General features: G+C 47.3%; 3 pseudogenes; all 3 read right to left on the bottom strand.

Moving 5' to 3' along the window:
* Positions 1-1,905: 1,905 nt before the first annotated feature.
* On the bottom strand, positions 1,906-3,202 carry LOC143407470 (xaa-Arg dipeptidase pseudogene; annotated as a pseudogene).
* Positions 3,203-6,631: 3,429 nt separating this feature from the next.
* On the bottom strand, positions 6,632-6,740 carry LOC143407650 (small nucleolar RNA U13; annotated as a pseudogene).
* Positions 6,741-19,693: 12,953 nt separating this feature from the next.
* LOC143407587 (cdc42-interacting protein 4-like) lies at positions 19,694-38,633 on the bottom strand (annotated as a pseudogene).
* Positions 38,634-72,089: the final 33,456 nt, after the last annotated feature.

Here is a 72,089-nt window from a genome sequence, read left to right on the forward strand (position 1 = left end):
TAGCATGGCTAAGGGTCTGTCAATCTTATTTATTTTTTCGAAGAACCAACTTTTAGTTTTGTCAATTTTTTCCATGGTTTCTTTAGTTTCAATTTCATTGATTTCCACTCTGATTTCAATTATTTCTTGCCTTCTGCTACCTTTGCTGTTGTTTTGCTCTTCCTTTTCTAGCGTTTTGAGATGAAGTATGAGCTCATTTATTTATTTATTTATTTTTTCCTTTTTTGAGGAATGAACTTCAGGCAATGAATTTCCCTCTTAAAACTGCTTTCATTGTGTCCCATAGATTCTGATATGTTGTGTCTGTATTGGCATTTATCTCTAAGAATTTTTTGATTTCCTCCTTTATGTCTTCTGTAACCCATTCATCATTCAGTAACATGTAACATATAACATTTTCCAGGTGATGCAGAATTTTTCCTTCCTTCTTTTATCATTGATTTCCAGTTTCATTCCATTATGATCAGATAAGATGCATGGTATTATCTCCACACCTTTATATTTACTAAGGGTTGCCCTATGACATAATATATGGTCTATCTTTGAGGAGGATTCATGTGCTGCTGAGAAGAACGTATACCCACTTGAAGATGGTTGATATATTCTATGTATGTCAGTTAAAGTCTAGGTTATTGATTGTGTTATTGAGTTCTATAGTTTTTTTATTCAGCATTTGTTTGGAAGATCGGTAAATAATTTTAGATACAGCAGGAATTTGGTGTTCAAAAGACTGTAAGTAGAAGATCTAACTTTTCAAAAGCGAGTTGATAGCTAAGAGGGCCCGAGTGACTTGCTTATTATATCATAAAAGCCAAATGGACACTGTCTCTCCTTCCCCTTCCATTTCTGGAATGCTTGTTCAAATCTGAGGACTTCCTTTAAAATAAAGCACATTGGAGCTTTACTGCAGTCACAGCTTAAAATATCTGTTTTACCAAATATTTTTTTTCACACATTCTTTTTATCATGTTCAAGAAATTAACACTAAAATAAGAATCATGGAAAACCTGCAATAATTTAAAAAAATATTGAGCTAGCAAGAGGCTTAAGGAGGCTCAGAATTCAGTGCAGACAGGTGAGGCAAGCTGGCTTCAGAGTGGGAGTCTGAGCAGGCTGCTGGCTAGAGGGGCGGTGGAGGACTCTGAACATTCCAGAGAGTAGAGTAAGTGCCATGCAATGCTCCTCCCCAAGTTCTCCTAGAACACTCAGGGCTACCATGCAAATGCCTTAAAGGAAGATTCCGATCTTGACCATCCAACATTTACCCTCTTACTGTAACATTGAATTACCAATTAAATTAATGCCACTTCCCAGAGTTAATCATGTGTAAAAACGAGAACATTCTCATTTTTCTTCAAATGGTAAAACTAAAGTTATTCTTTGTATCTGAGTTTCTAGTTGTTACCCATAAGCATTTCTAATTAAAAGCTACTTTTATTATAAATGAAGAGATTTTTTGAAGCCAAAACAGAAATATTTGAAACAAACTTTACCTAAATTTAGACCATGAACTTTAAAACTACATTAAATAAGTTTACCACTCTGTACCACAAAACCATTTCATGGGTGTCAATTCTGCATATAAGGTTAGAAACCTCTTGGATCTTTTAAAATATATAATATATAAATTTGTAAATTATTATACAGATTTTGTCAATATTATTTTGACAAATCATGTACCATCCATCTTAAGCAGCAGTATCACCTACCAACTCCTGAAATATCACAATTCCATCAAGTATAGATTCACCCAAAAATTTCATTTTAGATATGAGTGAATATGTTTTCACCATACCCTGTTCTTACATATCAGGTAAGAAGAATTAAAAACAAGCATGTTTTATTCATTAAAAAAGATTAAAGAAAAAAATCATCACTTCTTAATGATTCATAAACCACTCCTAAGTCTCCTTTTTATTCTACTGTATTTAAAAATTGTTCTTCCTGAAGTTTCAATTTAAAGTCCTCTCTGATTCTTTCCAGCAATTCTGGTTTAAAAATAACATCCAATGCAGTCATTGCCAGAGCCTTGGCTGTTCGCAAAGTGTAGAACTGAGCTTCTTGTGATCCTGCAGCTTTAGTGTACTCTTCAGTATGATTCAAGGCGTTGAATCCAATGTAAAAATATGGATGAATTCCAGGAACCACAAAAGAAACATTTCCAAAATCGGTAGATCCTGAAGTGTCATTCAGCATTGTATCTTCTGAAATGAACTCCATTCCCAGCTTTTCTCCATTCTCCATGTAAGCTTTCCATAGGCTCTTGTTGGGTAGAACATTGTAATAATCATGTGCTCCACCTTTAATTTCTACTGTGCACGCTGTAGCCAAAGCTGCAGATCTGAAGCAATCTTCTGCCTTTTTGGTCAAAACTTGAAGTTCTTTCAATGAGGGTGCACGGAAGTAATAAATTAATTCAGAGTAAGAGTATTTGGTTTTACACTACCATTTTTGATTATACCATGAACTCTCCAGGTTGGTTTCATTTGCTGTTTTAACACAGACAAATTGTTGTAGGCAAGAACAGCAGCATCTAAGGCATTGACTCCTTCCCAGGGGTAAGCAGCAGCATGAGATGCTTTTCCATAGTATTTCACAGTCACATCATGTTCGGCCACATCGGGTAGATAAGCAGCATTTTCTTGGGATGGATGGGCCATGAAAACAACATGGAGGTTTTTAAAAGCTCCTGCTTTAATTAGATCAATTTTGCCACCACCATATTCTTCTGCAGGGATTCCCAGGACACTTACCTTCACCGAAGGAGGAGGCCCAGGGAGGCTCTCTAGGGCCCCCCTCAAGCCCAGAGCGGCCGCCGCCCCAACCTCGGCTATGAGGTTATGACCGAGGCGTGGCCGATGCTGGGCATCGCGTCGTACTCGCAGAGGAAGCCCAAGTGCTGCGCGCACCGCGTGGTGCTCCAGGTCTCCCATTCCGCAGGAATGGCTGTCGGCAACTGATAGTGCGGCTGCACCACCCAGGAGGCGGCCGGGGGTTCCTGCTAGAAGAAGCCCATCAGCACACGGTGGGCACGGTGTTCCTCGTAGGCCAGCTCAGGCTCGCTCCAGATGGCTTGGCTCAGGGCCCCCAGCCGCTCAGTCGCCTCGTCAGTGCGCTCTGCCGTTTGCAGTTTCAGCAGCTCCAGCTCTGAGAAGCCATCACACGCACCCCCGACCTTCGGCCGCTCCCCTCCGGGTCTCATCGTGCCCAGGTCCCCCAACCTTTCAGGACTCGGCCCGCTAGCTCAACCCCACAGAGCGTCCCGCCGCACTTGCTCACTTATTATTGTAATTTAAGAGGAGAAAAACTGAGTCCCAGAGAAGATAAGAGGTACTTTCCTGTGTAATGGGAAGCCATGCAAAGAACCTAGCATGACAGTCTTCATGCCTTCTGCCATTCTTAAATTACCTGTCCGTGAGAGGCCCTGGCTAGGGAAACTTGTATTAGCCAGAGACAGCACTATGCTCCAAAAATAAGAGAGACTCTTTGGATTAGAGAAGGCCAAAATAAACCTCAGAGTTATGGTTGGTAAGCTGTGATTATTGCAGTGGTTTTTTTCTGACATTGTGCTGATTTTCAGAGATTATGAGATAGCCCCCCATTTTAAAAACAAAACACAAAAAATTATTTCTTCATTCCATTAGTTAACTGAGAATGGTTTTTATTTTCTTTCAAGTTTTTTGCCCAATTTTCTTGATGCAGCCCCCACATTTGTAAGTTTCACTAAGGCTAGACTAGGCCAAACCTTTGTCCTCCAAATGGAGCATGTTTTTCTATTTCAAAGTCTAGGCCCACATGTATCTTGGGTTTTTTTCTCTTTTGTATTGATCATCAGCAAAACACAAGCTTGCAAAGGAAATGTCAATATTTCAGACTAAGCAGAATATAGGCTACCCCTAACTTTTTTGACCTTAAATTCAGAAGAAATATATTTGATAGGAGATATAGAAATCAAAAGCAAAAAAAGAAAAAGAAAATTACCTCAACTGGGCTTAAAATCTGAAAGTAGTATTTAGAGCTAAGAAATAAATTTGAGTTAAATGCATCTTAGAATAAAAGCAAAACCAAAACTCCAGTGAAGAAACCAAACCATAAATGTAAAAAGGAAAGAATAAGACAATTCATTGGAAAAGCTAAAATTCTAGTAGAAATGAGATTAGAAAGAAAAAGAAGATGCAAAATGGATGAAAATGAAAAGAGAAGATCTGTGAGATTTAATGTTGTGAGAGTTTCATTTGGCAAGGCAGAGGCTCCTCCATTGCCTTCAGGTTGGATGAGTCCCAAGGCCTTTCTAACGAAAGAGCAGTATGTGACCAAGCAGCATATTGCGATTTCCTCATTCCTCTCTAATGATGATGCTTTCAAAAAGTTCCTCCTTAGCTCTGTTATTTGGAATTTTTTCCCAGCCACCAAAACTCAAAATAATTATTAATTGGAGAAACTTTTTTTTATGAAAACAAATGCTGCTCTTTGATGATTTTCTCTATTCATGTTATTTTTAATGTTTTTACAACTTCTTGCTATCTTTCCCCTTACTAAACATGAATATTTTGTTTTAATTAATTTTAGTATTCACATGAAAGTATACTTTGTATAGAGTTATTTATTCAGTGTTTTGACCTTAATAACACTCTCTGGGAATAAAGTTATTTTCCATTATTTTGTTATTGTTGTTGTTTTTCCAAACAAAATCATGCTCTTTTTATGCATGGTATTATATTTGAAGATTGCTAATACAATAATGAAGCCATAATCAACCTAATTCATAGCCAAAAATGTTGTTTAAGCACCCACCAATATTGTGAGACTCTTTAAGCTACATTTTTATGCACTTCCTTTTGTTTGCTGTTTTTTCTAGGGTCTTGAATTTCCAACTAGACTATAAAATCCTCCATTATAGGGACAGTATTTTAATGCTTTTATGACCTCCATTGATATTGGTATAGTGCTCAGTAAAATGTGCATTTGAATGAGTGTGTGTTGAATTGATATAGTTCTTAAACATGGATATAATTGAGTCATGTAATGTCTCTGAGTTGCAAAGTTTTTGAGTTAAACAGTACTTAAATGAAAGTAGCTAGCTTCCTTAAAAATGATAAGATTCTTCTAAAATCTGATCATTCCTAATTCAATTTGTAAAAAGATGCATATTTCAAGAGCCAATGATTTTAGAATATCACTTATTTGATTGCATTTTTGCCATTTGACTTTAGAAACCTTAAATAAATTTTATTTAGTATACATCTTTTCTTTTTGGCAAAGAATATACATGAAGAGTTAGAACTACATACGTTCGTTTTTGGCAAGAATTCTTACTATATTGGCAAGGTTCAGTTGTTTCTTTTAAGATATTTATGTTTCTTAAAAGCTTCACAACAAACAATAACAATATGTGAATTATGTGAAGCTGAAGTTCATTCTGTATGTTGTGTATAAATTTATCTTCTCATATACTAAAATATTTGCTTTCCTCAGCACATTTGTACTGCCTCTGGTGCAATGTAAACCTTTGGAAGCTCTCAGTTTTCCTAAACATTTTTTTAAAGATTTTTTTTTGTTGTTCTAGCTCAGAATTCATTTTGTGTGGATGAAAGTTCTTGATTTAGAATTTAAAAAAATGTGTAAGGATTATAAAAACTTTCAGATCCATGTTGTTTTAGAGATTTATTGGTTAAAAAATTAACTTTTTAGTGCTCAAAGCTACTCTTTTTTAAATATTTACTTTTTTGGTGTAGATTGACAGAACACAATGCCTTTATTTTTATGTGGTGCTGAGGATCGAACCCAGGTCCCACCCGCTCTAGGGGAGCAAATCCCAGCCCTCAAAGCTACTTTTTATGTAAAATTGCTTGTGTGCTTCTCTCTTTCTCTCCTTCCCTCACTGAATCTTGATTTCTATGTTATCTATTTGTCAAAGCCATCAGACTTCCATCTGTTTAATTAAAATAGTGTAAATGAAATGTTAGTTTTGGTATAATTAGTTGGTACCTTAATAGTTTTAAAGAATTTTTTATCCATTTCTTTTGGTATTTATGCTTGTAAGAAAAATTTAACATTGACTTTCCTACAGATACTATTAACATTCCGAAAATGGTGAATCCACATAATGAAAAATTTTGTGTTCACTTTTATGTGCAAAATACAATAATTAAACATTTTAGGGTAGTTTGTCAGGGCTATTCTGTAAATTGTCATCCAAGAGATGAGTCCTGAAGACATTGTGAAGCAACTGTGTTCAGGGAAGTAAAAATATAATATACTGGAATTGTGTGTAGAGGGTAAAGAGATCAAGAAAGTTCAGATCTGTCATTATTTAGAGTTAGACTTCATCCTTTAGTTGGTATAGAATTGTAAAAAAAATAAAATAAAAGATAAAAAAATTGAAAATTGAATAAGACAGTATGTTAAATTGAAAATTGAACAGGACAGTATGTGATATGTATTGGAAGGTAATAAAAAAGATAATTCTTTTTGTTCTTTTTAGACAATTTCTAGGGTGGCTCATGGGCCCCAGGAGGAGAGATCAGGATAAGGTGGAATTATATCACTTACTAAAAAGAAATAAGAACTCAAAAGAGAAGGAAGGAGTTTAAATTTACCTAATAAAATACCTTCCTTAGCCTTTGTTTGACAACAGATAAGTAATGTGCAGATGTAGTGACAAGATGTAAAGCAAGGCACATCTCCCACACCGGCCACATGAACACCCAATAATCATCACACTTATGAACCAAAAGTATATTTATTCTATTTTTATAAGTTATAATAAAGATTGTTGTCATGATGAAATAAATGATTAAAATTTAATTCATTTTTATATAGGTCATAAAATCCATGCCATCAATTATATCTTGGTTAGTACAACAGATTGAATCATATCATAACTTTATCATAATCATATCGTAACTTCATGATATACAAAGAAATTTGATGTCAGGAAAATATCTAGAAGAATGGTCTGAATATTTCTTTTCTGCTATTTTTTTCCATTTTTTCTGAACCTTTCATTCTGTTATAATTCAGTTATCAATTTCATTTATCAATGAACATGTATGAAGTTCTAACATATATTTCAAACTAAATGTACTTGAGAAGTTCACTTGAAGTATGCACTTTAGTGTAAAACAGAAAGTTATATAAACTTATCTATGTCCTTCTCAATTCTGGCCATCCTTATTGCTATTCTCCTTTCAGTTCTCAGAATCAAACTAAATATCTCTGCTCAGTCTTGTCAGTGCCAGATTTAGTATTTGTGCCATTTAGTATTTGTACCCTATCAAGTTTCTTAACCTTTTGAGGCCATAAATTCCTTGTATGAATTTTGCTTAAAAATATTTGCATCATAAAGTAGTTTTGAGACGTAGATAAAATAAAAAATTATTTAGAATATATAGTGCCTCAAAGAGATGCTAACACTATATGTCAATAATATCTTGGTGTGTCTTTAATATTACTTGTTTGCATTTTAAATCCTATCAGAAATATGTTTTAAAATTTATTTTTATAAAATAGAAAAAATCTAGCACTGACAAAGATTGAGCATAGATGAATTTTAATAAATTTGAAATTTTTAATAAAAATTTCTGTTATCATCATAGGTTGTTTTCTGTATATGGTTTACCTTATCAAATTAAACAGCTAAAATTTATATTTCTAAATATGAAATTAAAACCAACTGTGGCTCTACAGTGATCTTTAAAGAATGTTATAATTAATGATGTTCTTATTAAGATAGTATGTCTAGATATCTATGCTAATTTTCGATTTTGAAAGCCAAGATTAAGAGCAAATGCATTAAATTTGACATTAGGATAGGATAATTTTTCCTCAGTTTGGCCCTGTTTTAAATAAACTATTCCCCTCCCACTGTGGCAAAAGATGTATAGAATTTATTCATACTTTACTCTTCAAAAAGTTCTTAAGAGTAAAGGAAATGTCATTTAATATTTTATGACATATTACTTGAGAAAAAAACATTTGAATTCTCCTTTTACATCTAGATGAATTTTCCCTCTCCTTGCATCCCCTTAAAATGTGAAAGAGCTAATTAAGGTGTGGAGCATTACAGAGTATTGTATGGATTGCTGCACTTAAGTGCACATCTCCAAGCAACATAGAGCCATTATGCAAAACTATTGTGAACAGATGATACATTAAGCAGCACAGCTCTGCTGTGTATCTACTCCTTATTACTGAGAAATACTGCAGTTGAGATGGAATATGCAAATGGAAAATCCACACAAGGTCAGAGTGAGAAGGCCGAAATGTCACCCTTTGTTGGTTTCAAAATGAGAAATCCATTTCTACTGCATAATCAAGTTAAAATAGAAAAATAAATCAGTCAAAGAAAATTCAGATATTTCTCCTCCTTTTTGCTTCTTTGTAAAATAATTCCTTGACTTTTGCCAATAGAGATAAATAGAAGAATTATATTCACTGCGTATAATTCCTCTGGGATGATTTTATACTTTTATTAATTTCCTAACATTTTTCCTCTTGTATTTACTCTAATGAGAGAAAATGGTGATAAACGATTACTCAAGAAGTCATCCATGATCATTGTTTTATTTATGCTTTTCCACTATCTGAGTTACCTTGAGAAAGAGTGTCTTTTCAATCTTTTCTTTCTCCATCTTAAGTACAACAATAATAATAAACAAATAAATGTTTATACTTTATTTTCCTAGCAGGATAAAATGATGAATAAATGGTGAAATGATTTTTATTTAGGTAAATAAATTTGTAGTTGTTTCTCTTTTGTGTTCATCTCAGGTGCACAGGGGTCATCTCATGATTTTCTGCATTTTGTCTCATGCAATTCTCCTAACTCACCTTTTTCTTATCCTTCATCCCTAATGCCCACTTCTCTGTTTATTCAGATTTCTAATGAGTTTTGTGTATGTACTTGGATAAATATAAATATGTCTCACTAAGTCTTCTGTGCTTAATTCATATAGCTATAATTCAATTTTATACATTTGAAATTGTACAAATCCAGTATAATTATCTTAACATTGTCTCCAACTTCTCCTGATTATCTCTAATTCTGGCATTTCTGTGAACAATGCCAAAATAAAGCAATCATGTCTATGTTTTTTTTCAAACTTTTTCAAGAATTGCTCTAAACTTAAATCTATGAGTGAAATAACTGGAACAAAGGATATATTAAATTTAACTTCATTTATAGTCAGAATAATTCAATGATCTAAATTTTTATTTAAGTATTAATGTTTGTATACATATATTTAGAGTATTCATATATTTAAAGATTTTCTGAGCAAGATGTAGATACTATTTATCTTATGTCTACAGATATATGGATCTCTCTTTTTTAATTTTAAGAGAAAAAATTAGATTAATAGAAAAATTGAGGGAAGTTACGGAGACTTTTTATATACTCCTTGCCCCACATGAGCAGAGCTGCCTCAAGTTAATATTCTGTGCCAATAATAATATATTAGTATTTGTTATGAGTGTGTGTGTGTTATAGTCTTTGAAATTATACTGATATAATCAATATCCAAAATAGAGAGTTTGTTGGAAAAGACAAAACTCTGAACTTGGTAAAAAGATCAGAGATTGTCATCTATTAGTGAGAAAGGAGTAAGCAAAGAAAAGAGGATTTGGTGGGGGGGAGGGTGGGTATGATGTATTGAACTCAGGGGCTCCCAGCCTCTGAACCATATCCCCAGGCCTATTTTGTATTTTTTATTTAGAGATAGACTCTCACTGAGTTTCTTAGCACCTCAACATTGTTGAGGCTGGCTTTGAAATTCTGATCCTCTTGTTATAGCCTTCCAAGCTTCTGGGATTCAGGTATGCACCCATACATCTGGCTGAGAATCAAGGATTTTGAGGGAATTTTAACTATTCTGTATGATATTCCCATGGTGGAACAATAGATTTATTCAAATTATAGTAGAAGCTTTAAAATAATAATGGCTAGACAGAGCTTTTAATAAATAAATATTTTACCAAAACTGAAATTGGAATGGTAAGAAATATACTAAAACATGCTAACTGTCATTAGCATTAGGAAAGTAAAAATTGAAAGCACAAATCAATACTGAAGGAATGGCTATCATCAAATGACAAATATTACTGAGTGTTGTCCAGAATGTGGAGAAACTGCATCACTTACACATTGCTAGTGGAAGGCAAAATACTTCCAAAGCTTGGGGAAACATTGATTGATTACAGCAAAACCTGTGCCCTCTGAACCTGGCTGCAGCCAAATAAAACTGTTTCCTGCTGTCTTCAGTGCCTTGCCTCTTCTGTACATACAACAGTAATAGTTTAAGATTCATATATTAGTCTGAAAACAATCAATAAATAATTAGAAAATTTGCATTTTCCACTTTATGCTAAAATGTACTGGGCATTTATTACATGCCAGACACTCTTCTAAGCCTTTACCAACATTTTTTCATTTAATTTCCCTAAGTTATAAGTTTACCGATGAGAAAATTATGGCACATAAAGATTATAAATTTGCATCACTTATAAGTGGTGGAAGCAGAGTTTGAATCCAGGCTAAATGACTTCAGAGTTCAGGCATTTAAAAAAAATTCTTATTTTGCTTATTTATTTTTATGTAGTGCTGAGGATCAAACCCAGTGCTTCACATGTGTGAGGCGAGTGCTCTACCACTGAGCCACAACCCCAGCCCCAGAATTAATGCATTTAACTATTCTGCCTTACCTTTTGATAAGTCCAGGGCATATATGACCCATAAGACATTGTTTAATGACCTTACAAATTACAGTGTCATAAAAACCTGGGCTCCTTTAGTTCTCACATATGAATATTGCTGAGAAATTATAAGTCATTTTTCACATACACTCCGTAGCTTGTAAGGGATCCAGCCTAACTCCCTGCAAGATCTAATTGTCCATGTAAGATTAAAATATTTTTGAAAAAATGATGCCCTCTTCACCAGTTCTCCCCACCTGCCTGTCTTCCTTTCTTCCTTCCTGCCTTCCTCCCTCTCTCCCTTCCTTTATGCATTTATTTTTTGATGTGGATACCAGGGATTGAACTCAGGGACACTCAACCTCTCAGCCACATCCCACCTGTATTTTGTATTTTATTCAGAGACATGCTCTCACTGAGTTGCTTAGTGACCTGCCTTTGCTGAGGATGGCTTTGAACTTTCATCCTCCTGTGTTGGCCTCCCTAACCAAACCACTGGATGACAGGCAAACACTACCACTCAGGCCATGTATTTATTTTTATTCTTACTTTTAATATCTGAAAAGATAAAACTTCAATGCATATACAAGGCATGCATAAAACCAAATGCAGGAGGGATATAAAACAATGGTTCCAGTTAAATCTTTCACAAAGCATAAACAATCTTAAGTTAGTGTGGACCTAATTAAACATCATCAAAATACATATGTGAAAACCAGACAGAATTAAAATGAAAAATGGACAAATCAGTTATCGTACGCTGATGAGAACATTCATTCAGGCAGCTAGCACTGTTAAATACCTCATGTTTATAAAAATATATAGCAATTAAATTATGCAAAAATGGAAGACTCATTAGTTAGGAGCTGGCGAACTAGGCAACAGCTCATCTACATGATGAGCAGCCTTCATCTAATGGGCTTTATTACAACACTGTGACATCACAACTAAAGGATATGTATTCTTTTTTGAGTGAATATGAAAATGGAACATAAACCAAATTTCAAAAATTCTAAAGAATGAAATCATGACACATATCTTCTCTGAAGACCATGAAAGCAAGCTAGAGGTGAGGCATGGTGGCCTCTGCCTGTATTTGGCCTGGGGCAAGCAGAAGGTTCCCATATTTAAAACCATCCTGGGTAACCCAACAAGATCCCTATAAAAAAGTCTGTGGATACAGCTCACTCATAGAGGGCCTTTAGGTTCCATTCACCTCCAGCATCTTAAAACTAAATAAATATTTAAATAAAAATAACATGTGTCAAAGAAAAAAATAATAATGAAATTTACACAACTTTTTTTAAAGGCAGTACAATAGTTTTAACTGAATGCTGAATACCTAATAATAATGAAAAAATAAGGAAGTAGATACAACTGTGAGACTGAAATGTTAGAGCCCCAGAGCTTCAAAAAGAAGCCTGGGGAATTAAGGAAGCAACTATTCATTTCAAGAAATAAGAGGGGAAAAAACACAACTAATTAAACCCAAAGAAAGTATAAACTTGTAAATTCACATATTTAATGGAGGAAATATTGGCATCCATCTTTCAGGAAGTCTTGAGCAGACTGGGCTCTGTGGGCATAGGAAAGAGGGGTAAGCTGAAGGAGCGTTGAAAAATTCGACCAAATAATGGCTGCATGCAAAGCACTGAGTTGGGTGCTGTATCCACCCACTGCCTTGGTTCTGAGCCTCCCCACTCCTCTGCAATCATCCATAGGTCCACCCTGGGCATCAATTTTTTCCTTGTCCCTTCTGCTCCAGGTGCTTAGAACTTTTCTCTTACTCCTGGTCTGGCCTCTGTTTCACCAGAGCCCCTGGGCTGCCAGATGATCAACAAGGGTCCACCTGACTTCAAACACATACAAACTTTCCACAGCAGGGACACAGCTTCTGCCAACTCAGGCACAACTAGTATGACAGACATGTTTGTTGAACCAATGCTCTTACTGTAGAGCACCCCACCAACGGAGGATCTCCACACCTGGGGGTTGGAGCAGCTTGTGGGTGATGGATTTTCAGACAGAACACTTTATCCACTGCCTAACTCAATTCTGCAGAATACTCTCCTGAAAGTGAAGCCACAGACATACCCTTCCAGAGTCAGGGAACTCTTCTGCCTGTGCTCTCTGGCAGTGAGTCTGGCTTGCCGATGTTCTCCCTGCTGAAACCTGAGTGTTCTCATTCACACCTTCCACTCAACTGAAGTGGGTTCCAGAGCTTCCAGGGAAGGAGACAGAACCTCTTAGGTCCTCAGTTCACTTTATTCATTTTCCATCATTTTCCCTGGAAATACTTAATAATAGGTGAAGGACACAGGGCTAAGAATATGAAATGCCATCTAATCAGGGAGTTAAAACAGTTCAATGCTGATAACAAAATTCTTTTACTGACTCTCTTACTAAACCATTCATCAGAATTTTGGTCATTGCTAAACTTTTTGTTTCCACATGTATTTGATTAATTGAAAAGGTAGGTAAGACAATATGTAACATTTTCTGTTTTTTTTTTCCTCCAAACCTCAAAATCCTTTCTCTTTTCTGACATTATTTCCTTTCTTCTAGGTAGCTATATTGAATGATTATTTTTTCATGTTCTTTGTAGGGTATAAAGTGTGTTCCATTTTTGACACAAAGTATGTGAGAGCAGATAAAAGATGATTTAAAAATTAACTTGCATTGGAGTGGGGAGGTAGCTCAGTGGGATTGTACTTGCCTAGCCATGTGAGGCCTGGGTTTTGTTTGCAAGAACTGTAAAACAGAACAGAACAAAACAAAAAATTTACCTCATTTTATTAAAGAAAAACTAAAATTACTACCTTCCACAAATTCTTCTTAGCTTTAGATAAATTTTCCTATTTTTAACATTATTAAATAATCCATTGAGATAAAAATGTTAAATGTATTCCCAACTTCACATGTAAGAAAGCCTAAAAAATGCAGAGTCTGTGACTAAATGGTAAAGCAATTACCTATCTTATATGAGGCACTGGATTTGAGTCTCAGCACCACATATAAATTAATAAATAAATGAAGGTCCATCAACAATTTAAAAAATAAAAAAAGAAAGCCTATTCACAAAGTTATTATAAAACATAACTAAATTAACACAAGAGTGAAGATTAAAACCAAGGTTTACTGATTTTAACCTAGCAGTTTTATTCTAGAAATTGTGTGAATTTTAGATTATATCATAAAAATATATGGTAAAAGTATACTCATTGGAAGAGGAGACAAAATGACAAAATATTTCACATGGAAATACAAGAAAATGAGGTCAAAATAATAGATATTTACTTCTACGATCATGGGGAAATGCTGTAATGTTTTATTTTGAAAATGTATTCTATATCTAATCATAAAATACTGTTGCCCTAGGTCAGGCTGGTTATTATGACTATGCAAACTTTTATTCAAGGACAATATTTTAAAGTCCTGTGGAGACCTATTGAGTTGGAATATTTAAAAGCTGAGAATTGAAATTTTTAAAAACATACTTTAGGCAATTTGTGTTTGAAAACATCTGGTTTCATTACTATATGAAAGTAGCCATTTTTCAAATTTTGATATACTAAAAATATAGTATTTAGAAATGTTATTAATATGTACATATTTACACTTAATTGCTCACTTCAATGATTTTTTTACATTGCGTGGAACTAAGGATATGCATTAGATATATTATGAAGTTATATTTGTGATAAACTTAAAAATATTTGTTGAAATGTATCAGATAAATACCTATAGAAATACACCATATGGCCCTGCGTTTTACACATTATTGTTAATTTTGTAACCATACAGAATATTTTATAAATTATTGACTTTGGGCTTGTGATTCACTTGAAGGCTTGAGGTCTTGATTTTAATACCTACCAGTATAAAAGCAAATAAACAAAACTCTGTACCTTAATCTTTGTGAGGTTTTTTTGGGTGGTGGGGGGTTACTGGGGATTTAACCCAGGAATGATTACTAATAGTGGCAGGTGTGAATGAGAGCACTCAGGTTTCAGCAACATAGCCAGGTCTTTTTCTTATTTATTTTGAGGAAAAATGTCAGTAAGTTGCTGAGGCTGGCCTCAAACTTGTGATATTCCAACCTAAGAATCCAGAATAGCTCAGTTACAGGAGTGCACTACCATGCCTGGCTCTTTTTTGATATTTAAGCTATTATAAGATTATGTTAACATATTGGAAATAAGAAAAATATTCCCTTTCAGATCATAGCTCTTAATAAAAATAATTGTTTTTTTTTTTGCAGTGCTGGGAATCAAACCCAATTTTCACATGCCAGGCAGGTTTTCTACCCCTGAGCTATGTCCTCAGGCATTTTTTTCTTTTCCAGGATTGAACTCTGAGCCTTCTGCCAAATCTCAGTTCTTGATTGTTGGTTCAAAAACTACAATCACTTTTTCTTTGTCATTCAAATGTCTTCTATATATTTACAAATTGCATCTAAGTGTTTTTTTGGCAAAATATCCATAATATGCAAATTAATGTAAAATTGTAAAGCATGTATTAATATAATTGAATTAATTTGATAAATTAACTTATGATCAGGTTTTTCTTTCAGGGTTGAATCTTGGTTTGACATCACTAGTCTTTCTGAAACTGTTGAAGACATTATAGCCAAAGAAAGAGAACAGAATGCATTGTGCACGCAGCACCAGGTGTTGACAATTTTCTTATTCAGCTTCCTCTATACTCAGAGAATAAATATTGAATCCTAGAGATCACCTATCTAAGCCTTTGTAATAGAGATTAGAAAAATGTATCTTCCCAAATTTAATTGATTTCCTTGTCCTTTCTCTACTCCCAGAGGTTGCTTTGTTTTATGGCACAATTCATGTGCTTAACTAAATCTTTCCCTTTTTAAAAATTATTTTTGTTACCGAGAAATTCTACCCATGGACTCCCACATATCAGAAAAGTGCTATACCACTGAATAACACCCAGCTCCCCACAGTCTTTTTTCCTCCTTATTTTGAGACAGACATTTACCAAGTTGACTACGGTAGCCTGGAACTTGTGTGATCCACTTGCCTCAACCTCTTGAGTGACTTGGGTTACAGACTTGTATCACCATATTTAGCTGCCATTTTTTTTTCATATCCCTTCATTTTTTTTATTTTGAAACAGGGAGGGTCTCAATCTGCTGGGCACAAAGGCACTTAGAATAAAGAGTTTTTTTAATTATCCATATATCCTTAAACCAACCATGAAAACTATGAAAAGTAGTCCACTTAATGTTCTCTTAAACATATTGTATCTATGTAGTTAAAGTGGACAAGAGCCTAAGCCCATGAACTTAAACTTGATAATCAATTTAATCCAATGTAATTATAGTTAAGAACATATATCAAAGTTTGTGTGTTATAATATAATGACAAACTAGTCTACACTAAACTGTCAGAGGCATTGACCACAAATTTTAGAGACAATACACTATGCCAATCTGAGTAATTATAAGGTTGAGTTTGAGGCTCATGAAATTGATAATTACAATTTAATAAATCTATATGCACTTGGCTTTCCTTCATAATATTATAAATGATTAGGGAAAATTACATAGTATTATTTAACCTTATTATCCTACTGCCAAATACGTCTGTTAGTTACATGGAAAAACTTCTATTCATGTAATCATTTTAAGAAATGAGATCATTATTCATTTGGGAATGTGTAAATAGACCAAAAAACTGACTTGTCATCATTTAACTGACATATACTATTAAATATGTGTAAATTTTTATGCCTTTATTATAGTTAGAATAAAAATAGAAGATAATTAGAATAAGCTAATACATAGATACATATTACATACAAGAGTTCGTCATACAAAATAAACTTTTTGAAAAAGTTGACATAGAATTATTGTACATATTCCTGTGGCACATTGCCACATTTTGATACATTGTACAATGTACAGTGATCAAATAAGCATATCAATGACATCAAACATTTATCATTTCTTTGTTGGAAACATTCAAAAACCTCTTTTCTAGATCTTTTGAAACACAGAATAAACTGTTGTTTACCATATTCATTGTTCACTATAGAATATAATAATTTCTCTGTCTCATAATAAATTTGATTGTCCAGTTATTATGTTTCTCCATTTTGGTTTGATCTTACCCAAGGTACATATTTTACTTGAATATGCATCAATTATCAAATTATCAATTCCCATTATATAGTTGCCTTTGATTTAGTTTCAGAGTAATTTTATCCTAGTCAGTACAATTTGTTAAAAAAATTCTCAGCTTTGATACAAATCTTAAGGTTAATATATCTCATTTCCATTTGAAGAAAGGATCTACTTGAGCAATGTTTAGCTGGGAAATTCTTGATCTGTAATTTAAACAATCAATAAAATTATCTGAATACTGACTTAAATTTTTAAGATGAAGAAAGAGGAAATAGGAAGCACAAAAGAAAGTTCTCATTTGTGAGTTCATTTTCATTAATGTAAATATGTTATGCAACTATGACTTGTATATATCTATGCTTAGTTACATGCAGTGATAATATTAGAGCTGGTAGCAAAATGTCAAACTGACGAAGAATGTTCAACTCCTGTGACTGCTGGTAGCATCTTTTGCTTTTTGGTTTTAATTCTGCTGCAGTTGTCATCTCTTTGTTACAATTTAGAGGTAGTTTAATTATTTATCAGTATGTAATCAATCTTTAAAAGACTTTTTTTTTTCTTTTTGAGAATGAAATTTCTGATCTCTTATAGAATTTAAGAATCTCTTTAGGATTTTAATTTACATTTTTAATGAAGGAGAACTTTCAGAAATACTTCATAGATTGGTAAATTATATGCATCATTACATACAAATGGCCACATAAGTAAAACATACTGTGGTGAACATACCTCAGACTTTTAAAAGTTAGAGTCCTGGTTTCTCAAAATACCTATCTATTCAGAATGGTTAGGGTTTATCCTTAGAAAAAATATCGTCAGTATTCTTCAGATTATTGATGGTGTAGAATTTTCCAAGAGTACAGCACTATACTCTCCATTATGGAGTTTCCAGTTGCTGACATCCATTCTGCATGCGGAAAACATGGAGCCTGGCTGTATTATTACATCTCAGTGATTGAAAAATACTAAATATGAAAAAAATGTATAGCTCATGAAAATTAATCAAATGCAGTTTTAGTTTTTATTAAAATTGCTTTCCAGAATATCAAATCTGTTCCAGGCTTTTGAAACAAACCAGAGGAAAGGCAGTGAAAAAAAAAAAATAAGAAAAACAACCTGAAAAGAAGTCATTGTTCTCATGAACTAATAGAGAAAATTTGACTCTTTTATTTCCTTTTTCTAAAAAATTAGTAGAGTATATTATGATTACTCCCAGTAATGTATTATGCACTTGCTAAAATTCACATAAAACTTTGTGTAGCATTCTGAGCTAATGGTACTTAATATATTTCTAATTATTTTCCATTTAGTGTTCATATGAATGTTGGTATTGTGATTTCAATGTTGAATATAACATTGTGGATCAAGAAGATATGGTAAATCAAAAAATCTCATATCATCTAAAAGTAGATACATGTTTCCTAACTTCAATATAAATAAATTTTTAAAAAATCAATTAAATCCCAGTGATAAGCCTACTTATTTCTCCATTTCAAAGCAAATGAAACAGTTTACATCTTGTTATCATGGAAACTTGTCAAAAAGGTAAGTTTTTCCTACAACTAAAATAAGAACGAGCAGTATTTAAAGGAATACCTCCTTTTATTTTCAATATAAAATTAAACTGGAGGACCTGTTATTGATAAGTTGCCCCATGTTGGCTGCTCTATTTGCAGTTCAGGGAAATTGAATAATGTAACATGATAATGTGTATAGATTAAGTGTCTTCTTATTCCTCATAGACTCTATAATCTGATATTCAAACACTATAACATGTTGCCTTTGCTTTTCTACAACTTTCTGTAGGGTCACTCTTGTTTTCATCCCATAGAAGTAATTTTGACTAATGCATCACTGGAAACAGAATAAGTGTATTTAGACTTATATAGTTACCTTGACGATGACGGTTTAGATTCAGTAACATTTAATAGAAGACAGTCTTTGAAACACACAAAGATATGAGATAAGCTTGCAAATTAAAATTTGAGATATGAGATAGATTTATTTTAGTATTTATTTTTTAGTTGTAGTTGGACATGATATTTTTATTTTATGTTTTTTTATTTTTATGTGGTGCTGAGGATTGAACTCAGGGCCTTGCATGTGTTAGGTGAGCTCTCTACCTCTGAACCACAACCCCAAGCCTATAGGATAGATTTAAATTTTCTATAGTCATTCTTAATTTCTGAATTCTTTCTGAGCTCTACTCATGTTCATAGAAAACATTACTAGTTAAATTATTGTTTTTACCATGTTCTCAGATTTAAACTAACAATTCATAATTTAACCCTAAACATGAATGCAAGACCCTTTCCCATTAAAAGCTTCCTACTGCTGATGTAATAAATTAACATAAATTCTGTGACTTAGATACATTTTATTTACCATAGTACAGTGAGTGAATGTAGAAGTGAATATGACTGGGCTAACCAAAGGTGTGAATATGGGTTTCTTCTTCCTCCATAGAAGGAGCAGAACAATATCAAACAAGTGTAGCAGAATTTAACTGGTCACTTTGAGTGAGTTACACCAAAGTGCTCAGGAGCTTGTTCATATTCTGAAGTTTTATATTTGAAAGCTTGCTATGGTTGCTTTATTGCAGAGCAACAAGAATGATATGTAACAAAATGGCCCAAGCCAAGTTGCAGGAAGAAAAGACTTGAACATGTGTATGTACATTGATTTTGAAAGGCACAGTGGGTCTATTGGGATGACAGGTGGGATGGGGGTGGGCAGCAGGTTACACAGGTCACAGCCAAAGCTATGGGGCAGAAATAAAGTGCATATGTCCTGGGGCTCCCCATGGCCCAGGAGCAGCAGCTTATAGACACTCTCTTCCTGCTTCTGGCAAGTTCAGTTGAGTGGCACTCAGAGGTAGGAGGTGGGCACATAGCCTTCACCTCCCTGTGTCTGCCAGACCCATATCCAGCCATTGCCTTTGTCCTCTTTCATCAGACTGAGGTCCTCACCTTGGTCACAGAGATGCTGCCTTCGCTGGACCCTATTGTGGATTGGTCCCAGTTCTCTGCATTAGAAAAACTTGAACAAACTAGCCAGAGACACCAGAGCAACTGATGTGCCCCCACCCCTCCACCCCCATGTGTTCTCACCTTCAAAGTGGTAAATGGACACACACTGGCCTATGGGTGATGCAGGCTCCTCAAAATCCTCATCACATGCCGTGTAGATAGGGGTTTCCTGGCCCTCTTCTGAGGTGTGCTCTTCAGAGCTTTGTGGGGCAAGAAGGCAGATGGAGGCAGGTCCTCTGTGTCTTTCTGGCCATACGTACTCTGGCCTCCCGGCTCACCTCTCCTTGTTGACCTGTGAAGCATTTATGCTAATGTCCCTGGGGACACTGGATGGGGGGTTGTGAGGACAGGTGTGCTGGCACAGGCTATCCCCTAGGTTTCTCAGGATCCGGCTCTCAGCTTCTGCCAGCCAAGCCTTGGAGTATGAGATCACATCACCTCCAGGCCAGAGTTCAGAGGTTGGCCCACCCTGCACCTGGATTCTTCCTGAGATCATCCATGCATACCCAAGATGTTGATGAGAAACAACTGGATCTCTGTACCCCACCCAGAAGTATCTTAGCCAGTCTGGTGATGACTCTACCCCTCCGCAGGGCCTTCACCTTACCTTGTACTTCAGTACTTAAAATTTCAGCCGTTTGATGTTGCTTAGTGTTTCTGTGATGTGGGACTCAAAGCTGGCAAGGTCACCCATCTGGAGTGTATTATCATACATGCACTTCATTTTCTTCGGAGATTCCCTGGGGCAAGATGGGGAAGAAAAGAGTAGTGGTTGAAGGGCCTTGCAGCAATGAGGAAGACCACACACTTATTACAACTCAAATGTGGGGGCCAGACATGGTGGCCTGCAATTGTGGTGTCAGCTACTGGGGAAGCTGAAGTATTAGGATTGTTTGAGCCCAAGAGTTAGAGGCCAGTCTGGGAAATGTGGCCAAACCCACAAAAAAGAGCTCCAATTCTAGTAGGGCTAACTGCCTGGGTTGGCATTTTGGGTTGGCATTTCCTGGTGGTGTGAGCTTAGGCTATAGAGCACTATCTGTAGACCTTAATCTTAAAAATGGGAATAAATGCATGCGTGTGCCATGTGGGCTGTTGTGAGGACTGGTACAGTACTTGTACACAGCAAGTCCTAACAATTAATATATATATATATATATATATATATATATATATATATATATATATATATATATATTTCTCTAGGAGGCTAAGAAGTAGCTCAATGTCAGAGCACTCCACTGGCAGGTGCAAGGCACTAGGTTTTATTGCTAGCACTTGAAATGTACAGGAAAGAAAGGAAACTCAGTAAGAGAGTCAGAATTCTATCTGTGCTTACCATCCCTTAGAAAAACCTAAGATATCCAGGAAGTCCATGTGAAGTGAGTAGAATAGAGCCTTGAGTACAGTGGATGTCTGTGATTCTAGCTGCAATTCCTGTCATTAGTCTCCCATTCCCATCTCCTCTATACATCTGGGTAGTGGGAACTGCACTAGTGGAATATGACAGACCTCAGCTCAGCTTCCTTTCAGTTATTACCTGACCCATGTCACAGATGAAGAAACTGAGATACTAACTGCTATATCAAGCTGCCCATTACCTCCAGGAGCTGGAATTCATGAGCAGGCTGCCTTGACTCTAGGCATATACCCTGTACCTGCTGCTCCATCATAGAACCCAGAAAACACCCAGTGGAGGATGCAACTTCATCCCTGTCTGTCCAAGAGATAACTTGCAGACAGCAAACAAGAACTTGATCACCTCCTGGCAAGTGGCAAACATCCTTCCTATTTTGTGAAGGACTGGGAAGAGAAATTTGCTGCTTGGGAGAACGTGAGTAAAGACTTTCTTTTTAATATGGCAGATTTTTATTTTTAATATTTAAATGTTTGAATTATTAAATAGTTAGCCATATGCTTTTATTTCCTTTTAGCTCTCTAATGTGGATTAGACTGTAAGGCTTCTTGATATTGAGCCATGTTTGCATTGTTGGGATAATGCCCAATTGATTATGTATTTTTTCTTTAAAAAATAACCTATTTCCTATTCTAGTGAAGGAGACATAACACAAAATTTCCTCTTGTGATTACTATGAAGCATACAGTTCTGTGGCATTAGATACCTGCACCCAACTAACACCACTATGCCATGTATTGTTTTGTAGTACATCATTAAATTTTCTTGTCAGGATTTTGTATCTAAAACCAGAAGTGAGTAAAATGAGACCATAATTTCATTGGCTTGAATTCTTGCTCACTGATTTGGGAACCCAGGTTCCCCAGCCTTCTAAATAAGCTGACAGCTTTCACTCTATTTGCTAGAAATCCTTGCATGGGAGCGAAAGCAACAGTTTCCTCCAGGCACATGAAGAATCACCTATAAAACCTCCCTGCTGGTGTCTCTGTGACATTTTTGGTTGTATTTGAGTGTAAATATTTTATGGTTACTTTTTGTCTGTGCTAGGCAAGCACTCTCCTGCTGTGCATACCATTCTTTTAAATATAACCCAATGGCACTCTTCAGTCCCCTGCCTGGCCCCTCTGCCAGGCCCTACCTCTGATTCACCTCTTCTGCAGCTCCTGGTTGTGTTCTTCTAACTGATACTGGAGCTGCTTTCTCTGGTGCTCTTGGGCAAGTGGCTAAAATCCTCTGAAGCCACAGTCTGTAAAGGAAAGAGAGGGTTGATTCTGGGATTCTGAAGCTGAAGCTTCCAGGTGATGCACACTCCTGAGGATTCAAGTCCACCTTCCTCCCCTTCCAAATATCTTTGGAGCAAGTTCATGGACAGAGTGAAGAAGGAGTGGGGCCCAGCTGGCTGCAGGAAGCAAGCCTATGGTCCACCACCTTGCTGATGGGAGGGCCAATGCCATCCCTCCTCCTGCAGTCCTCATTGACCCCCATGGCCTCCTGGAAGGATCTGGAAGGATGATAGCCACAGATTGACTGACTTACTGATCTCACTCAATAAGACCAAGGGATCATAGACATAGCTGGTAAGGGAACCCATTAGGCAAGGCCAAGGACATGACACCCTCTAGTGGGAAGAGGGTTGGGGGGGCATGACTACCAGCTGGGTCCAGGAGGGGACAGGCAAGGAAGAGGCAAGGGCAGAAAATGAAGATGGACAGAAGGATGAACATAAGTATGGATGCAGAGAAGCAAAAGCAAAAAAGAAATAAAAAATAGTAACAATATCCCAACTCAAGATGCATAATCACACAGAAAATACATGTAAGGGCAACACAAAATCTGATAGGTAACAAGGAGGACATTAGACTCAGAGTAAGAGGTCACACCTCTCTCTACCCCATCTCCTACATCCCTTGACTATTAGGTCTAGTGCTGGGAGCCATCAGCCAAGTAGGTATGACAAATTCCTTGCCAGCTTACTCCCATGCTGTCTAGTGGAAGGACTTCTGAAAGGTGACCTTGCTCAAGGACCAGGGCAGGATCCCTGTTTAGGGTGTTCCCCCTTTTGAATAGGGCGGTTTAGCATAATAGGAGATTAGGGTGTTCCCCCTTTAGAATAGGGCGTATCCTGCTGCTGAGTTTCTCTTGAGTGCTTAGGGTCAGACAGTATATTTTGGGAGACAGAAACCCGAGTGTGGATTTGGGCAGAGAACTTGGATTCCCCCAGAACGTGTTTGTAGATGGCTGGTGTGAGATCGGGAATAAAGAATTGCTGTTTGAATCTACAAGCTGTGTGGAGACTCGTGATTTTTGCCCAGCCAGAGACTGCGGCAGTCTAGGGGCTGGAACAGGGATGCTATATTCCACTGGGCTTTCTGGACTCAGTTTAGAAGGAGGTACAGGAGGCATTTGCATGAAGAAAGTCTTCAGACACAGGCCAAAGTGGCATGCCACTTATAGAGGGCTGTGGAAGGCAGGAAAGGTCAGGGGTTACAGCTTAGGAGAAGAGGGCTGAAGACCAGGATGGCTGGTGACAGTGGGAGGTGTCTAAGGCATACTAGGGAGTCAGGGGCTGTCCAAGATATAAACCGGTGGTGTTATGGTTTACGTCTGATGCTGAAAACACACACACAAACAAAAAATACCAAAACTATAGGGCATAAGGATCCATCAGCTGGATAGAGATCTGGGGTTAGGGGCACTCCTAAAATACAAGAACACAAACTGTCAGTCCAGCACGAATTCCACCAGCAGATCTTCTCCCAGCATCCCGAGCATGAGCAGACAGATGCCACAGGACAACATCCTGCCCTCCTCAGCCTCAGGAGACTCCCAGGCCAATGTGCTGCTGACTTGCCTTCCTTCCCTCCAGCACAGGAATGTAGCAAAGAGAAAAAGTATGGCCCAGGAATTAGCATTTCTGTGGCTGGGCTCAACTCATTAGGGCCTCAGCTGGCCCCACTCACTCTCTTCTCACAACATTCTGGGCGCCCACCTTGCTCTTCTTGTCAAAAGGCCAGTGCTTGGCACAACTATGGCCAGGGCCCTGGAACTTAGGGTCTCCATCGGAGCAGGTGTCCAGGCCATTTTCTGAGTGTGCACAGATCACAGGCTGGCAGAAGTCCTCAATTTCCACATCACCAGGGTGGGCATAACCTGACTTGTGCACCTATATGAGAATCTGGGTGTCCTGGGGGAAGGAACAGTGAGTGGGCAGTCAGGGGCAAGGCCATACCTAGTTTGGGAGATCCCCACAGTGCCCACTCATTGGCCTACTCAGACACCCACATTCTTGGCATCCACAGCTTAAGCAGCCACCTTCATGTCCTCAAAGCACTTGGTGATGATGATTAACACCTGCAGTTGCGTCTCTGACAGCAGCCAGTACCCTGATTTACTGATCTCACTGAAGATGGCTCTATACTCATCCTTGACCTGCAATTTCTGTGGGGACAGGGAAAAGGCATGAAACACATGGGTGGAGGCAGATCAGGTATAAAGCATTCTGCAAATATGATGGTGCCCTAACTGTCAGCACTAGCTCCTGCCCAGTGTGGTGGGGAAGACACACTCCTGTAGGCGGAGCTGCAACATAGGGCTGGGGGTTGAAAATGAGTTATATAAGAACTGTAAATTGCTTCAGATCAATTTGATATCACTTGTGTTTTGACACAAAGTTATGGAGTATATCTTGTTTCCAATGTTTATTAAGTATAAGTGAATTTGGATCTGTATGTACTTTTTTTGGTAAATTATTTTATTGAAATTATTATTTGAAATAATAATTTTTTCATTGAAATAAAAATTTACAAAGAATAGGTAACTATCCCCAAGGAGTTTATTGATTAAAAATATCAACTAGTTGGCTATTTTATCTGCACATAATTAGTGGAAGTTTTAGTTGTTTCATACTGATTGGACTGAAGTAAATTTGAATATATATTTGAGATAAATATGAACTCTGATAAATTTTAAGTTATTCACTTCATAAATTATATTTTTGGAAAAAACCTCATGGTACTTTTAGTTGAGGAAAGTAAATGTCTTATCTGGAGCTTGGCCCCAAACAAAGAAAGGCACCTTGATTTATTTCACTGAGTGGGCTTTGCTATGTTTTCTTTCCATTGGTAGTGTGTCCCATTACTAGGCACAGCTAAATTCTAGAATCACACATTTCAGGAACAAGAAAACCATAAAAATGTAGACATGTTTAGGTAGCTTGGAAGAAAAATCATGTCCTGTGATGTAGAAGAAACAAGTGATCATATCTTTTTTTCAGGTATAGTGATCAAAATATGTTCAAACTAACAGGACTTCTCTCCCTGTAATGATATCCTATTAGATGCTGATGAGTAACCAAAAGCATAGAAACATGTGATAGGGAGACTCTCTTGATGTTATTGGCCCATGGTTATAACTTAATGTGAATCAACCAATGTTCAGGCTTAAGTCATTTTATCAGAGGGAAGATTCAACTTTCACTAACCCAGATAGCATCCAAAGACATAGCCTTTTCCTCATATATAAGTAAAGCCATATTTGGGGCATACAGTGGAAGAAATATATCAAAAGTGATAAAAAAGTACAGTGTTGCTGGCAACTCTAATGGGTTTGAATAAAAGTTTATGTTCACATCTTGTCAATGGTGGTACTTCTTTCCTTGGTCGTTCAAATTGACCTTGACCAAACTCCTTATTGTATATATATTTGAGATAAATATGAACTCTGATAAATTTGAAGTTATTCACTTCATAAATTATATTTTTGGAAAAAACCTCATGGTACTTTTAGTTGAGGAAAGTAAATGTCGTATCTGGAGCTTGGCCCCAACAAAGAAAGGCACCTTGAGTTATTCATTCTCAGCAAGTAACATTTTTTCCATACCTTTATTCATCCACTACATAGCTAATGTAAATCAGTGAAACTATTTTGCAGTAAATTCAGAAGATATGAATATCCTCTTCTAACCAGTTCTCTATCTCAATTTCTTTAGGAATAACGAGCAGCACCTATGTTCCCAATGGAACCTGGAGGAAATTAACAATAATGTTGAGGAAATAGGTCCTCCATATGATTAGATTGGTTTTATATCCATCAATCAATCATTCAATAAATGCTTTGAACAGTAACCAGCATTGTGTTCCACAGATACATGGTGATGTATCTGTGGAAAACAAACAGACAAACATTGTTTTTTTTTTTTAAATTCTTGTCTTTCTTTATAAAATTTGCATTGTTGTTAGGATAAATAAACCAAGTTATTGATTGCTTAGCATAGTTATATTCTTTAGCTATTATTTTCACTATACTTAGTATTCCAAAATAATGATAGTTAATCTCATTAAATAATGGCTAATTAACAAGATTTTAAATTGGTACATTTCTGGGAAGCCCCTTGGAATATAAAACAATAAAGAAACAGAGGTCCAACATTCCCATTTTACAAGACACAATTATTTGCCTTAATTAAATTAATATTTTCAGAATTACTGTGGGAATAAATTTGTTGAACTGGTGCTTCAAGGAATTTCAGGTTTCTTGTAGTTCTTGTAAAATCAATTCTTTTATATTATTCGGGGAATGGAAGCAAGTGCAAGTTTAGAATTTTATTTTTGTCAGGGTAACTAATTTTTGAAAAGCTAAGCTTGGTTTCTTTCTTATGACTTATAAAATAAAAGTCAAGAATTATCTTCCCAAATGAGTATAAAATACTAAATATCAATATTTTCCTCCAACTCATAGATTTGGGCAAATAATAATTTGTAAAAATTAAAGAAACTTGTTTAATGTAATGAACTCAGGAGTGTTCTTCTACTGAACTACTCCTCAGCCCTTTTTGTTTTGTGAGACAGGGCCTCACTAAATTGTCCAAGTTGTCTGGGAGCATGCAATCTTCCCACTGAGACTCTGGAGTCACTGAGATTACAGGCCAGCATGATACTATATGGAGCTTACATGGAGCTTATGGAAAGGTAAGAATAACACATATGTGTGTATCTTATACATAAATATATGCTTAGTCTGAAATATATCTGTGTGCATAAACTGTGTGTGTGTGCATATATATATATATTATGGTGGTGCTAGGTGCTCTGAATGCAGTGGGCAGGGATGGCCTCCCTGATAAGGTAACAAATGAACAAAACATAAAAGTGAGAAAAGGGACCATTTGAATAGATGTACAAAGAAAATAAAAGCAGCAGAAACTCCCTCACAAAATCAGACACCCTGACTTATCAACTTGGAGTTATAGGACGGAAATCTACATTAAACTCAGAGAGAAAAAATCCAAAGTTAAGAATATTATATACCAGACTGACCAAATTATGGGCATGCACAGATGTGGCATAATGAATCCTATGATTATGTATATTTACAATATACCAATTTTTAAAAGTTATAATCTAAGTTGAGTATGGTGGTGAATGCCTGTAATCCCAATGACTCAGAGTGAGGCAGGAAGATCTGGAGATCAAAGCCTGCTTCAGCAGCTTAGTAAGGCCCTAACCAACCTAGTGAGAACCTGACTCCATATAAAATATAAAAATTCTGGAAATGTAGCTCAGGGTTAGAGTGTCCCTCGCTTCAATCCCCAGTCCCAAAAACCAAAAATAAAATAACAATAATTGAAATATAAATAAAAAAGAGAACATCTAAAAGAAACCCAAAAGAACATTATGCATCAAAGATCAATAATCCGATTAACAGAAGATTTAACAACTGCTGCAGACACAAGCAGATAAAAGAGATTTCCAAAGGACTGAACAACAACAACCTGTCATTCTAGAGATTTATGACTAGTTAAACTATAACTAGAGTACGAGCAGGAAAGGACAGCTTTCTCCCTGAAAAAAAAACTATTAAGCTGTTATTAAACAATTAAACCACATATTTTGGTGCACACCAGTAATCCAAGCAACTCTGGAGCCTGATAGCAGAGGATCGCAAGTTCAAGGACAATCTCAGCAACTTAGTGAGGCTTTAAGGAATTCAGGGAGGTGCGATCTGTAAGTAAAATATAAAAAAGGGGCTTGGGATGTGGCAACCCTGGATTCAGTCCCCAGTACAAAAAATAATACATCTGAATAAAGCAAAATGACCCCAGAGAAAAGGTATCATTTGAAGGAGGAATAATTCACACAATACAAGTGAAAAGATCTTTATCATTGTGGAATTAGAAAATACATAAACAAAGAAACAAAATGGAGTCAGGTGACAACAGTGTTCTGAGGAGAGCAAGATGACAGGTGTGTCAGAGCAACCTGGAGGGGAAGGGCCCTGCTTTGGACAGGGCAAGTTTTCTTTCTCAACATCAGCACAACTGAAATTCTGAGCCAGAACAATCCTTAGGGTGGGAGCTGACCTGGGCATGAAAGGACGTAGACAACACCCACCATTTTAACAACCAAAAGTGTCTCTAAACAATATCACAGGCCCTTAGGCCTGCTCCTGAGGGCCCTAGAAAGATTTGTTCAAAAAAGCAGGGGCTGGCCTGGGATGCCAGGAGGTGCAGATAGGGACCCAACTCCAAGCTGGCCCCAGCGTGTCCAGGCACAATCTTGAGGGGACCATCCAATTACTAGTATCCAACAGGATCTCAAAATTACTCTTCTGTTTCTGAGCTGGAAAGGGGACTGATGTGTTCTTTGAGCAACTCCAGCGGGTACAACAGAATCCTCTCTGCTGCCTTGATATCATTTTCCAGATTTTCCTGAAGCTGCTGGCAAAGCGACCAAACCAGAAGAACCCGTAACAGCAGGCACAGAGCCCCCAGGGCAACCACAGCCAGCCACATAAGTCACAGGTATTCCATGGGGGCCTGAACCTCCAGGTCACTGAGGGGCCCACTATCACAGCCACAAGGTACCCCTCAATACCCAGCCATGTCCCCTATTCCTCTGAAAAGCAGTTGTAGGCCCCAGCATGGTGATATTGGGCAGCCATCACCACCAGGGCTTGGAGACAGGCATCATAGTGGATGGAGCCTGGCTCGTCTGCAGGTAGGTCCTGGCCCTCAAAGATCCAGCGGGCATAGGCCAACTTGGAGGAGAAGGACAGGGAAGTACCAAGTCTGTGCCCACTACCATTGTGATGTTTTTCAGCATTCACATGACTGTAGCAACAGAGAGAGAAGGTAGCAGAGTCAGTGCAAGAGACCAAGGGCCAGGAAGGTGTGATGTGGAAAATCCACCTAAGAACCACAGCCCATATGGAGGGAAGGGGGCCACAAAAAAAGCTCACCTTTCTTAGTGCCATGAAGGTCACAAAAGCCTATGGTGTCTGAGATCCCCATGTTCTGAACAAGTAGAGATCTGGCAGAGGAAAGGGGTATTAGAAGCTTAGTTCCAACACACCTTCCTGGTCCCAGCCCTTGCAGAACCCAGGTCACCCAGAGTAGCTGGGCACAGACAAACAGTTACTAGTGTTGATGCTCCAGGCAGAGTAGGAGTCCCACACAAGGACACAGTCTGCACAGATGTGGTACTTCACAGAGTCTGCCAGGGGCATCTGGACCAACTGAGAGCAGGAGCCAGCAAAGAGCAGCTTCTGTGGGAGAAGAGGAGTGAGAGGGTTGGTAGGGCCACATGCATCCCAGGGCTACTCAGATTCCAAGGAGCACAAGAATGAGAGGTGCCCACATGAAGAAGAGACAGAAGACAGCACTGCAAGGGAAGGTGCAAGTCTCAAGAAAACAGGGAGGCTATGCACACAGAAGGCATGAAACATTTTCCTCCAGTGCCCTTGGCTCTCACAATAGCACCAGCACAGCATAAGGTGTTCTCCATTTGAATGGCGCAGTTTTCCTCATTTCTATCTCAGAGTCTTATATACAGAAATTCCATTGATTTATTGGTGTTGATTTTATATCCTGCTACTTTGCTGAATTCATTTACTTGTTCTAGAAGTTTTCTTTTGGAGTGTTTTGGGTCTCCTAGGTATAGAATCATATGATCAGCAAATAGTGCTAATTTACATTCGTTTTTTCCTATACATAACCCTGTGATTTCCTTTGTCTCTCTTATTGCCCTAACCAGTGTTTCAAAAACTATGTAGAATAGAATTGGTGAAACATGGCATTCCTGTATTGTTGCAGTTTGTCGAGCCAATGCCTTCCTTTGTTCTGTGTTTAGAATACTCTTGGCCTGAGGCTTCGCAGAGATAGCCTTTATGATGTTGAGATTAGTTCCTGTTGTTCCTATTTTTTTTCAGTGTTTTGAACTTAAATGGGTACTGTATTTTGTCAAATCCTTTTTTTTGCATCTATTGAGATGGTCATATGGTTCTTACTTTGAAGTCTGTTGATATGATGGATGGCATTGTTTGATTCCCTTATGTTGAAACAACCTTGAATACCTGGGATAAATCCCACCTGATCATGGAGCATGATCTTTTTGATATGATTTGTATTTGATTTGCCAAAAATGAACAGAGAATTTTTGCATCTATATTCATTAAATTATTGGTCTGAAGTTTTGATTATTTGAGGTGTCTCTGTCGGGATTTGGAATCATGGTGATATTAGCCTCAGAGAATGAACTTTGCTGTACCCCCTTCAATCTATAGATTGAAGAGTATTGGTATGAGTACTTCTTGAGAGGTCTTGTAAAACGTGGCTGTATATCCATCTGGTCCTGGGCTTTTCTTGGTTGGCAATCATTTTATGACTTCTTCTATGTCTTCACTTGTTATTGGTCTCTTTAATTTGTGTACATCTTCCTACCTCTCTCTGGGCAGGTCATATAAAATTAGGAATTTACAAATGCCTTCACAATATTCTAAATTATAAGAGTTATGGTTTGAAAATAATTTCTCATTGTCTTCAGTATTTCTGTAGTATCTGTTTTGATATTGCCTTTTTCATCACATATGATAGTAATTTGGGTTCTCTCTCTTCTTCTCTTCATTAGCATGGCTAAGATTCTGTCAATATTTTGTATTTTTTAATAAGAACCAACTCTGTGTTTTTTCTATTTTTTCAAATGTTTCTTTTTTTTTGATACAACAAATTTCAACTCTGATTTTAATGATTGCTTGCCTTCTACTGCTTTTACTGCTGGTTTGTTTTTCTATTTCTAGGGCTTTTAAATATAGTGTGCGGTAATTTACTTGTTCACTCTTTTTTCTTTGAAGGAATAAACTCCATGCAGTGCATTTTCCTCTTAATACTGCATTCCTACTGTCCTAGGAATTTCAATATTTTGTTTCTGTGTTCCCATTTACCTCTAAAAACATTCAATCTCCTCCTGGATGTCTTCTGTAAGTCATTTTTCATTCAGAAGCTTATTGTTCATTCTCTATTTGAGGAAGGAATTTTTCTTCCTTCTTTTATCATTGATTTTCTATTTCATTCCATTATGATGGGATAAAATGCATGGTAGTAACTCTCCTTCTTTGTATTTGCTAAAAGGTGCCCTGTGGCATAATATAGTGTTTACTTTTGAGAGGGATCCAAGTGCTACTAAGAACACATGTTATCCATTTGATGTCGTTGCTTATGTTACATATGTGAATTAAGTCTAAGTTTTGAATTGTGTTATTGATTTCTGTAATTTCTTTAATCCAAATTGTTTGGACGATCTTTCCCGTGGTGACATAGGTGAATTAAAATCACCCATGTTTATTGTGCTGTGGTCTATTTGACTCTTGAACTTGAGAAAAGATATTTAGGTGAACATAGCTGCACCATGGTTTGGGCATAGATATTAATGATTGTTATGGTTTTTTAGTGTATGGTTCCCTTGTACAGCACATAATGTCCTTCTTTGTCCCTTTCGATAAACTTTAGTTAGAAGTGTACTTTATTTGATATGAGTATGGACATCCCTGCATCCTTCAAATTTTCATGAGAATGGTATTGTTTTTCCCAACTTTTACCTTCAGTCTCTGAATGCTTTTCCTACAAATGTGTCATATGTATGCGGCGTGTTGTTGTAGGTTTTATTGTAAATTCAGTCTACTAGCCTAGTCTTGGGAATGGTGAGTTTAAGCTATTTACATTTACGGTTACTAATGAGATAAGGTTTGTATATTTAGCAATACTGGTTTGTTTTTGTTATTTTAATTGACTTGATTTTTCTGTTTGATTAGATTTTAATTTAGTTTACTCTCTCACACTGTTGGATTTAATTGTTATTTTTCATTTCCTCTTCATGAAAAAATTTGCCAAGGATGTGTTGCACCGCCAGTTTTCTACCTGCAGATTCTCATATTTTTGTTTATCGGGAAGTGTTTTTTTTTTTTTTTTCATCATTTTCAAACCTGAAGATTCATCTTGGTGTATACAAAAGTCTTCTTTAGAATACAGTGTCCTTAAGAATTATAAAATTATTTTTCCAGGATCTTCTAGCTTTTAGGGTCTGTGTTGAAAGTTCATCCTGTAAGCTAATTGATATACACCTATATGTTATCTTCTTCCATTCTCTTGTGGCATTTTAAATTCTCTTCTTGTTCTGTATGTTGGGCATTTTCAATGTAATGTGTCTTGGTATGAATCTTTTTCATATCGGTGTCTTGTATGATTCTATGATTTGAACTTCTGTTTCATCCTTCTTTTCTGGAAAGTTTTTCAATATTATTGCATTGAACATATTCCACATTCCATTAGATTGGACCACAATACATTCCTCCATCCCAATCACTCTTAAATTTGTCTCTTTAAGCTATCCAATATCTCTTGGATGATCTTTGTTTGGCTTTTTGTCAGTCTTTTCGTGCTTTCTACATTTTATTCGATATGACAAACTCTGTGTTTCTTGTCTGATGTCCAATCATTTAAGTGTTCTCCTCTGTTGGTGACACTCTCATTTGAGTTTTTATTTGTTTTATCATTCCATCTCAAAGGCTTATATAGAAAAATTCCTTGGATTAATTGATGTTGATTTTATATCAAGCTACTTTGCTGAATTCTTATGCTACTTCTTGTAAATTTCTGGTGAAATATTCTGGATCTTCTAGGTGTGGAAACATATCAGAGGCCAATGGTGCTAATTGATGTTCTTCTTTTCCTATACATATCTTTTTGATTTCCTTTGTCTCTCTATTTTCTCTGGCCATTTTTTTCAAGAAGTATGTTGAATAGAAATTTTGAAACAGAGCATTCCTCTTTTGTTGCAGTTTTTCGAGAAAATGCCTTCATGTTTTTGTGTTTAGAATGATGTTGGCCTGAAGCTTAGCGTAGGTAGCCTTTATGATGTTGAAATGAGTTCCTGGTATCCCTAGTTTTTCCAGTGTTTTCAATAAAGGGGGTGCTGGTTGTTGTCAAATGCTTTTACTCTGTCTATTGAGACAATCTTATGGTTTTGATCTTGAGGTTTATTGATGTGATGAATTACATTGATTAAATTCTGTATGTTGAAACAACCTTGCAGAACTGGGATGAATCCCTCCTGATCATGGTGCACGATCCTTTTGATATGTCTTTGTATGCAAATTGCCAGAATTCAACTGAGGAGTTATGTATCCATATTCATTAGAGACATTGGTCTGAAGATTTCTTTCTTTGAGGTGTGTTTGTCTGGTTTTGGAATCATGGTGATATTGGCCTCAGAGAATGAAGTTGGGAGTACTCCCTCTTTTCTATTCCCTGAAATGATTTGAAGAGTATGTGTATTAGTTCTTCTTGAGAGGTGTTGGAAAACTTGGCTGTATATCCATGTGGTCTTGGACTTTTATAAGTTGGCAGTCTTTTGATGGCTTCTTCTATGTTTTCACTTGCTGTTGGTCCTTATCATTCGTGCATATTCTCCTGCCTGTCTCTAGGCAGGTCTTATGACTTTAGAAATTTACCGATTCTTTCAAAATATGTTTTATTATTAGAATATGGTTTGAAAATAATTTCTCTTTATCTTTTGTATTTCTGTAGTGTCTGTTCTGATATTTCCTTTTTCATCATGTATGCTAGTAATTTGGGTAGCTCTCTCCTTCTCTTCATTAGCATGCCTAAGAATCTTTCAAATTTATGTATTTTTCAAAAAGAACCAATTCTGAGTTTTAGCAGTTTTTCCAAATATTTCTTTTCTTTTGATTCCACAGATTTCAGCTCTGATTTTAATGTTTGCTTGACTTCTACTGCTTTAGCTGCTGGATTATTTTTCTTTTTCTATGGCTTTTATGTGTATTGTGTGGTCATTTATTCATTGACACTTTCTTCTTTGAAGGAATAAACTTCATGCAATGCATTTTCCTCTTATTACTGCATTTCTGGTGTCCTAGGAATTTCAATATTTTGTGTCTGTGTTCCCATTTACCACTAAAAAACATTTAATCCCCTCCTGGCTGTCTTCAGTAAGTCGTTTTTCATTCAGAAGCATATTGTTCATTCTCTATTTAAGGAAGGAATTTTTCTTCCTTCTTTTATCATTGATTTCCTATTGCATTCTAGTATGATGGGATAAAATGCACAGTAGTAACTCTTCTCCTTTGTATTTGCTAAGAGGTGCTCTGTGGCATAATATAGTGTTTACTTTCTAGAAGGATCCATGTGCTACTAAGTACACATGTTATCCATTTGATGTTGTTGGATATGTTATATATGTGAATTAAGTCTAAGTTATGCAATGTGTTATTGAGTTCTATAATTTCTTTAATCCAAATTGTTTGGTCGATCTTTCCCGTGGTGACAGAGGTGAGTTAAAATCACCCATGTTTATTGTGCTGTGGTCTATTTGACTCTTGAACTTGAGAACAGATATTTAGGTGAACATAGCTGCACCATGGATTGGGCATAGTTATTAATGATTGTTATTTTTTTAGTGTATGGATTCCTTGCACAGCATATAATGTCCTTCTTTGTCCCTTTCAATAAACTATAGTTAGAAGTCTACTTTATTTGATATGAGTATGGACACCCCTGCATCCTTCAAAGTTTCATGATAGTGGTATTGTTTTTCCCAACTTTTCACCTTCAGTCTCTTGCTTTTCCAATCAAATGAGTCTCCTGTATGCAGCATATTGTAGGATCCTTTTTTTTTTAAATCCATTCTACTAGCTTATGTCTTTGGAATGGTGAGTTTAAACCAATTACATTCAGGTTTACTATTTAGATGTGGTTTGTATATCAAGCAATATTTGTTTTTGTCATTTTAAATTGTTTGATTTTTCTCTTTGATTAGATTTGAATATAGTGTACTCTCTCCCACTTTTGGATTTTCATTGTTATTTTTTATTTTCTTTTCATGAAAATTTTGCCACGGATGTGTTTAACTGCCTGTTTTCTACCTGCATATTCTCTTTACTTTTGTGTATTAAGAAGGTTTTTTTTTTTCATCTTGAAACCTGAAGGTTAATCTGGCTGAATAAAAATGTCTTCATGAGAAAACAGTATCTTTTAGCATTGTAAATAGATTGTTCCAGAATCTTCTAGCTTTCAGGGTCTGTGTTAAAAGATCAGCCTTTAACCCAATTGATATATGCTTGTTTGTTATCTTCTTCCATTCTCTTGTGGCTTTTAAAATTTTCTTCTTGTTCTGTATGGTCAGCATTTTCATTGCAATGTGTCTTGGTGTGGAACTTTTTCACCTATGTCTCCTGTATGATTCTAGGATTTGGATTTCTTTTTCATTCTTCTTTTCTGGAAAATTTTCTAATATCATTGCATTGAACATATTGCTTATTCCATTGGTTTGGACCACAATACTTTCCTCCATCCCAATCACTCTTAAATTTGTCTCTTTATGCTATCACATATCTCTTGGATGATCTTTTGTTTTTGGTTTCTTGTCAGTCTCTTTGTGCTGTCTACATTTTATTCGATATGACATACTCTGTGTGTGTTGTCTGATATCCTATCTTCTAAGTGTTCTCTGCTGGTGACACTCTCATTTGAGTTTTTAATTTGGTTTGTCATTTCCATCTCAGAGGTTTATATAGAGAAATGGAAATTTCTATGATTTATTGGTGTTGATTTTATATAATGCTACTTTGCTGAATTCATTTGCTAGTTCTGAAGTTTTCCATTGCAATTTTCTGGGTCTTCTAGGTAAAGAAACACATCATTGACCAATAGTGATAATTGATATTCTTCTGTTCCAATACATATACTTGGATTGTCTTTATCCTTCTAATTGCTCTAGCCAGTGTTTCAAGAATTATGATGAATAGAAGGGGTGAAACTGCATTCCTGTCTTATTGCAGTTTTTCTACGGAATGCCTTCATTTTTCTGTGTGTAGAATGATGTTGGCCTGAGGCTTTGCGAAGGTCACCTTAATGATGTTGAGATGAGTTAATATTATCCCTGTGGCCATCCCTGATCTCTCACAGGCACCTGGTTCGAGAGGTTTCGCCCCCTGAGCAGAAAGTCCCCTCGACCCTGGCTGCGACGGTAGATCCCTTCAACACCCTGTTCGAGGGGTCTCTCCCCTAGAGTGGGTAGCCCCCTTTACCCTAAGTGCTGCTATACCTGATCTACCCCGACATCTGGTTCGAGAGGACTCTAACCTAAAAGGGGGATTCCACTTAACCCTGGGTTTGGCCATACATCATCTGCCCCCAACACCTGGTTGGAGAGTTTTTGCCACTAGAACGCGGAGTCCCCTGGACCCAAGGTGTGGCTGTACCTGATCTCCCCCAGCATCTGAGTTGGAGGAATATCACCCCTAGAGTGTTGCCATACCTCATCTCCCCCTGGCATCTGGTTTGAGGGGTCTCTAATCAAGACAGGTAGTCTGCTGGACCCTGGCAGTGGTTGTAACTGAAATTCACTATCACCCGGGTTCGAGGAATCTTGTCCCTAGTGTGGGGAATGTCCTTGACCCTGGCTATGGCAGGAGTTCCCCCCTGAATCCCGGGTTCTAATGGTCGCTCCCCTAGAGGGGTTAGTCTTCTGGACCCTGGATGCTGCCGTACCTTATACCCAACTGGCATCCGGGTTCGAGGGTCTCACCCCTAGAGGGGAAAGTCCTCTCGACCATGTGTGTGGTGGTACTTGATATCCACCCAGGTTCGAGGTGTCTCGCCCCTAAAGGGGGGAGTCCCCTGCACCCTGGATGAGGTTGTATCTGATCTCCCCCTGGCACCTGTGTTCGAGGGGTCTCGATACTAAATAGCGGCCCCTGGACTCTTGATGCGGCCATAGCTGATCTCCCCGCAACATCTGGGCTCGAGGGGTCTCGCCCCTAGAGGGGGGCTTCTCTGGACTCTGGGTGCAGCTGTACCTGATTTCCCCCCCAGCACATGCTTTGAGGGGTCTCGCTCCTAGAGGGGGGAGTCCCCTGGGCCATGGGTGAGGCCATAACTGCTCATCTCAGCACCCAGGTTTGAGTGGTCTTGCCCCTAAATGGGAGCATCCCCTGGATCCTCGGTGAGGCCATAACCTATCTCCTCCCTGCACCGGGTTGGAAGGATCTTGCCCCTAGAAGGGGGAGTCCACTAAACCTGGGGTGAGGTGATACCTGATCTCCCCACAGCACCTGGTTTTGGAGGTTTCGCCCCTAGAGGGGGGCATCCCTGTAACCTAGGAGCGACCATAAAATATCTTCCCCAGCATCTGGATTAGAGGGTCTCTCCCCTAGAGTGGGGAGTCCCCTCGACTCTGTGTGAGGTGGTACTAGATATCCCCCCAGGCTTTATGGGTCTCACCCCTAGAGGGGGGTGTCCCCTGGTCCCTGGGTGCAGTGGTACCTTATCTCCCCTCCCCCTGGCACACGGGTTCGAGGGCTCTCGGCCCTAAAGAGGGGGACAGCTTGACCCTGGGTGTGGGCATACCTGATCTTTACCTGGCACCTGGGTTAGAGGGATCTCGCCCCTAGAGGGGGAGAATGCCCTGGACCCTGGGTGCGGCCAATCCTCATCTTCCTCCAATACCCCGGTTCCTGGCATCCCATTGCCTATAGGGGAACGTCGTCTCTTTCCGGGATACTGCTGAATCTGACCTCCCCTAGGCACTGGGTTTGAGGGGTCTAACCACTGGGAGTGGCAATACCTGCTATCCCCCCGGAACCCAGGTTCGAGGTGTCTCACCCCTAGAAGAGTTCCTCCCCTGAACCCTGAGTGGTGCTAGCCCACACATCCAAGCGGCACCTTGGTTCCAGGGGTCTCGTCCCTAGAAGGGGGCATCCCCTGGACCCTGGTACATCCGTACATGATTTCCCCTCTGCACTGTGTTCGAGGGGCCTCGCCCCTAGAGGGTCCCCTGGGCACTAGCTGCGGCCATACCTGATCTCCCTCCAGCACCAGGGTTCGAGGGGTCTCGCCCCTAGAGGGAGGAGTCCATTGGACCCTGGGTGGAGTGGTACCTGATTTACCCCAGGCACCCAGGTTAGAGGGGTCTTTCCCCTAGAGGTGGGGGGGAGTCCCTGGACTCTAGGTTTGGCCATACCTGATATCCCCTCCGCACTGGATTCGAGGGGTCTCGTCCATAGTTCAGGATTCCCCTCGACCCTGGCAGAGACAGGAACTAGCCCTGACACCGGAGTTTGTGGGGTCTCCGCCCTAGATGGAGGAATCCCCTGCACCCAGGTTGTGGGGATAAGTGATCTTACCCTCGCATCTGGGTTCGAGGTGTCTCGACCCTGGAGAGTAGATTCCCTCCACATTGTGTGTGGCCGTACCTGATCTACCCATGGCACCTTGTTCGAGGGGTCTGGCCCCTAGAGGGAGGAGTTCCCTGGGCCTTGAGTGCAGCCATACCTGATCTCCCCCCAGCACCCATCTTTGAGGGGTCTCATCCCTAGAAGACTTCGCCCCCTGAACCCTGAGTGGGGCTATTCCTCATATCCAAGCGGCACCTGGGGTTCCAGGGGTCTAGTCCCTAGAAGGGGGCATCCCCTGGACCCTGGGTGTGGCTGTACCTCATGTCCTCCCCAGGATCTGGGTCCGAGGGGTATTGTCCCTAGACTGGGGAGTCCCCTGGACCCTGGATGCAGCCATACCTGATCTCCCCCTGCCAACCATGTTCGCGGGGTCTTACCTCTATACAGGAGTATCCCCTCGTCCCTGGGTGCTGTTGTACCTAACCTCCTCTAGTCACTGGGTTTGAGGGTTCTGGCCCTTAGGGAGGGAGTCCCCTGGACACTGGGAGTGGGAGTACCTGGTCTCTCACCAGCACCCAGGTTCGAGGTGTCTCACCCCTAGAGGAGGGAGTCCCTTGGACCCTGGGTGCAGCCGTACATGATTTCTCCTTGGCACTGTGTTTGAGCGGCCTTGCTCAGAGAGGGGGGTGTCCCCTGGACACTGGGTGCGGCCATACCTGATTTCTCCCCAGCACCTGGTTTGAGGGGTCTTGATGCTAGAGGGTGGAGTCCACTGGACACTGGGTGCGGCTGTACCTGATCTCCCCCGGCACCTGGGTTCAAGGGGTCTTGTCCCTAGACAGGGTCGTCCCCTGGGCCTTGGGTGCAGCCGTACCTGATCTCCCTCCAGCACCTGATTCAAGAGGTTTCGCACCTAAATGGGGGAATCCATTGGACCCTGAGTGCGGCCATACCTGATTTACCCCCAGCACTTGGTTCCAGGGGTCATGCCCCTATAGGGTGCTGTCCCCTGGACCCTGGGTGCAACTCTGCCTGATCTTTCACAGGCATCTGTGTTTGAGGGGTCTCGCCCCTTAAGTGGGGGGACCTATGGACCCTGGCTGCTGCCATACCTGATCTCCATGTGGCATCAGGTTTGAGAGGTCTCTCCCCTAGAGGGGCGAGTCTCTGAACCCTGGGTGCGGCCGTACCTGATCTCTCCCCTTCACCCAGGTACGAAGAATTTCACCCCTAAAGAGAAGGACCCCTGGACCCTGGGTGCAGCTGTACCTGATCTTACCAGCACCCGTGTTTGAGGGGTCTCTCCCCTAGAAGTGGGCGTTCCCTGGTCACTGGGTGAGACCGTAGCTTTTCTCTCCCCTGCACCTGGTTCGAGGGTCTAGCCCCTAGATGGGGGAGTCCACTGGATCCTGGGTGCATTGGTACCTGATCTTTCTCTGGCACCCAGCTTCAAGGGGTCTCTCCCCTGAATGGGGGAGTCCACTGGACGCTGGGTGCGGCCGTACCTGTTTTCCCCCCGGCACGATGTTCAAGGAGTCTCACCCCTAGTACGGGAAGTTTCCTGGACCCTGAATGCAGGCGTACCTGATCACTCCTAGGCATATGGGTTCAAGGAGACTGGCCCCTAGAGGGCGGCGTCCCTGGATTCTGGGTGCTGCCATACCTGAACTCCCCCCAGCGTCTGGTTCAAGGGGTCACTAGCCTAGAGGGGTGAGTCCTCTGGAAGCAGGGTGCGGCAGAACCCGATCTCACCTGCCACCAGGGTTTGAGGGATTTCGACCCTGGCTTTGTCGGGAGCTCCCCTGACACCTGGGTTCCAGGGCTCTCTCCCCTAGAGTGGGAAGTTACCTGGACCCTGGCTGCGGCCGTACATTATCTCCCCCCGCATCCGTGTTGGAGGGATCGCCCCTAGAGGGGGGAGACCCTCATTTTTTTTTGCTGTGGTACTTGATCTGCCCCCGGGTTCAAGGGTTCTCGCCCCTAGAGGGGAGAATCCCATGGACCCTGGGTGCGGTCGTTCCTGATCTCCCCCTGGCCCCAGGGTTCCATGGGTCTCGACCCCAAAAGAGGGGGACTCCTAGACACTGGGTGCAATAGTAGCTGATCTCCCCCCGGCACCCGCGTTAGAGGGGTCTCGCCACTAGACGGGGGCGTCCCTGTACCATGGGTGCGGCCGTACCTGATCTCCCCCTGACACCCAGGTTCGAGGGTTCTTGCTCCTAGAAGGGGGGCGTTACCTGGACCCTTGCTGGTCTTACATGATCTTCCTTCGGCATCAGGTTCGAACGGCCTCATACCTAGAAGGGGGTGTTCCCTGAACCCTGGGTGCGGCCATACCTGAACTCTCCCAGGCACCCGGCTTTGAGGGATCTCACGTCTAGAGAGGCAATTTACCTGGACCCTGGCTGTGTCCGTACGTGATCTCCCCACGTCACGCAGGTTCCCTTATAAGGGGGCGTCCCCTTTTCCCTAGGTGCGGTGGTAGCTGATCACACCCAGCACCCACTTTAGAGGGGTCTCTTCTCTAGAGGGGGTAGTCCCCTGGACCATGGGTGCAACCGTACCTCATCTTCCCTGGCATCCTGGTTCATGGGGTCTCATCCCTAGAGAGGGGTGTCCTCTGAACCCTGGGTGCGGCCGTTCCTGATCTCCCCCGGCTTCTGGTTCAAGAGTGTTCGCCTCTAGAGGGGTGAGTCTCCTGAACCCTTGGTGTGGCTGTACCTGATCTCCCCCTGGCATCCGGGTACAAGGTGTCTCTACCCTAGAGACACTGGATTCTGGGTGTGGTGGTACCTGATCTTTCTTTGGCACCCGGGTTCAAGGGGTCTCTCCCCAAAGTGGGGAGTCCACTGAACCCTGGCTGCCACCATACCTAATCTCCCTCTGGCACCTGGTTTTGAGGGGTCTCCGTCGTAGGGGGGGGCGTTCCCTGTTTCTTTGATGCGGTTGTACATGATCTCCCCTCAAGCACCAGATTCAAGAGCTCTCCCTCCTAGAGGGGGGGGAGTCCCCTCGATCTTTCGTATGTGGTAGTTGATCTCCCACCTGGTATGAGATGTCTCGGCCCTATTGGGAGAAGTTTTCTGGATCCTGGGTGCAGCAGTACCTGATCTTCCCCAGCACCCGGGTTCCAAGGGTCTTGCCTCCAGAGGAGGGTGTCCCCTGGTCCTTGGATACGGCGGTGTCTGAAGTCACACTGGCACCCAGGTTCGTGGGTTCTCGCCCCTAGAGTGGAGCGTCCCCTTGACCCTAGCTGCAGCAGGAGCTTCCCCGGCACCCTGGTTCGAGGGGCCTGCCCTCTGAGGAGGGAGTCCCCTGGAACCTGGGTGCGGCCATACCTCATTTCCCCCTGCATCCGGGTTCAAAGGTCTCGCCCCTAGAGGGGGGAGTCCATTTGACCCTGTGTGCGACGGTACTTGTTCTCCACCGGGGTTTGAGGGTCTCGCCCCTAGAGGGGATAGTCCCCTGGACCCTTGGTGCGGCCATACGTGATCTCCCCTTGGCACCCGGGTTTGAGGTGTCTCGACCCTAAAGAGTAGGACCCCTGAACCCTGGGTGTGGCCATACATGATCTTCCCCTGGCACCATGCTTAGAACGGTCAAAACCCTAGAGGGGGGCATCCCTGGACCCTGATTCATCCGTATCTAATCTTCCCCCAACACCCGAGTTCAAGGGGTCTCGTCCCTATAAGGGGGCATCCCCTGGTCCCTGGGTGCAGTCGTACCTTATCTCCCCTAAGCACTGGGTTCCAGGGGTCTTGCCCCTAGAGGAGGGAGTTCCCTGGACCCTGGGATCGACCATACCTTATCTCCCCACCGGCACCCAGTTTCGAGGTGTCTTGCCCCTAGAGGAGGGCAGCCCTTGGACCCTGGTTGCGGCCATAAATGGTCTCTCTTTGGAACTGGTTCGAGGTATCTTGCCCATAGAGGTGGGTGCCCCTGGACCCTGGAACCCATGGACCCGTTCCTCAATACCCCCCCAGCACCTGGACCAAGGGGTCTCACTCCTAGAGGGGGAGTCCTTTGGAATCTGGGTGTGGCAGTACCTGATTTCCCCCAGCACCCGTGTTGGGGAGGTCTCATCCCATAATGGGGGGATCACTGGACTCTGGTTGCTGCCATGCCTGATATCCCCCGGCATCAGGTTCGAGATGTCTCTCCTCTATTGAGGGTGTCCCCTGGATCCGAGGTGCGGCAGTACCTGATCTCCCCCAGCACCCGGGTACCAGGAGTCTTGTCCTTAGAAGGGGACGTCCCCTGAACCCTGGGCACTGCCCACCCTGATCTCCTTCCGTCAGCTGGTTCAAGAGTTTCCTCTCTAGATGAGGGATTCCCCTGGAATCTGTACCTGATCTCCCTGTGGCACCTGGTTTGAGGGGTCTCGCCCCTAGATGGGGGAGACTCCTGGACCCTGAGTGAAGGCGGTACCTTATCTCCCACCCACACCTGGGTTCAAGTTGCCTCCTCCCTAGAGAGGGGAGTACCCTGGATCCTGGGTGCACCCAAACCAGATCTCTCCTCGGCAACCAGGTTCGAGGGGTCTCGCCACTAGATGAGAGAGTCCCCTAGACCATAGATGCAGCTGTACTTGATCTACCTCTGGCACCTAGGTTCAAGGAGTCTCATCCCTAGAGGGGGGCTTCCACTGGACCCTGGGTGCAGCCGCACGAGAACTCCCCCAGGCAATGTGTTTGACAGGTCTCACCCCTAGATAGGGGAGTCCCCTGGACCCTGGGTGCAGCCATACCTGATCTTTCCCCTTCACCCGGTTTCGAGGGGTCTAGCCCCTAAGGAAGGGAACCCCTGGACCCTGGGTGCAGCCGTACCTGATCTTCCCAGGCCGCGAATTCCACGGGTCACGGCCCTAGAGTAGGGTATCCCCTGGACCCTAAGTGCGGCTATCCCATATCTCCTATGGACACGCTAGTTTGAGGGGTCTCCTTCCTAGAGGGGAAAGTTCCCTGGACCCTGGATGCCTCAGTACCGTACCTGGTCTCCCCCTGGGATGCTGGTTCGATTGGCTTTTCCCCTAGAGGGGGAAGTTTCCTGGTCCCTAGGTTCAGCAGTAAATGATCTTCCCTGGCACGATGATTCCAGTGGTCTCACCCTTAGATGGGGCATTCCCAGAGTGCGGCCTGGCACCCAGGTTTGAGGGGTGTTGCCCCTAGAGTGGCGCATCTCATGGTCCCTGGGTGCGTCCATACCTTATCTTCCCCCTGGAATCTGGTTTGAGGTGTCTCTACTCTAGAAGGGGGATTCCACTGGACCCTGGTTGCGGCTGTACCTGATCTCCCCTTGGCATCTTGTTTGAGGGGTCTCTACCCTCGAGAGGTGAGTCCACTGGACCATGGGTGTGGCCTAACTTTTATCTCCCCTACAACCGGGTTCGAGGCATCTGGTTCCTAGATGGAGAGTCCCCTAGACCCTGGGTGCTGCCATACCTGATCTCCCCCCGGCACCAAGGTTTGAGGGAATTCGCTCCTTGAGTGTGAAGTTCCCTGGAACTCGGTTGCAGCAGTATCTGATCTTCCCCAGTATCTGGGTTCCAGGAATCTTGCCCCTACAGGGGGACATCCCCTGGTCCCTGGGTGTGGCTGTACCTGATGTCCCCCTAGCACCAGGTTTGAGGGATTTCACCCCTAGTGGAGGGTGTCTCCTGGTCCCTGGGTGCAGCAGTTCCTCATCTCCCCCTTGCATCGAGTTCGACGGGGTCTCACCCCTAGAAAGGGGAGTCCAATGGACACTGGGTGTGGTGATACCTGAGTTTCTCACATACCCAGGTTCCAGGGATCTCTCCCCTAGAGGATGGAGTACCTCTGATCCTGGGTACAGTCAGGCCTGATCTCCTCTGGCACCTGGGTTCAAGGGGTCTTGTTCCTAGAGAGGGGCATCCCCTGGACCCTTGGTACAGCCGTACCTTTTCTCCCACCACCACCTGGTTCGAAAGGTTTTGCCCCTAAAAAAGGGAGTCCCCTGGACCCTGGCTGCGGCCTTACCTGATCAACCCCCCACATTCAGTTATGAGGTGTCTGAGCCCTAGAGGGGAGGGGTCCCTGGACCCTGGGTGCTGTCCTACATGATCTCCCCCCCCTGCATATGGTTTGAGGTGTCTTTACCCTAGAGGATAGTGTCCCTGGACCCTGGGTATGGCCATATCCGATCTTCCCTGGCACCCGAATTCCAGGGGTAATGCCCCTAGAGAGGGGTATTCCCTGAACCCTGGATGCAGCCGTACCAAAACTCTCACCAACTCCCGGGATCGAATTGTCTCGTCCATAGAGTAGGGAGTGTCCTCGATCCTGGCTGCATCTGTACCGTACCTGATCTACCCCTGGCACCAAGGCTCAAGGGGTTTCACCCCTAGAGGGGGGGAGTTCCCTGGACCCTGGCTGAGGCAGTACCTGATTTTCCCGGCACAGGGATTCCAGCAGTCTCACCCCTAGAGGGGTGCGTTCCCTGGTCCCTGGGTGCAGCCATACCTGATCTCCCCCGGCACCCAGATTCGAAGGGTCTCTCCCCTAGAGTGGGGATTTCCTTCTACCCTGACTGCAGAGGGAGCTCCCCTTGGCTCCCCGTGGCACCCAAATTCCAGGGGTCTCTTCCCTAGAGGGGGGAGTCGCTTGGACCTTGGGTGCCACCGTAGCTGATAACCCCTGGCACCCGTATTCAAGAGGTCTCATCCCTAGAGAGGGGCGTCCCATGATCTCCCCCATGGCACCTTGTTTGAGAGGTTTTGCCCCTAAAGGGGGGGGTTCCCTGGACCCTGGGTGCTGCTGTGCCTGATCTCACCCCGGCATCTGGTATGAAGGGTCTCTACCCTAGAGGGGGGTGTCCCCTGAACCCGGGGTGTGGCCGTTTCTGATCTAGCCCCAGGATCCGGGCTCATGTGGTCTTGCCCCTAGAGGTGGGCATCCCCTGGACCATGGATGCAGCCCTATCTGATCTGCCCTGGGCATCTGTGTTCGAGTGGTCTCTCCTATAGATGAAGGAATTCCCTGGACCCTAGGTGCGGCCATACCTGATCTCCCCACTTCATGCAGTTAAGAGAGGGGTCACCCCTAAAGAGGGGGACCCCAGGACCCTTGGAACGGCCATTCCTAATCTCACACAAATCCCTGGATTTGAGGGGACTTGTTCCTAGAGGGGGGAGTCCCCTAGATCCTGGGTGCAGCCAAATCGTACCTGAACTCCCCCCGGCACCCAGGTTCGAGGGGATTTGCCCCTACAAGAGGGAGTCCCCTGGATCCTGTGTGCAGCTGTACCATACATTATCTTCCCCCAGAACCTGGGTTCCATGGGTCTCTTCCCTAGAGGAGGGTGACCCTTGGGCCTAGGTTTGGCAGTACCTGATCTCCCCCAGCACCCAGGTTCAAGGGGTCTCATTCTTAGAGAGGGGCTTCCCCAGGAACCTGCATGCGACCATAGCTGATCTCCCCCAGGCATCTGTTTCGAAGAGTCTCGCCCATAGGGGATTGTCCCTGGACCCTGGGTGCTGTCGTACATGAAATTCGCCCGACATCTGGTTAGAGGAATCTCGCCCCTAGAAGGGGGATGTCCCGTGGTCCCTGGGTGTGGCTTAGCTGATCTCCCTTGGCACCTGGGTTCCAGGGGTGTCACCGCTAGAGGGGTGATTCCCGTCATCCTTGTGTACTGTGGAACCTATATCTTCCCGGGTTTGAGGGGACTCTACCCTAGGGGGGGAAGTCAACTCCACCGTGTGTCCGGTGATATTTGATTTTCCCTCAGGTTTGTGGTTCTCGCCCCTAGAGGGGGGAGTACCCTGGGCCCAGGTTGCGGCCATATCTGATCTCCCCCCAGCACCATGTTTGATGGTCTCACCCCTAGATGAGCAAGTTCCCTGGACCATGGGTGTGGCAATACCTGATATCCCCCATTCACCTGGGAGCAAGAGGTCTCCTCCCTAAAAGACGGAGTCCCCTGAACCATGGTTGCTGCTGTGCCTTACCTGATTTACCTCCGGCTCCCAGGTCAATTGGTTTTGTCCCTAGAAGAGGGAGTTCACTGGACCCTGGGTGCGTCTGTACCTGATCTACCCCCGGGCAACTGGTTTGAGTTGTTTTGACCGAAAGTGGGGAGTCATCTGCACCCTGGGTGCGGACTTATCTGATCTACCCCGGCATACCTGTTAGAGGAGACTCACTCATAGAGGGGAGAGGCCCTGGACCCTGGGTGCTGCCTTACATGATATCTTACCGGCATCTGTTTCAAGAGGTCTCTACCCTACAGGGTGGAGTCCCTTTTATCCTGGGTGGGGACATAACTAACCTCCCCAGGCTCGCGGTTTTGACGGGTCTCGCCCCAAGTGTGGGGAGTCCACCCGACCCTGGATGTGGCTGGAGCTTCCCCTTCACCAGGGTTCGAGGGTTCTCCCCCCTAGAGCGGAGAGGCCCCTGGATCATGGGTGCGGCCATACCTGATCTTCCCCTGGCAACATGTTTGAGCGGTCTCGCCCGGAGAAGGGAGAGTCCCTTGGACGCTCGGTGCAGCCTTACCTGATCACCCCCGGCATCAGTTTCGAAGAGTCTTGCCCCTAGGGGGTGCATCCCTGGACCCTGGGTGCTGCCATACCTGAAATTCCACCGGCATCTGGTTAGAGGCATCTTGGCCCTAGAAGGGGTGGGTGGTCCCCTGGTCCCTGGGTGCGCTCATACCTGATCTGCCCTGGAACCCGGGTTTCAGGGGCCTCACTGCTAGAGGGGTGATTCCCGTCATCCTTGTGTGCTGTGGAACATCATCTCCTCCCGGGTTCGAGGGGTCTCGAACCTAGATGAAGGTCCCCTGAGCCCTGGGTGCGGCAGTACATGATCTTCCCCAGCACCCGGGTTTCAAAGGTCTCCTCCCTAGAGGGGGCGTCCCCTGGTCCTTGGGTGCTTCTGGACCGGATCTCCCCCCTGCATCTGGTTCGAGTGGTCTCTACCCTAGATGTGGGAGTTCCCTGGACCATGGGTGCGGCAGTACCTGACCTTCCCCCATCACCCGGGTTGGAGAAGTCTCGGCACTAGAGGACAGAATCCTCTGGACCATGGTTGTGGCTGTATCCTACCAGATCTCCCTCTGTCACGGAAGTTCGAGGTGTTTCACCAAGAGGGGGAAGTCCCCGGGAACCCGGGTGTGGCCGTAACTGATCTCCCCAATCTTCAAGGTTTGAGTGGTCTCGCCCAATAGTTGGGGAGTCTCCTCGATCCTGCCTGAGGTGAGAGCTCCCCACAACATGTGTGTTCGAGGGTTCTCTCTGATGGATATCAGGTACAGCCACACACAGGTTCCAGGGGACTCCCCCCTCTAGGTGAGAGACCACTCAGACTCCTGTATCAGTGAGAGCTCCTGTCGCAGCCAGTGTTGAGGGGACTCCCCACCCAAGGGACAAGACACCTGGAACACACGGGAGCCGGGGGATTTCAGTTACGGCCACAGCCAGAGTCCAGGGGACTCCCACTTCTGGGTTAGAAACCCCTGAAATAGCTACTGAGGGGAGATCAGGTACAGCAGAACCCAGGGTCCAGGGATGCGCCCCCTATGGGTGAGCTTCCTCAAACTCGGATTCTGGGGAGTAGATACGGCCACACCCAGGGTCCAGGGCACTCCCCACTTTAGGGGCAAAACCTCTCAAACCAGGTGCTGGGGGGAAATCAGGTACTGCCGCATGAGGGTTCAGGGGAAGCCCCTCACTGGGGACAAGACCCCTTGAACCCGGGTGCTGGGGAGAGATCAACTAAGGCCACACCCAGGGTCCATGGGACACCCCCCTGAGGGGCTAAACCTCTCAATACCAGGTGCTAGGGGGACATCAGGAACGATTGCAAACAGAGACCAGGGGATGCCCACTCAAAGGGTGAGAACCCTCGAATCTGGATGTCAGTGGAGATCAGGTACGGCCTCACCCAGTGTCCAGGTGTCCCCCTCTTTATGGGCGAAACCCCTCGAACATGGGGCTGGTGAGAGAACAGGTACGGCTGCACCCAGGTTCCAGGGAACTCCCACCTCTAGGGGCAAGACCTCTTGAACCCGAGTTGAGATCAGGTACCACTGCACACAAGTTCGAGGGGACTTCCTCATCTAAGGGAGAGACCCCTCCAACCCGGGTGGTGGGGTGAAATCAGGTTCGGCAGGATCCAGGAGACTCCCCCTCTAGGGACGAGATCACTTGAACCCAGGTGTAGGGGGAAATAAGTTATGGACACACCCAGGGTTAAGGAATCACCCCCATCTAAGGGTAAGACCCCTCAAACCAGGTGCCATGGGGAGATCAGTGATGATCGCACCCAGGCTCCAGGAGACCACCCCTGTTAGGAGCAAGAACCCTCAGACCAGGGGCTGGAAGAAAGTGAGTTATGGCCGCACTCAGGGTCAGGGGCACCCACCTCTAAGGGCGAGACACCTGGAACATGGATGTGCGAGGTGATAAGGTATGGCTGATCACAGTGTCCAGGGAATTCCCCCCCTAGGGATGAGACCCCTGGAACCCCATGCCTAGGGGAGATAAGGTACGACCGCACCCAGTATCCAGAGGACTCTCCCCTCTAGGGTGGAGACCACTGGAAACTGAGTGTCTGTGGGAGATAAGTTTTGGCCCCAACCATGTTCGATGGGATACCCATCTAGGGATGAGACCCCTCAAACTCGGTTGTTGGTGGGAGAAAAGGTTCGATCGCACCCAGGGTCCAGGGGATGCCCCCCCTCTAGGAACCTCACCCCTGGAATTTGGGTGCCGGAAAAGATCAGGTACAACCACACCCAGGGTTCAGGGTTTCCCCTATTTAGGGGCGAGACCCTTCGTACCCAGGTGAAGGGGGGAGATCAGGTATGGCCGCACCCTGGGTCCAGGGAACTCCCCCCTCTAGGGGTGAGACCCCTCAAACATGGTGCCTGGGGGAGATATGGTACGGCTGCACCCAGGGCCCAGGGGAAGCACCCCTCTAGGGACGAGACTTCTCCAAACCAGGTGCCGGGGGTAGATCAGGTAAGGCAGCACCCAGGGTCAAGGGGACACCCCCATCTAGTGGCAAGAACCTTTGAACCCAGGGGAGATCAGGTACCACTAGACACGAGGTCAAGGGCACACACTCCTCTAGAGGAGAGACCCCTTGTACACAGATGCGGAGGGGACAGGGAATCAGGTACCACCGCACCCAGGGTCCAGTAGACTCTCCCCTCTAAGGGCAGCACACCTCGAATCGGTGCATGGGGAGATCAGGTATGGCCGCACCCAGGGACGAGGTGAAACTCCCCTCTAGGGATGAGATCCCTGGAACCCGGGTGTTTGGGGAAGATCAGGTATGGCTGCACCCATGGTCCTGGGCATGCCCCCTTTTAGGGGTGAGACCTTTCTAACATGGGTGCCAGTAGGAGATAAGGTTCGGCAGCACCCAGGGTCCAGGTTTCCTCCTCTTTAGGGTCGAGATCTCACAAACCGGATGCCAGGGGCAGATCAGGTACACCTGAACCCTGGGTCCAGGGGATTCCCCCTTCTAGGGGCTAATACCCTTGAACCCGGGGAGAAATCAAATTCCACCAAACACAGAGTCAAGGAGCCTCCCCTTCTAGGTGCGAGAACCTTGATCCTGGATGCCAGAGAGAAATAAGGTATGGCCACATCCAGGGTCTAAGGGACTCTCCCCTCTAGGGGAGAGACCCCTCAAACCCATGTGTCGGGAGGAGCCCCTACCTCAGCCAGGTTCAAGGGGACTCCCCAAAATAGGAGCAAGACTCATCAAACCCAGGCTCATGGGAGATGCCAGGGGGACATCAGGTATGGCAGCACCCAGGGTCCAGGATGCTTCCCTTTAGGCGTGAGACTACTAGCACCCAGAAGGCGGAGGGAGATCAAGTACCACCGTACCCAGCGTCTGAAGGACTCCCCATCTAGGGGAGAGACCCCTCAAACCAGGGTGCCTGGGGGAGATCAGGTACCACCGCACCCAGGGTCAAGTGGACACACCACACTAGGGGCAAGACCCCTCGAAACTGAGACTGGGTGGAAATCATGTACCGTCACACACAGAGACCAGGAGGCACCCCCCCTCTAGGAGCAAGACCCCTTGATCCTGGTGCTGGGGGGAGATCAGGTATGGCCACACTCAGGGACCAAGGGATGCCCCCTTCTAGGGGAGAGATCCATGGAACCTGGTTTCCTAGGAAGATAAAGTACTGGCGCACCCTGGATCCAGGGAAATTCCCTCTCAAGGGGCCAAAGCCCTCAAACCTGGGTGCTGAGGGCACATCAAGTAAAGCGGTACCCAGGGTCCAGGGGAAAACCTCCTCTAGGGAAGAAACCCCTGGGACCCGGTTGATGGGGGGAGATAAGGTACTGCTGCACCCAGGGACAAAGGGACATCCACTTCGAGATGTGAAACATCTGGAACCCAGGTGGTGGAGAAGTTCAGTTACTGCTGCAACCAGGGTCCAGGGAACTGCCCCCTCTAGGGGCAAAACCCCTTGAAAAGGGTGTCGGGTAGGAGATCAGGTACAGTACAGCCGGGACCATGGTCCAGGGGACTCTGTCTTCTAGGGACGAGACCCCACGAAACCAGGTGAAGGGGGGATATCAGGAACTGCATCACCCATGGTCCAGGGAACTCCCCCATCTAGGGGCGACACCGTCAAACACGGTGCCGGGGGTAGATCAGGTACGGCCACAACCAGGGTCCAGGGCACTCACCCCTCTAGGGGCGAGACCCCTGGAACCCAGGTTCAGATCAAGTACTGCCGCACACATGGTTGAGAGGACTCTCCCCTCTATGGGAGAGACATTCAAACCCGGATACAGGAGGGAGATCATGTACAGCCGCACACAGAGTCCAGAGAACTCCCCCCTGTAGGGGGAGACCTCACGAACCTGAGGGAAAACCATGTACCACCGCACACAGCGTCGAGGTGACTCCCCCCTCTAGTTGCAAAACCTTCGAAACTGGATGCCATGGGTAGATTTGGTATGGACACACACAAGGTCCAGGGTACACCCCCTTCAAGGGGAGAGACCCCTCACACGTGGGTGTTGGGGGGAGATTGCTCCGCAGCCATTGTCGAGGGGTCTTTCTAATCTAGGGGAGAGATCCCTCAAAACTTGGTCCTGGGGGGAGATCAGGTATGGCCGCACCCAACGTACAGGGAACTCCCACCTCTAGGATAGAGACCACTCGAACCAGATGCAGGGAGAGATCCAGTCTGGAAGCACCCAGGGACCAGGGGACGCACCCTCTGGGGAGGAGACATTTGGAATTTGTGTGCTGGGGAAGATCATGTACTGCCGCACCCAGGGTTCAGGGGACCTCCATCTAGGTGTGACACTGCGAAACCCAGAAGGATATTAGGTTCCACGGCACACAAGGACAACTGGAATCACCCCTCTAGCAGTGAGACCCCTAGAACCTGGGTTCCAGGGCAGATCAGGTACGGCCACACCGAGGGACCAGGGGACCACTCCCTTCTAGGGGTGAGATGCCTCTAACCAGATGCCGGGGGCCATTTCAGGTATGGCTGCACTCAGGTTCCACAGACACACCCCCTAGGGGCGAGACTGTTCAAAACTGATGCCGGTGGGTAATCAGGTACAGCTGCACCCAGGGTCCAGGGGACTCTCCCCTCGGGATGAGACCACTCAAACATGGTGCCGGGGGAAGATCAGGTACGGCCACACCCATGATCCAGGGGACTCTCGGCTCTAGGGGGGAGAACCCTCAAACCCGTGTGTAGGGGGAGCTCCGGCTACATCCAAGGTCGGGTGGACTCGCCACTCTTGGGGCCAGACCCCTCAAACCCAGGAGCCAGAAGAGAATATTTACGACTGCACCCAGGTAAAGGGGACTCTACCCTGTAGGGTAGAGACCTCTCAAAACAGATGCTGGGAAGAGATCATGTACGGCAGCACCCAGGGTCCAGGGCCTCTCCCCTCTCTGGGCGAGTCTCCTCTAACAAGGATGCCGGGGTAGATCAGATAAATCCGCATGCAGGGTGCAGGTGACTTCCCCACTTTAGGGCGAAACAACTCAAACCAGGTGCCCTTGGGGAGATCAGATACGGATGCACCCAGGTTCCAGGCAACTCTCCCCCTAGGGGCGAAACCCCTTGAACCTGGCTGCCAAAGGGAGATCAGATATGGTATGACAGCAACCATGGTCCAGGGGACTCCATCTTCTAGGTACGAGACCTCTTGCACCCAGGTGAATGGAGGATATCAGGTATTGCCACACCCATGGTCCAGGGAACTCGCCCATCTAGGGACAAGATCATCAAACATGGTGCTGGGGGAGATAGATAAGGCCGCAACCTGGTTCCAGGGTTCTCCCTGCTCTAGGTGCAAGACCCAGGAACCTGGGGGAAAATCATATACCACCACACCCAGTATTGAGTTCACTCCCCTCTCTAGGGGAGAGACCCCTTGAACACGAGTGTCTGGGAAAGTTTTCGCCACAGCCATTGTTGAGGGGACTCTCTACTCTAGGGGAGAGAACCCTTAAAACCGAGGTCCTGTGGGGAGATAAGGTACAGTGACACTCAGTGTCCATCTAGGATAGAGACCACTTGAACAAGATTCAGGGGGGAGATCAGGTACCGAAGCACACAGGGTCCAGGGACACCCCACACTAGGGGTGAGACCCCGCAAACCACGTGCGGAGGGGAGAACAGGTTGACAATTGCACCCAGGGACCAGGGGATGCCCCCTCTAGGGAGGAGACACTGGGAAGCCAGGTGATGGGGAATATCAGGGACTCACGAACCCAGGTGGAGATTAGGTTCCACTGCACACAAGGAAGAGGGGACGCCCCCTCAAACCCGGGTTCTGGGGGGAGATCAGCTACCACTGCACCCAGGGTCCAGTGGACTCTCCCCTCTAGGGGCGACACCCCTCAAAAAGGTGCATGGCTAGATCAAGTAGGGCCGCACCCAGGGTCTAGGGGATGCCCCCCTCTAGGGATGAGACTCCTCAAAACTGGGTGCCAGGGGGATATCAGGTACCGCCTATCACAGGTACCCGTGGACGCCACTTCAAGGGGTGAGACCCTCGAACCCGGGTGCCAGGGGAGATAGGTGCTGCCGCACCCAGACACCAGGGTACACCCCCCCCCCCAGGGGCGAGACACCTATAACCAGATGTCTGGGGAATTTCAGGTACAGAAACACCCAGTGTCCAGGGTTCCCCCTATTTATTGTTGACATCCCTCGAACCTGGGATCCAAGGGCAGATCAGATACGCCTAGACCCAGGGTCAGGGGATTCCCCCATCTAAATGCAATCTCACTTGGAGGGAGATCAAGTACCGTGGCACAGAGGGTCAAGGAGACTTCCTCTTCTAGGGAAGAGACCCCTCAAACCCAGATGCCAGAGGAAGATCATGTATGCGGCTGCACCCAGGATCCAGGGGACTACTCACTCTAGGGAAGATACCACTCGAATACGAGGGTTGGTGTGAAATTAGGTACGGCTGCACGCAGTGTCCAGGGGTCCCACTATTTAGGAGTCAGACACCTCGTACCCAAGTGAAGGGGGGAGATGAGGTACGCCGCACCCAGTGACTAGTGAATTCCTCACACTATGGGAGAGACCCCTCGAACACCGTTGCTGGAGGAGAGATCAGGTAGGGCCCCAGCCAGGGTCCAAGGGACTCCCGCCTCTAGGGATGAGACCCCTCAAAACCGGGTGCCAGACGTACATCAGGTATGTCCACACACAGGGACCAGGGAGCACCCTATCTAGGGATGAGAACCCGGGTGCCGTGGAAGATCATATGATGCCGCAGCAGCATCCAGGGATCTCCCCCAACCATGGCAGAGACCCCTCGAACACGCATGTCGGGGGGAGCACCCGGCACAGGCAGGGACGAGGAGACTCCCCAATTTATGGGCGGGACCACTCGTACCCGGGAGCTGGGGGAGATCAATTACGGCCACACCCGGGTTCCTGAGGTCTCCCCCCTCTTGGTTAAAGACCCCTCAAAACAGATGCCATGCGGAGATCAGGTACAGCATTCGGCACCCAGGGTCCAGTTATGCCCCACTCTGTGGGCGAATCTCCTCTAACATGGATGGTGGGAGTAGATTAGATACGGCTGCACCCAGGGTCCAGGGGATTCCCCACTTTAGGGGCAAAACCTCTGAAACCAGGTGCCGGGGGGAGATCAGGTACGGTCACACCCATAGTCCAGGGAACTCCCTCATTTAGGGGCTGGACGGTCAAACACGGTGCCGGGGTATATCAGGTACGGCAGCAACCTGGCGCCAGGGAACTCACCCCATCTAGGGGAGAAACCACTGGAACCCGGGTAAAGATCAAGTAATGCAGCACACACGGTCGAGGGGACTCCCCCCTCTACGGGTGAGACCTTTGAACCCGATGCAGGGATGAGATCATGTACAGCAGCACCCAGGGTCCAGAGGACACCCCCACTAGGGGGAGATCCCACGAACCTGAGGGAAAATCATGTACCACCGCACACAGCGTGGAGACGACTCCCTCCTCCAGGTGCAAGACCTTGGAACCTGGATGCGGAGTGGGGAGATCCACACCCAGGGTCCAGGGGACTCCCCCTCCAAGGGGAGAGACCCCTCAAACCTGGATTTTGGGGAAAGGTCACACTGCAGCCATTGTTGAGGGGTCTCTCTAATCTAGGTGAGAGACCCCTCAAACCTTGGTCCTGGGATGAGATCAGGTATGGCTGCACCCAGTGTACTGGGGACTCCCACGTTTAGGGTAGAGACCACTCCAACCAGATGCATGGGGGAGGTCAAGTCCGGAATCACCCAGGGATGAGGGGACGCCCCCTCTATGGAGGAGAACTTTGGAACCCGGGTGCTGGGGAAGATCATGTACTGCCGCACCCAGGGCTCAGGGGATGCCTCCATCTAGGTTCAAGACCCCTCGAACCCTGGAAATTAGGTTCCACAGCAAACAAGGAGGACGGGAATCACCCCTCTTGTGGTGAGACCCCTGGAACCTGGGTGCCAGGGGTGATCAACTAAGGGTGCACTGAGGCACCAGGGGACACCCACTTCTAGGTGCAAGATACCTCTAACAAGATGCCTGGAAAATTTCAGGTATGGCAGCACCCAGGGTCCAGATACGCACTCCCTAGGGTGAGACTCTTCAAAACAGATGCGGGGTGGGGGGGGAGATCAGCTATGTCTGCACCTAGGGTTGAGGGGACTCTCGCCCCTGTACAGGTGAGACCCGTTGAACCCTGCTTCTGGAGGGAGATCATATACCACTGCACCCAGGGTCCAGTGAACTCTCCCGTCTAGGGATGACACCTATAGAACCTGGTGCATGGGGAGACCAGGTAGGGCCGCACCCAGGGTCCAGGTGATGCCCCTCTCTAGGGGCGAGACCCCTCAAAACTGGGTGCCAGGGTGACATCAGGTATGGCCTCACACAGGTACCAGGGGATTCTCCCCTCTCGGGTGGAGACTTCTCAAATATGTTGCCAGGGGAAGATGAGGTATGGCAGCACCCATGATCCAGGGGGCTCCCCTCTCTAGGGGAGAGAACCCTTGAACCCAGGTGCCTGAGGAGCTCCTGTCACAGCCAGTGTTGATGGGTCTCCCCACACTACAAGCGAGACCCTTGGAACTTGGGTGCCAGGGGAGATGAGGTATGGCCGCACCCAGGGCCCAGGGGACTCCCTCCTTTAGGTTAGAGACCCCTTGAACCACATGCCATGGAGAGATCAGGTATGGCAGCCCCCAGGGTCCAGGATGCCCCACTTTAGTGGCAAGACTCCTGGAACCCGGATGCTGGACAGAGATCAGGTACAGCCACAGCCAGGGTCCAGGTGAAACCCCCCTCTAGGGGAGACACCCCTCAGTCCCAGGTCCTGAGGGGAGAACATGTATGCCCACACCCAGTGTCCAGGGGAATCCCCCCGTAGGCTAGAGACCCCTCAAACCAGATTTGGGGGGGTTCAGGTACCATAGCACCCAGGGTCTAGGGATGCCCTCCTCTACGGGTGATACCCCTCAAACTCAGTGTGGGGGCAAGATCAGGTACAGATGTATCAAGGGACCAAGGGACTCTCCTTTCTATATGCAAAACACCTGGAACCTGGTTCCTGGGGAAGATGAGGTACTGATGCACAGAGGGTTCAGGGAACTCCCCCCTCTAGGGGCGAATCCCCTCGAACCTGGGAGCTTGGGGGGGAGGTCAGTATGGTACGGGAGCTTGCGGGGGAGGTCAGTATGGTTGGGTCTCTCTAGGGGAGAGACCCAACAAAACCTGGTCACAGAGGAGATCAGGTACCTCCGCACCCAGTGTCCAGGGGACTCCCACCATCTATCATACAGACCCCTTGAACCAGACGTAGGGGGAAAATCAGGTATGGCAGCACCCAGGGTCCAGGGACACCCCGCTCTAGGGGTGAGTCCCCTCAAACCCAATGCAGGGGAGAGATCAGGTAGGTCACACCCAGGGACCAGGAGACGTCCCCCTGTAGGGAGGAGACCCCTGGGACACAGATCCTGGGGAAGATCAGGTACTGCAACACCCAGGGTCCAGGGGACTCCCCCCTCTAGGGTTGAGACCCCTCAAAACCGGGGAGAGATTACCTTCCATTTCACAAAAGTCGAGGGGATTCCCCCTCTAGTGGCAAGACCCCTCTAACCTGGTTGTTGGTGAGAGACCTGGTACCACCGCACCAAGGGTCTAGTGGACTCTCCCCTCTAGGTGTAACATCCTTCAAACCTGGTGCATGGCGACATTACATATGGCCATACCCATGTACCAGGGGATGCCCCCTGTAGGGGCGAGACCCCTCAAACTCGGCTCAGGGGGGAGATCAGGTACGGTCGCAACTAGGGACCAGGGGACATCCCCCTCTAGGGGTGAAACCCGTCGAACCTGGGTGCTGAGGGGATATCAGGTCAGCAGCATTCAGGTACAAAGGGACGTCCTCCTCTCAGGGCGAGAGCCCTGGAACTCGGGTGCTGCGAAATATCAAGTACTGCTGCACCCAGGTTCCAGGGTACTTCCCTGTCTAGGGGTGAGACCCCTCGAACCCGGGTGCCTGGGGAATCAGGTACTGCTGCACCCATGGTCCAGGGCCTCTCCACTCTAGGGGAGAGACCCCTCGAACCCGCATGTCGGCAGAAGCTCCAGCTGCAGCCAGGTTCAAGGGGACTGCCCACTCTAGGGGAGAGACCACTCGAACCCAGGAGGCGGGGGAGATGTGCTTCGGCCGCACTCATCGTCCAGGGGAATCTCCCCCCCCCCATGGTAGAAACATCTTGAAACAGATGCCAGGATGGAATCAGGTACAGCAGCACCCATGGTCCAGGAACGCCCCCTTCTATAGGCGAGTCTCCTCGATCCGGGAAGCCAGGGGTAGATCCGATATGGCCGCACCCAGGGTCCAGGGTTCTCCCCACTTTAGGGGCAAAACCTCTCAAACCAGCTGCTGGGGGGAGATCAGCTAAAGCCACACACAAGGTCCAGGGGAAGCGCCTCTCTAGAGATGAGACCCCTTGAAAATGGATGCTGGGGGAGATCAGGTATCACCTCACCCAGGCCCAAGGGACACCCTCCTCTAGGGGAGAGATCCCTGGAACCTTGGTTACTGGGGTATATCATGAACGGTACAGCTGCACACAGGATCCAGGGGACTTCCCCCTCTAGGGGCAAAACCCCTCGTACCTGGGTGCCGGGAAATCAGGTACGAAACGGCTGCACCCAGGATTCAGGGGACTCCCTTCTCTAGAGACGAGTCCCCTCCAATCCAGGGGCTGGTGTAAGATTAGAAATGGCTGCCCCCAGCGTTCTGGGGTGCCACTCTTTAGGGGTGACACCCCTCTTACCAGCGTGATGTGGGGAGATCAGGTACGGCAGCACCCAGGGTCCAGGGAATTCCTCCATCTAGGGGCGAGACCACTCAAACTAGGTGCCAGGGGGAGATAAGGAATGGTTGCAACCAGGAACCAGGGGACGGACCACTCTAGGGGTGAGACCGCTGGAAACCGTGTGCCGGGAGAATCAGGTACTGCCTCACCCAGGGTACAGAGAATTCCCCAATCTAGGGGTGAAACCCCTTGAACCTTGGTGCTTGGGGGAGATCAGATATGGTATGGTTCCATCCAGGATCAAGAGGACTCCCCTCTGTATGGTAGAGACCCTTCGAACCCGGGTGTTGGTGTGAGATTTGGGATGGCTTCATCCAGGATTCAGGTAACGCCACCCTCTAGGAGCATTAGCCCTTGAATTCAGGTGCCAGATAACATTACGTATGGGCGTACCCAGAGTCCAGTAGTCCCCCTCTTTAGGGGCGAGACCCCTCGAACCCGGGTGAAGTGGGAAGATCAGGTAGGCCCACACCTAGGGTCTAGGTGATGCCCACATCTAGGGGTGAGACCCCTCCAACCTGGGGGGAGATCAGGTGCCACTGCACACAAGGTCGAGGTGACTCCCCCCTCTAGGGGTGAAACCCCTTGAACCTAGGTGCTTGGGAGAAATCAGGTATGGCTGCACCCAGGATCCAGGGGACTTCCCCCTCTACAGGCAAGACCACTCAAACCCATTTTTCAGGAGAGTTTCCATCACAGCCAGGGTTGAGGGGACTCCCAACCCAAGGGGCAAGACCCCTCGAACTGGAGAGCCGAGGGAGTTCACTGACAGCTGCACCCAGGGTCCAGGGGACTCTATCCCCAATGACACTGGGTAAGAGGGGTCTCTCCCCTAGAGGGGGGCATTCCCTGGACATTGGGTGCGGTCGTACCTCTTCCTCCCTTGGCACCGGGTTCCAGACGTCTCACGCCTAGAGTGGGTAGTTCTCTGAACACCAGGAGAGGCAGTACCTGATCTACCCACGCCACCCAGGTACGAGGTGTCACCTCAGTAGTGAAGGGCATCCCCTGGATCCTGGGTGCAGAGGTACCTTACTTGATCTCCCCGTAGCTTCCGGGTTTGTGAGGTCTCTCCCCTAAAGTGAGGAGCCCCTCGTACCCTAGGTGCGGCCGTGCCTGATCTCCAGGTTCAAGGGATCTCGTCCCTACAGAGGGGCTTCCCCTGGATCCTGGGTGCGGCTGTACCTGATCTTGCAAAGGCATCTGGTTCAAGAGGATTTTCCCCTAAAGTGGGGAGTCCTCTGGACTCTGGGTGCGGCTGTATCTGATCTACCCCCGGCATCCACGTTCCAGGAGACTCGCCCATAGATCCAGGCATCCCTGGACCCTGGGAGGTGCCGTACCTGATCTCCTCCTAGCATCTGTTTTGAGGCGTCTCTCCCCTAGAGGGGGGAGTCTCCTGGACCCTGGGTGCAGCCAAACCTTGTTTCCCCATGTCACCAGGGTTCCAGGTGTCTCGTCCCTAGAGGGGGTAGTTCCCTGGACCCTTGGTGCTGCAGTACCTGAACTCTGCCCGCCACCCAGGTTCAAGGGCTTTCGCCTCTTAGGGGGTAGTTCCCTGGACTCTGCGTGCGGAAGTACCTGATCTTCCTCCGCATACTGTTTCCATGGGTCTCACCCCTAGAAGGTGGCATCCCTTGGTCCCTGGGTGCGGCCGTTCCTAATATCCCCCTGGCACTCAGGTTCGAGGGGTCTCGGCCCTAGAGGGGGTAGTTCCCTAGTCTCAGGGTGCAGCCATATCTGATCTCCCCCCACACCGGGTTTGAGAAGTCTCGCACCCAGTGGGGGGAGTCCACTGATCTCATCCTGGCACCCAGGTTCGAGGGGTCTCTTCCCCAGAGGGAAGAGTCTCTCGGATCCTGGCTGTGGCTGTACCTGATCTCCCTCAGGCATCCCGGATCGAGGAGTCTCGCCACTACAGGGGGGTGTGCCTGGACCCTGGATGCTACCATACCTAATCTACCCCTGGTATCTGGTTTGAGGTGCCTCTACGCTAGAAGGGGGAGTTCCCTGGACCCTGGGTGCGGCCATACATGATTTACCTCTGCACCCGGGTTTAATGGGTCTCGTCCCTAGAGAGGGGCTTCCCCGGGATTCTGGGTGCGGCTGTACCTGATCTCCCACAGGCACCTGGTTTCAGAGGTTTTGCCCCTAAAGTGGAGAGTTCCCTGGACACTGGGTGTGGCCATATTTGATCTATCCCCGGCATCCGGGTTCGAGGAGACTCGCCCATAGAGTGAGGCATTTCTGTGCCCTGGGTGCTGCTGTACCTGATCTCTTCCCGGCATCTGTTTTGAGGTGTCTCTACCCTAGAGGGGGAAGACCCCTGGACCCTGAGTGTGGGCATACCTGATCTCTCCTAACACCCAGGTTCGAGGGGTTTCGCCCCTAGAGGGGGGAGTTCCTTGGACCCTGGTGTGGCATGACCTGATCTCCCCCTGGCATCTGTGTTCGAGGTGTCTCACCCCTTATGGGGCACCCCTGGACCCTGGTTGCTGCCATACTTGTCTCCCCATGCCATCACATTCGAGGGGTCTCTCCCCTAGAGTGGGAAGTCATCTGGACCCTGGGTGCGACAGTACCTTATCTTCCCCAGCACTCGGGTTCCAGGTGACTTGTCCTAGAGGGGGGAGTCCCTTGGACCCTGGGTGCCACGGTAACTAATCTCCCACCAGCAACCATTTTCCAGGGGTCTCGCCTCTAGAGGGGGGATTCCCCTGGACCCTGTGTGTGGCTGTACCTGATCTCCCCATGACACCTGATTCGAAGGGTCTTGCCCCTTGTTGGGGAAGCCCCCTGGACCTTGGGTGCAGCCCCACTTGATCTACCCAAGCATTCCTGTTCGAAAGTCTCGCTCATTAAGCGGGGGAACCCTGGACCCTGGTGGCTTCCATACCTGATCTCCCCCGGGCATCAGGTTTAAGGGTTCTCTCCCCTAAAGGGGAGTTTCCCCTGGACCTAGGTGTGGCCATACCTCATCTACCCCGTCACCCATGTTCCAAAGTTCTCATCCCTAAGGGGCGAGTCCCCTGGAACCTGGGTGCCACTGCACCCAATCTCCCCCGGCACTCAGGTTTGAGGAGTCTGGCCCCTAGTGGGGGTCTTCCCCTAGTCCCTGGGTATGGCCGTACATAATCTCCCCCGGCCCTGGGTTTGAGGAGTCTGGCCCCTAGAAGGGGGAGTCCCCTAAACCGTGGGTGTTGCCCTACCTGGTCTCCACGAGCATCCGAATCTGTGTTCAGGGGGTCTCACCCCTTAAGGGGGGGGATGGCCAGACTCTGGTTGCTGCCATACCTGATCTCCCCCAGCATATCTGGTTCAATAATTCTCATTCCTAGATGGCGGGCATCCCCTGGCCCTTGGGTACGGCGGTACCTTATCTCCTACCAACAACCGAGTGTTAGGGATCTCGTCCCTAGAGGGCAGAGTCCCCCCGACAATGGGAGCGACTGTACCATACCTGATCTCCCCCAGGCACCCTGGTTCCAGGGGTTTTGCCTCTAGAGGGGGGAGTTCCCTGGACGCTGGGTGTGGCAGTAACTGATGTTCCCCAGCGCCCAGGTTCTAAGTGTCTCGCCCCTACAGGGGGTTGTCCCTGGGTACCTCGGTGGGGCCGTACCTGATGTCCCCCCATCACCCCGGTTGGAGGAGTTCTGCTCCTAGAGGGGGCGTCATCTGTTCCCTGGGTCCAGTCATACATAATCTACCTCCTACACTGTGTTTGAGGTGTTTCACCCCAAGAGTGGAGCACCCCTGGACCCTGGGTGTGGCCATACATGATGTCTCCAAGCACCTGGTTCGAGGAGTCACACCCGTATGAGCGGGAGTCCCCTCGAAACTGGGTGCGGCTGTACCTGGTCTCCCCTGGGCACCGTGTTTGAGGGGTCTTGCCCCTAGGGGGGCATCCCTGGACCCTGGGTGCTGCTGTACCTGATCTCCCCTGGCACCTGGTTCTTGAGGTTTTGCCCCTAAAGTGGGGAGTCCCCTGGACACTGGCTGGGGTGGTAGCTCTCCCTGGCACCCGAGTTTGAGGGGTCTCTCGCCTAGAGGGGGGATTCCTTGGACCCTGGGAGTGGCTGTACCTTATTTCCCCCTGGCTTCCAGGTTCGAGGGTCTTGCCCCTAGAAGGGGGAGTCTCCTCGACCCTGTGTGCAGCGGTACTTGATCTTCCTCCGGGTTCGAGGGGTCTCGCCCAAGAGGGGGAAGTCTCCTGGGACCTGATCTGCTGCTGGCACCTGGGTTTGAGGTGTCCTGACCCTAGAGGGGAGAGTCCCCTGGATCCTGGGTGTGGCCGTACCTGATCTCCGGCACGTGGTTCCAGGGGCTTCGTCCCCCTGGACGCATGGTGCCACCATACCTATTCTCTCCCTGGCACCCGGGTTCGAGGGATATTGCTCCTATAGAGGGGCATCCCCTGCTCTCTGGGGGCGGCAGTGCCTGATCTCCCCTGGCACCAGGGTTCAAGGGGTCTCATCCCTAGAGGGGGGGCGTCCCCTGTTCCCTGGGTGAAGCCATAACCAATCTCCTCTCGGCACCTGGTTTGAGAGGTTTCCCCCATAGAGGGGGGGAGTCCCCTGGACCCTGGGTGCGGCCATAACTGATCTGCCCATGGAACTTATTTCTAGGGGTCTCACCCCTAGAGGGGGGAGTCCCCTGAACCCTGGGTGCAGCCATACCTTTTCTTCCCCAGACACCCAGGTTCAAGGGGTCTGGTCCCTTCATGGGGGAGTCCCCTCAACCTTGTGTGTGGTGCTACCTGATCTCCCCCCGGATTCGAGGGGTCTCGCCCCTACATGCGGGACTCCCCTGGACCCTGCATGCGGGGGTACCTGATCTCCACCCTGCAACCACGTTTGAGGGGTCTCTTCCCTAGCGTGGGGAGTCCCCTGGATCCCAGGTGCGGCTGAACCTGATCTCCCCCCGGCACCCAGGTTTGAGAGGTTTTGCCCTTAGAGGGTGGAGTCCCCTGGACCCTGGGTGTGGCTGCACCTGATGTCCCCTGGGCATCCAGGATCAAGTAGTCTTGCCCCTAGAGGGGAGCATCCCTGGATCTGGATGCTGCCGTACCTGATCTCCTTCAGCACCCGTATTAGAGGGGTCCCGTCCCTCGTGTGAGGAATCCCCTCGACCCTGGCTGTGGTGAGAGCTCCCCCTGCCACCCATGTTTGAGGGGTTTTGACCCTAGAGGATGGTCTCCTGGACCTTGGATGCAGCCGTAACTGATGTCCCCATGGCATCTGTTTGGAAGAGTCTCGCCCCTAAAGGGGGGTAGTCCACTAAAACCTGGATGCGGGCATACCTTATGTCTCTCCGACAACCTGGTTCAAGGGGTCTCGTCCCTAGTGGGGAGTCCCCTGGATGCTGGGAGCAGCCGAACCTGATCCCCTGGCACCTGTGTTCGAGAGGTTTCACCCCTAGACGGGGGAGTTCCCTGGACCCTGGGGCGGCTGTACCTGGTCTCCCACTGCCATCTAGTATGGAGGAGTCTCACAGCTAGAGGGGGTATCCCTGGACCCTGGGTGCTGCCTTACCTGATCTCCCCCTGCTTCCGGATTCGAGAGGTCTTGCCCCTGGAGTGGGGAGTCCCCTCGACCCTGGCTGTGGTGGGAGCTCCTGCGACACACAGGTTCGAGGCTTCTCTCCCATAGAGGGGGGAGTCCCCTGGACCCTAGGTGAAGCCATACATTATCTCACCCCAGCATCTGGATTCGAGGTGCTCTCCCCTAGAGGGGGGAGTCCCTTCGATCTGTGTGCGGTGCTACTTGGTCTCCCCCCAGGGTTGAGGGATCTGGCACCTAGAGGGGGGAGTCCCCTGGACCCTATGTGAAGCCATACATTATCTCCCCCCAGCATCTGGATTCGAGGTGCTCTCCCCTAGAGGGGGGAGTCCCTTCGATCTGTGTGCGGTGCTACTTGGTCTCCCCCCAGGGTTGAGGGATCTGGCACCTAGAGGGGGGAGTCCCTGGACCTTTGGGGTGGCCGTACCTGATCTCCCCTTGGCACCCAGATTCGAGGGGTCTCAAAGCTAAAGATCAGGCCATAACTGATCTTCCCCTGGCACCAGGGTTAGAGGGATCTGGCCCCTAGAGGGGGGCATCCCCTGGACCCTGGGTACATTCTTACCTGATCTTCCCCTGGCACCAGGGTTAGAGGAATCTGGCCCCTAGAAGGAGGCATCCCCTGGACCGTTGGTGCGTTTGTACCTGATCTTCCCCTGACACCAGTGTTCCAGCGGTCTCATCCTTAGAGTGGGACATCCCCTGGACCATGGGTGCCACCTTCTCTGATCTCCTCCCGGCACCTGGTTTCATAGGTTTTCCTACTAGTGGCGGGAGTCCCCTGGACCCTGGGTGTGGCCATACCTCATCTCCCCATGGCACCTGGTTTCAGGATGACACCCGGATTCAAGGGGTCTCGTCCCTATAGGGGAGAGTCACCTGGATCCTGGGTGCGGCCGAACCTTATTTCGCCCTGTCACCCGGGTTTGAGTGGTCTCGCCCCTAGATGGGGAAGTCTCCTCGACCTTGTGTGCAGTGGTACGTGATCTCTCCACGAGTTTGAGGGTTCACCCCACTAGAGGGGGGAATCCCCTGGACTCTGGGTGTGGCCATACCTGATATCCCCCCAGCACCATGTTCAAGGGGACTCGTACCTAGAGGAAGGTGTTTTCTGGACCCTGAATGCGGCCTTACATTATCTTCCCCCTTCACCTGGTAAAGGGATCTCGACCCTAAAGAGGGGTACCCCTGGACCCTGGGTGTGGCCATACTATACCTTGTCCTCCCCTGCACCCAGGTTGAGGGGTTTTGCTCCTGGAAGGGGGAGTTCCCTCGACATTGTGTGTGGTGGTACCTGACCTCCCCTGGGTTTGAGGGGTACGCCCCTAGAGGGAGACGTTCCCTGGACCCTGGGTGCAGCCAAACCTCCTATCCCTTGGGGACAACGTTCAAGGATTCTTGCCACCAGAGGGGGGAGTTCCCTGGACTCTGGGTGCAGCCATACCTGATTTCCCCACCTGGGTACGAGGGTTCTCGCTCATACATTGGGGACCCCTGGAACCTGGGTTCCATGGGTCTCTCCCCTACCTAGAGGGTGCATTCTCCTGGATCATGAGTGTGGTGGTATCTGATCTTCCCCTGGCACAGTGTTTGAGCGGTCTCGCCCCCAGAGGGGAGAGTCCCCTGGTCGCTGGGTGCGGAAGTACCTGATCTCCCCCTGGCATCTGTTTTCAATAGTCTCGCCCCTAGGGGGTGTGTCCTTGGACACTGGGTGCTGCCATACCTGAAATTCCCCGGGCATCTGGTTAGCTGCATCTCGCCCCTAGAAACGGTCATCCCCTGGTCCCTGGGTGCACTCCTACCTGATCTGCACTGGCACCAAGGTTCCAGTGGCCTCACGGCTAGACGGGTGATTCCCATCGTCCTTGTGTGCTGTGGAACCTAATCTCCTCCCGAGTTCGAGGGGTGTCGAACTTAGATGGAGGCATCCCCTGAACCCTGGGTGCGGCAGTACATGATCTTCCCCAGCACCCGGGTTCCAAATGTCTCCTCCCTAGAGGGTGCGTCCCCTGGTCCCTGGGTGCTTCTGGACCGGATCTCCCCCCTGCATCTGGTTCGAGTCGTCTCTACCCTAGAGGTGGGAGTCCCCTGTACACTGGGTGCGGCCATAGCTTTTCTCTCCCTAGATTAGAGATACCCCTCAAGAATGGCTGCAATGAGACCTCCCCCCCAACACCCAGGTGTGAGGGGTCACTCCCCTTGAAGGAGGACTCCCCTGGACCCTGAGTGTGGCTGTACCGGATCTCCCCTCAGCATCCAGGTTTGAAGGTCTCACAACTAGAGGGGGCAGTCGCCTCGACGCTGTGTGCGGTGGTACATGATTTTCCCTCAGGTTCGTGGGGTCTCCCCTTAGAGCCGGGAGTCCTCTGGACCCTGTGTGTGGCTGTGCATGATCTCCCCCATGCATCCGGGTTCGAAGGTCTCCCCCGTAGAGTGGGGAGTCCCGTCAACCCTGTGTGCAGCAGTACTTGATCTTTACTCGGGTTCCAGGGGTCTCGCCCCAAGAGGGGGGAGTTCCCTGGACCCAGGTTGCGGCTGTACCTGATCTACCCCGGCACTATGTTTGACGATAAAGCCTCTAAATGTGGGAGTTCCCTGGACCATGGGTGCGGCAGAACCTGATCTTCCCAATTCACCCGGGTTGGAGAAGTCTCATCACTAGAGGACAGAATCCTCTGGACCACGGTTGTGGCCATACCCTACCTGATCTCCTTCTGGCACGGAGATTCGAGGTGTTTCACCACTAGAGGGGGGAGTTCCCTGGACCCTGCGTGTGGCCGTACCTATTCTCCCCCCAGCATCTGGTTTGAGAGGTTTTGCCCCTAAAGTGGGGAGTCCCCTGGACCCTGGGTACAGCTGTATCTAATCTACCCCCAGCATCCATTTTAGAGGAGTTTCACCAATAGAGGGGGGCATACCTGGACCCTGGGTGCTGCCTGCTGTACCTGATCTCTGCCTGGCATCTGTTTCGAGCGGTCTCTAACCAAGAGGGGGAAGTCCCTGGGAACCCGATTGTGGCTGTAACTGATCTCCCTGGGATTCCGGGTTCGAGTGGTCTCGCCCATAAATTGGGGAGTCTCCTCGACCCTGCCTGGGGTGGGAGCTCCCACCAACATGCGTGTTCGAGGGGTCTCTGTCATGGAGGGGGCAGATCCCTGGACGCTGGTGTGGCATTACCTAATCTTCCCTGGCACCGGTGTTCCAGGGTTCTCACCCCTAGAGGGGGCGCTCCCAGGTCCCTGTGTGCGGCCGTACCTGATGTACTTCTGGCACGTGGTTTTGAGGGGTCTTATCCCTTGGGTGGGGGAGCCCCTGGACCCTGGGCTCCCCCAGCAACCATGTTCGAGGGGTCTCTCCCATAGAGAGAGGAATTCCTTGGTCATTTGGTGCGGCCATACCTCATCTCCCCGTTTAACCTGGGTACGAAGTGTCTGACTCCTAAATAGGGGGACGCCTGGACACTGTGTGCGGCCATACCTAATCTCACACCAACCCCCGGTTTTGAGGGTTCTCTTCCCTATAGGGGGGAGTCCCCTGGATCCTGGGTGCAGCCGCACCGTATATGATCTTCCACCAGCATCTGGGTTGGAGGGGTATCTCCCCTATAAGGGGGAGTCTCCTTCATCCTGTGTGCGGTGGTACTTGATCTCCCTCCGGGTTCGAGAGGTCTCGCACTTAGATGGGGAAATGCCCGCACCCTGGGTCCAGGCGTATATGATCTGCCCCTGGCACCCGGGTTCGAGGGGTCTTGACACTAAATAGGGGGAACGCTGGACACGGGGTGCTGCTGTACCGGAAATTCCCCTGGCATCTGGTTATAGGCCTCTCTCCCCTAGAGGGCGGTGTCCCATGGTCTCTGGGTGTGGCCGTACCTGATCTCCCCTGGCACCCGGGTTTGTAGGGTCTCACCCCTTGAGATGTCTTCCCCTGGTACCTGTGTGCAGCCGTATCTGATGTCCCCCTGGCACCCAGTTTTGAGTTGTCTCACCCCTAGAGGTGGACATCCCTTGGACCCTAGGTGCGGCCCTATCTGATCTTCCCACACACCAGTTTTGAGGGGTGTCACCCTTAGAGGGGAGAGTCCACTGGACCCTGGGTGCGGTGGTACCTGATCTCCCCCTAGAACCTGGTTTCGAGGGGTCTCACCTTTAGAGAGGGAAGACCCCTCTTCCTTGTGTGCACTGGAACCTAATCTTTCCCCGGGTTCCAGAGGTCTCACCCTTAGATGGGGGAATCCCCACATCCTGCGTCCAGGCATATCTGATCTCCCCAGGCACCCTGGTTTGAAGGGTCCCGACACTAAACTGGCGGAATCCTGGACACCGGGTGTGGCCAAAACTTATCTTCCACTGACCACCCGGGTTTGAAAAGATTAGTCCCTAAAGAGGGTTGCGGTCAAGCATTATCTCTCACCGACACCCAGGTTTGAGGGGTCTCTACCCTTTAGGGGGCCTTCGCCTGGACCTTGGGGGGTACGAACCTTAGCTCCTACTGACACCTGGGTTCCAGGGGCCTCATACCTTGAGCAGGGAGTTATCTTAACCCTGGGTGTGGCCGTACCACACATGATCTCCCCCTGGCACACAGGATTGAGGGGTTTCACCCCTCGAGTGGGGAGTTCCCTTGACCCAGGATGCGGTAATAACTGATCTTTCCCAGCACACGGGTTCCAGTTTTCTTGCACTGAAGACGGGACGTCCCCTGTCCCCTGGGTGTGGCTATACTTGAGTTTGTCCCAGCACTCAGGATCGAGGGGTCTCTTTCCTGGGGGTTGTGTCCCCTGGTCCCTGGGTGTGGCTGTACCTGATCTCCCATTCACTGGTTCGAGGGGTGTCGTCCAGAGAGGGGAGAGGCCACTGGACCTTGGGTGCGGTGGTACCTGATCTCCCCCCAGAACCTGGGTTCGAGGGGTCTAAACCCTAGAGAGGGGAGTCCCCTCGTCCTGTGTGCAGTGGAACCTAATCTCCCCCGGGGCTCAAGGAGTCTCCTCTGTAGATGGAGGAGTGCCCTGGACCCTGGTTGTGGCAGTACCTGATCTTCCCCAGCACCCAGGTTCCACGGTCTCCTCCCTAGAGGGGTCGTCTCCTGGTCTCTGGGTGCGGCCATAAACCTGATCTCCTCCTGCACCAGGTTTGCGAGATCTCGCCCTTAGTGGGGGTTGTCTCTGGACCCTGCATGCTTCCATACCTGATCTCCCCCCTGCATCTGGTTCGAGTGGTCTCTACCCTAGCGGGGGCGGGGGAGGGGGAGTCTCCTAGACACTGAGTGCCGCCATACCTGATCTCCCACCCTTGGACCCTGGTTCGATGGTTCTCTCCCCTAATTTAGAGAGTCCCTTTAACCATGGCTGTGGAGGGAGCTCTTCCAGACACCTGGGATCGAGGGGTCTCTCCCCTAGATGAGGGAATCAACTGGACCCTGTGTGTAGTGGTACATGATTTTCCCTCAGGTTTGTGGGGTCTCACTCCTGGCGGGGGCAGTCCTCTGGACCCTGGGTGCGGCTGTACATGATCTCCCTCCACGTTCGAACGTATGGACCCTAGAGGGGGGAGGCCCCTCCACACTGTGTGCTGCAGTATTTGATCTTAACACGGGTTCCAGTGGTCTCGCCCCTAGAAGGGGAAGTACCCTGGACCCAGGTTGTGGCCGTAAAACTGATGTGACCCCAGGGGCTGGGGATGTGCGCAAGTGGTGGCGTGCTCGCCTAGCATGCGTGCGGCCCGGGTTAGATCCTCAGCACCACATACAAACAAAGATGTTGTGTCCGCCGAAAACTAAAAAATAAATATTAAAAATTCTCTCTCTCTCTCTCTCTCTCTCTCTCTCTCTCTCTCTCTCTCTCTCTCTCCTTCTCTCTCTCTCATTCTCTCTTAAAAAAAAAAAAAAAAAAAACTGATGTGACCCCAGCACTGTGTTTGACGGTCTCGCCCCTAGATGGGGGAGTTCCCTGGACTATGGGTGCGGCAATACCTGATATCCCCATTCACCCAGCTTCGAGAGGTCTCGTCCCTAGAGGTCAGAGTCCCCTGGACCATGCTTGTGGCCATACCATACCTGATCTCCCTCTGGCACCCAGGTTGCACACAGGTTCAATGGGTTTCGTCCCTAGAGGGGGGAGTTCCCTGGACCTGGGTGCTGGTGTACCTGATCTCACCCCCAGGACCTGGTTTGAGACCTTTCACACCTAATGTGGGGAATCACCTGGACCCTGTTTGTGGCGGTATCTGATCAACCCCCAGCATCAGTGTTAGAAGAGACTCGTCCATAGAGTGGGGCGTTGCTGGACGCTGGGTGCTGCCATATCTGATCTCCCGGCATCTGTTTTGAGAGCTCTGACCCTACGGGGGAATCCACTTTACCTTGGGTGCAGCCGTAAAGGTTGCTGTTCTCCCCTAACTCCTGGGTTTGAGGAATCTTGCCCCAAGGGTGGGGATTCCACTCGACCCTGGCTGCAGCAGGAGCTCCCCCTACACGTGGGTTTAAGGGGTCTCTCCCCTAGAGGGAGAGTCCCCTGGATCATGGGTGGGGCCGTACCTGATCTCCCCTCGGCACTGTGTTTAAGGGGTCTTGCCCATAGAGGGGAGATTCTCCTAAATCCTCCTTGCAACAATACCTGATCTACCGCGGACATCCATTTCGACGAGGAGTCTCGTCCATAGGGTGTGCATCGCTGGACCCTGGGTGCTGCCGTACCTGAAATTCCCCTGGCATCTGGGTAGAGGCGTCTTGCCCCTAGAGGGGGGTTTCCCCTGGTTCCTGGGTGCGGCCATACTTGATCTCTCCTGGCACCCGGGATCAAGGGTTCTCCCCAGCATAGTGGGGAGTCCCCTCCAATCTGCCTGAGGCGAAAGCTCCCTTCCGGCACCCGGGTTCAAGAGGTCTCCCCTCTTGAGGGAGAAGTCCCTTGGACCCTGCGCACGGCCATACCATATCTGTCCCCGATATCTGGGTTCGAGGGTCTCACCTCTAAGAGGGGTAGTCTCCCCTCGACATTGTGTGTGGTGGTACTTGATCTCCCCCGGGTATGAGGTGTCTTGCCCCTAGAGTGGGGAGTCCCTCGGACCCTGGGTGCCACTGTGCCTGATATTCCCTTGGTCCCACTTTAATGGGTCTCTATCTTGAAGAGGGGGACCCCTGGACACTGGGTGAGGACGTACCTGATCTCCCAATGGCAAACGTGTTAGAGGAGTCTTGCCCCAAGAAGGGGGAGTCGCCTGGACTCTGGGTGCGGTCGTACCTCGTCTCCCCTGGGCAGCGGGTTCCAGGAATCTAGACACTAGAGGGGGGAGTTCCCTGGACACTGGGAGCAGCACTACCTGATCTCCCCCTGGCATCCAGGTTCGAGGTGTCTTGCCCAAAGAGGAGCACTTCCTCTTGACCCTGGGTGCATCCCTAAACCTGATATCCCCCTGAACCGTGTTTGAGGGGTCTCACCATTAGAGAGGGGTGTCTCTGGACCCTGGGTGCTTCCGTACCTGATCTCTCCCCTGCACATGGTTCGAGTGGTCTATACCCTAGAGGGGGAAGGCCCCTGGACCCTGGGTGAGGCTGTACCTGATTTCCCCACGGTATCCGCTTTCAAGTGTTCTCACCTTTAAGAGGAGTTCCCCTGGACCCTGGTTGCTGCCATACCTGATCTCCCCCAGGCATCAAGTTTGAGTGTCTCTCCCCTAGAGGTTTGATTCCCCTGTACCCTGGGTGCAGCCTTACCTGATCTACATGAGCACCCGGTTCCAGGGGTATCATCTCCCTGGACTCTTGGTGCAACCATACCTAATCTTCCCCGGACACCCGGGTTCCCGGGATCTCGCCTCTATAGCGGGGCATCCTCTGGTCCCTCGGTGCGGCAGTACCTGATCTCCCCTGGCACCGAGTTCAATGGTTCTCGTCCCTAGAGGGGGCATCCTCTATACACAGGGTGCAGCCATTCCTGATCTCCTCTCG

This window comes from Callospermophilus lateralis, chromosome 9, assembly GCF_048772815.1.
Source record: "Callospermophilus lateralis isolate mCalLat2 chromosome 9, mCalLat2.hap1, whole genome shotgun sequence".
Taxonomy (NCBI): Eukaryota; Metazoa; Chordata; class Mammalia; order Rodentia; family Sciuridae; genus Callospermophilus; species Callospermophilus lateralis.